At 39.5% G+C, this 72,089-nt stretch overlaps 4 protein-coding genes across 6 annotated transcripts in view; 1 reads left to right on the top strand and 3 right to left on the bottom strand.

The window, feature by feature from the left end:
* The window catches only part of hspg2 (heparan sulfate proteoglycan 2), a 362,847-nt gene extending 361,293 nt beyond the window's left edge, over positions 1–1,554 (bottom strand). The window contains exon 1 of the mRNA XM_061923339.2: positions 1,434–1,554. The gene's annotated coding sequence lies outside the window, so the exon portion shown is untranslated. The remainder of the gene's footprint in view (positions 1–1,433) is intronic.
* Positions 1,555–15,818: 14,264 nt separating this feature from the next.
* On the bottom strand, positions 15,819–30,397 carry agmat (agmatinase (putative)). Its single transcript, XM_061972091.2, has 7 exons — positions 29,915–30,397; positions 25,949–26,151; positions 23,187–23,235; positions 21,631–21,826; positions 21,327–21,506; positions 21,165–21,249; positions 15,819–16,168 (listed from the first exon to the last, which is right to left on the bottom strand). Exons 1-7 carry the CDS (start codon positions 30,190–30,192, stop codon positions 16,095–16,097), a joined length of 1,065 nt encoding a protein of 354 aa, XP_061828075.1. The 5' UTR covers positions 30,193–30,397; the 3' UTR covers positions 15,819–16,094.
* Positions 30,398–30,497: 100 nt separating this feature from the next.
* On the top strand, positions 30,498–50,034 carry LOC133570641 (tubulin alpha chain-like). The gene is made up of 4 exons (XM_061923335.2): positions 30,498–30,630; positions 38,496–38,718; positions 43,470–43,618; positions 48,994–50,034. The coding sequence occupies exons 1-4, from the start codon at positions 30,628–30,630 to the stop codon at positions 49,972–49,974; spliced, it is 1,356 nt and encodes a 451-aa protein (XP_061779319.1). The 5' UTR covers positions 30,498–30,627; the 3' UTR covers positions 49,975–50,034.
* A 5,839-nt stretch (positions 50,035–55,873) lies between these two features.
* ptpn22 (protein tyrosine phosphatase non-receptor type 22) overlaps positions 55,874–72,089 on the bottom strand; it is a 58,660-nt gene continuing 42,444 nt past the window's right edge. The window contains exons 14-23 of one of the 3 annotated variants that reach the window (XM_061923383.2): positions 71,332–71,409; positions 68,777–68,848; positions 66,430–66,501; positions 66,210–66,346; positions 61,754–61,781; positions 59,827–59,886; positions 56,575–56,672; positions 56,474–56,504; positions 56,330–56,401; positions 55,874–56,252 (exon numbers count right to left, since the gene is read on the bottom strand). In XM_061923383.2, coding sequence (XP_061779367.2) covers positions 56,173–56,252; positions 56,330–56,401; positions 56,474–56,504; positions 56,575–56,672; positions 59,827–59,886; positions 61,754–61,781; positions 66,210–66,346; positions 66,430–66,501; positions 68,777–68,848; positions 71,332–71,409 — 728 coding nt within the window. In that variant the 3' untranslated portion in view covers positions 55,874–56,172. The remainder of the gene's footprint in view (positions 56,253–56,329; positions 56,402–56,473; positions 56,505–56,574; positions 56,673–59,826; positions 59,887–61,753; positions 61,782–66,209; positions 66,347–66,429; positions 66,502–68,776; positions 68,849–71,331; positions 71,410–72,089) is intronic. The other 2 variants (XM_061923388.2, XM_061923394.2) reach the window with 2 other exon arrangements.

Below are 72,089 nucleotides of genomic sequence, written 5' to 3'. Positions count from 1 at the left end.
TAAACTATATATATATATATATATATATATATATATATATATATATATATATATATAATATATATATATACATATATATAATATATATATTATAATATATAATAATATATATTATAATACATATATTATTATATATATATTATACATACATATATTACATATATATATTATAATATATATAATACGTATATATGTATTATATATATATAAAATATATATATTATATATTATAATATATATAATACGTATATATGTATTATATATATATAAAATATATATATTATATATATAATATATATATATATTATATAAATACAAATATATATATATTTTATACATAAATATATATAAATATGGATAAAAAATATATATATATATAATATATATGATAATGAATATATAATATATATATATATATATAATAATATATATGATATATATTATGATATATATATATATATATATTATATATATATATATATATATATATATATATATATATTTATAATATATATATATCTATATATACACATACATACATACATACATATATATATATATATATATATATATATACACATACATACACATACATGCATAAAAAAGTACATAATACTACATAGTACTACCACCACCATGCTTGACGGTAGGCCCGGTGTTCCTGGGATTAAAGGCCTCACCTTTTCTCCTCCAAACATATTGCTGGGTATTGCGGCCAAACAGCTCAATTTGTGTTTCATCTGACCACAGAACTTTGCTCCAGAAGGTCTTATCTTTGTCCATGTGATGTCAGATTAAACAAAAAATTATCTGTTTGGCCACAATACCCAGGAATATGTTTGGAGGAGACAGTGGGAGGCCTTTAATCCCAGGACAGCATGCCTACCGTCAAGCATGGTGGTGGTAGTAATATGCTCTGGGCCTGTTTTGCTGCCAATGGAACTGGTGCTTTACAGAGAGTAAATGGGACTATGAAAAAGGAGGATTACCTCCAAATTCTTCAGGACAACCTAAAATCATCAGCTCGGAGGTTGGGTCTTGGACGCAGTTGGGTGTTCCAACAGCATAATGACCCCAAACACACGTCAAAAGTGGTAAAGGAATGGCTAAATCAGGCTAGAATTAAGGTTTTAGAATGGCTTTCCCAAAGTCCTGACTTAAACGTGTGGACAATGCTGAAGAAACAAGTCCATGTCAGAAAACCAACACATTTAGCTGAACTGCACCAATTTGGTCAAGCGTGGTCAAAAATTCAACCAGAAGCTTGCCAGAAAATTGTGGATGGCTACCAAAAGCGCCTTATTGCAGTGAAACTTGCCAAGGGACATGTAATCAAATATTAACATTGCTGTATGTATATTTTTGAACCAGCAGATTTGCTCACATTTTCAGTCGACCCATAATAAATTCATAAAACTGGCGAGAAGCATTACCACATGTAGAAAGGTGAACGATCTGGCGATCACACCGAGTGAAGTCCAAACATTTCTGGGCTGCAGGTGATTAGTTGATGGCAGGCAGGTGAGTGATTAGGGTGCTGGGATCAGCTGCGCCAGGCTGAGAGCTGGAGCCAAGCCTACGCCCAAATTACGCCCACTCTCCCAGAGACACACACACAGACAAACACAGACACAGACAGAGACTGTGACATCTATAAGTAAAACTTCTCTTTTGTCCTGGTTGAAGTGTAGAAAAGTCACTGTCATCCATGACTAGATGTCTAACATAGACTTAAAATGGTATTTATTGGTCCCGTGTCACCAAAAAGACAATAATGTATAATAATAATTAGGGATGTCCGATAATGGCTTTTTGCCGATATCCGATATTCCGATATTGTCCAACTCTTTAATTACCGATACCGATATCAACCGATACCGATATCAACCGATATATACAGTCGTGGAATTAACACATTATTATGCCTAATTTGGACAACCAGGTATGGTGAAGATAAGGTACTTAAAAAAAAAAATAATAATAATAAAAAAAGATAAATAAATTAAAAATATTTTCTTAAATAAAAAAGAAAGTAAAACAATATAAAAACAGTTACATTGAAACTAGTAATTAATGAAAATTAGTCAAATTAACTGTTAAAGGTTGGTACTATTAGTGGACCAGCAGCACGCACAATCATGTGTGCTTACGGACTGTATCCCTTGCAGACTGTATTGATATATATTGATATATAATGTAGGAACCAGAATATTAATAACAGAAAGAAACAACCCTTTTGTGTGAATGAGTGTAAATGGGGGAGGAAGGTTTTTTTGGGTTGGTGCACTAATTGTAAGTGTATATTGTGTTTTTTATGTTGATTTAATTAAACAAAAAACAAAACAAAAAAACAAAACAAAACGATACCAATAATAAAAAAAAACGACACCGATAATTTCCGATATTACATTTTAACGCCTGCAGACGGTATTGATATATATTGATATATAATGTAGGAACCAGAATATTAATAACATAAATAAACAACACTTTTGTGTAAATGAGTGTGAATGAGGAGGGAGGTTTTTTAGGTTGGTGCACTAATTGTAAGTGTATTTTGTGTTTTTTATGTTGATTTAAATTTAAAAAAAAAAAACAAAAAAAAACAACAACAAAAAACGATACCGATAATTTAAAAAAAACGATACCAATAATTTCCGATATTACATTTTAACACTTGCAGACGGTATTGATATATATATTGATATATAATGTAGGAACCAGAATATTAATAACAGAAATAAACAACCCTTTTGTGTGAATGAGTTGATTTAATAAAAAATAAAAAAAATAAAAACCATACCGATAATAAAAAAAAAACGATACCGATAATTTCTGATATTACATTTTAACGCATTTATCGGCCGATATTCGGCGCAGGCCGATATTATCGGACATCTCTAATAATAATATTATAACGTAATAAAATTAATGTAGTAGAGCGCGCCCTCTGGTGGACAGACACCAACTTTGGAACTGGTTTGTGGAAACTTTCCAACATTCTTCAGGAGATGAAAAATAATAACCCCAATTAAGTGTGCCATCATATTAATCCTCTCCAAGCATGTGAGGACATTATGAATGTTTGTAGCAACAGGACCAGCTGCAGATTTGTCACAACAGCTGCTTGCCAATGGAAGGATGAAGTCTGGATGGAAATAGAAAGCAGCTTCACTTGTGTGCTCATTATCAATGACACAGCATCAGGTGTCACATTGTAACACATAAACATACCCGACTTTTCTCTAATGTGAAGGAAAAGTTGTCATGTTGGGAAGAAACCTACGCAAACCTAATTATTATTATCATATTTCAAGACCAAACGTAACTTCTAAAACAGAATGTTAAGTTCTGCTAATGACTCACATGTCATTTCCACTCTCTGGTCACCACTGTAAATACGGTAGAATAGACGTTATTTGTCCAACATTCTGAAGTTGTCGTGCACTTTTGACATGCAGTAACAAAAGTAGAATGTAATAAAAAAAAAACAATGAAAAGCTAAAAACGAAAAATAATACACATTGCACACAAAAGTATTGCATTATGTACAAATAAATGATAAAAACCAAACCACTGTTTAAACACCAATATTGCACACTGAGCCAACAAAAAAACAGATCACAGTAATGAATAAGTACAATATTTACAGTATAAACACTTTGTAGGATCATTCAACTGAATGGCAAAGACTACTTCCCGATGACGGCAGCACACCCGGGACAAACTGAAATTAACACATACTTGCAAATGAAAAAATATATGTAACAAGTGGACAGCACAGTTACTACCATCTGACTGTTAAATGTTGCATCCATCTATCTATATTTATATATATGCACATATATATATATATATATATATATATATATATATATATATATATATATATATATATATATATATATATATATATATATATATACATATGTGTGTGTGTATATATATATATGTATGTATGTATAAATATATATATATGTATAAATATATATATATATATATATATATATATATATATATATATACTGTGTATATATATATATATATATATATATATATATATATATATATATATATATATATATATATATATATATATATATATACACATATATATATTGTCGGAGGCAGATATTTACATATATCCGAATTTAAGTTGTACTTCGTCCGTTTCTTTGTCATATTTGAAAAGAGCTCGTCTTTTCCACTTCTTCTCTTGATGCTCTGTCAGCAAGCAAACTCTGTGTGTTAACCTTGAGTTCTTTGGAATGTATTATGGCTAGGGAGGTGGAAGGGAAGAGAGGTTTTTGGCGTTGGGAAGGGAGACCATTTTGGGTGTGCGGGATAGAAGGTTCTAGGGTTAGACTGGTCTCAATCTAAAATGTATATTGTCAGAGCTTTGAGAATATATACAACAAAATAGTGTGATGAATGTACTGTTGTCAACAATGAAATTGGCAGGTAGAGTTTAAAAAGAAAAAAAGAAAAAAGGAGAACGTTTGAAAAATAAGGGTTAAGAGGGAGTTTACAATACTCGAAAAGTCGTGAACTCAAACGTTTGGTAAATAAAGAAAAGTAACTGGAAGTTTTATGGTAAAGTTAAAAAGTTACTTAAATACACATGAAGTTTTACGAATAATCTTTGACTTAGGAGTATTGATTAACATTTAATGGGACAATTAATGCTGTGATTTTAAACGTGATATGCAAAATTGGACAGAGCAGGATGGTGGTATAGTAACAAGGAAACAACTACTTAAATTACAGATCGCTGAAGATGAAAAGTTAAAAGAACCAAAAGGTCAAAGATCAGCTAGCGTATATTCAGCAGTGGGTGACCTTGCTTTTGAGTACCAGCAGGTGGAGGAAAGAAACCTCAACAGACGTGTGACCAGACGGTTGGACTCGGGTGGTGGACACGGTGCTTTAAGGCCAAGACAGGGTGAAAACTGTTTCATCTGTGACCAGCCGGGTCACTGGCAACGTGAATGTCCTAACTCCTCTGAACGAGACAGGCTCCCAATTGCAGCCAAAACATCATACAGGCATGGCAAAGGACGCCCAAGGCAGAAGCCCCAGCAGGAAATACAGACAGGCCCCCTGCTGGACATAAGTGTCAACGGACAATGTTATCAGTTTGTGATTGACACTGGTGCCACCCACTCATTTCTGAATGCAGAGGTACCAAAGAAACTGTGTGCTTCCTTTTTGAAGGTCGAAGGCTTCGCTGAGGTCACAAGAATGTTACCGGTCACCAAACCTCTTCCGGTTCAGATTGCTGGACTCTCGCTGAAGCACCCCTTCGTGGTTGACCTGCACTAACCTTGCCTAATTGGTAATGACCTCCTTTACAGACTGTACCCTGACATTCGATATCGCACAGAAGGAACCTTCCTGGTGTTACCTGACGGCTCAACCACCAAGCTGCGACACCACTACCAAAGCTCCTCCATAAGCTCCTACCACAGCCTGAAACACCAGAAATGGCTGACATCTCCAACTGCTCTATCAGTGAAAACCCTGGCTGACTGAGATGCTTCCGTGTGTACCGCCACCCGACTCGCCTCATGTTCATGCCAGGAGGCCTTTGACTCCTTTATATTTATATATGTTGGAACTCAAGGTGTGGCTGCTCATGTTGACATATCTTTGCTACAACTAGCATAGTATAAGATGGACACAATTGCTGTCCCACATTGTTCCCTTGCTCTTTGCCCCGCCTACAAAACCAAAGACTTAGGTCCAATGATAAAATGCGGCGTAGTTGCCACTCATTGCACCGACACCCAAAACCACATTTTCCTCTTGTTTAAGTTTTCTGTTAAGCACATAGCTATGGGCTGCACTTTGGACACCCCGGCTGTAGGCTACGAGGAGCTAGCAGCTACACAACAGTTGAGCTAAAACGACACATTACATTTGAGCATATCAAAAAATTATAGTTGCTTATTATATACGCCATGACAGAAGTCTGATAGAATGTAGTCAGTAACAAACGTGTCCACATCATTCGACTTTCTACAACATGAGCTTGACTTAATTTGTTATTGTGGCCACCAGGAGTGGTGAAATGTCAAATTACTATTGCGAAAAGCATCCGCCATAAGGTTAGTGTTTTTCTAGTATTTGTGTCGATATAAATATAGGCATATTTTGAAGCTTTCACCATATTGAATAAGGTACATAAAATTTAGGATTTAGTTGAGTTTGAGTTATTTCTGATTTCGCTAAGGGGTCCCCTACCCTAATACCACCCTCCAGTGGTCCACAGACTGAAATGACTTTCATTGACCTCAAACATGACCTGTCCTCCGCCCCTGCTCTTGCTGTACTTGACTATTAGCTGACCTTTTTCTTAGATGTTTCTGAAAGTGATAGTATTACTGACAGTCTCTTTTTCAGAAACAGAAGGGGGAGGAGGTGAGGGTGGATTCAGACTTTTGGATTCAAACTCCGTACAACAAAATAGCTTTAACAATATTCCTGTGGGGAAGAAGTTATAACTAAATTGTTGTAAGTTTGTAAATTTAACTTGAAAATAACGATTTTGCACATCGATAGTAGTTTAGTAAATCAATTTGGAATATGAAGGAGGTGAGGGTGAACCGTGTATAGTTTTTGACTTCATTGATATGATCAATCCGGTGAAAGGGAAAAGATACTTGCTGACTTGTGTTGACAATCACAGAGGTTGGCCGGAAGCAACCCCAACCTCAAAAGAGGATGCAAAATCAGTAATTAAATGGCTTGTGAATGACCTAATTCCCCGACATGGTTTCCCCAAAAAGATTAGGTCAGACAAAACACCCATTTTAAAATTACTCACATAGCCTTGGTCGAAAATGCTCTTGGACTAGAACACAGGTTCGGTTTGGGGGTACCATCTTCAGTCCCAAGGTAAGGTTGAAAGGATGAACCAGAACATCAAAAACGAATTGGCTAAAATCTGTGCACAGACCAAATTGAATTGGATTGACATGTTGCAATTAGCGTTAATGATCATTCGAATGTCCGTGAATAAAACTGTTTTACCGCCCTTTGAGTTTTTCACCCTATGAACTGCATACAGGTCAGCCCCTTCCCAGGATCAACACCCCCCTGGAAGAAGGAATCAGCGTAAAACCAAAATGGTATTTTACACAAAATGCAGAATTTGTGTGCCAGTTCTTCTGTACAGATTCGAGGATGACAGCCCGCCACTCCAGATTCCCTTCCGTCCACTAAGAGGGTCAAGATCAAGGTCATCAAACGCAAGTTTACGGAGCCCAGGTCGTGGTACGGACGTCCTACGCCCTTCGACTAGCTGGTACAGGGGACACCTGGTACCACCTCTACCTCCGCACTCCCGCGGAGGAGCCTGCCACGGAAGGGGCCCAAAAGACGACGCTGAGAGACACCTCTCTCCGTTGAGCTGCCGTCTACCGTCGTGTAGATCTTCCAGATTTTCTACCTACAATACTCTGATCAACTTCAATATTGTATACCATTGATTGTGAGACCAGTCTATATGCTAGATGTTTCTTAGTTTTTCTTGCTTGCTTTCAGCATACTATTTGTGTCGTTACATTAAGTGAAAAGTTTGATGTTTATCCCTGTCTCGTTACCTGAATTACCCTGATTTTGATTTCTGAAAGGCAGGATGTTATACCGGGGCTTCACGGTGGCAGAGGGGTTAGTGCATCTGCCTCACAATACGAAGGTCCTGAGTAGTCTTGGGTTCAATCCCGGGCTCGGGATCTTTCTGTGTGGAGTTTGCATGTTCTCCCCGTGAATGCGTGGGTTCTCTCCGGGTACTCCGGCTTCCTCCCACTTCCAAAAACATGCACCTGGGGATAGGTTGATTGGCAACACTAAATTGGCCCTAGTGTGTGGATGTGAGTGTGCATGTTGTCTGTCTATCTGTGTTGGCCCTGCGATGAGGTGGCGACTTGTCCAGGGTGTACCCCGCCTTCCGCCCGGTTGTAGCTGAGATAGGCTCCAGCGCCCCCCGCGACCCCAAAAGAGAATAAGCGGTAGAAAATGGATGGATGGATGGAGGATGTTATACCCAGTAGGATTCCCTGACGGACTGGTGTTTGGGCTTGCTCTACTGACCTTGTGTCTCAATTCTTCCTTCCATACGAAAGTGACCGACAAGTGTCTTAGAACGTACGGCGGACTTGAAATAGACTTGGTCAAGGGGGACAGCAAGACTTACTTTTCTGACCTGTGTAGTGTGATTAAGTGCGAGGGGAAAATTAGTTCTTACCGTGCTAGTAACCTCCATCTTTGTTACGACTCAAACCTGAACTATTGGTGTCGGATGCGGACAACATACTCTGGTAAGTGGTGCCCCTTATGGAAGCAGGTAACCCACAACACAGGGCCCTTAGACTACCATGACCCTTAATATGCCAACATACCTCCACAATTCAAAGTTATTCTGAGAGGGATGACCTTTCAGAGGAACTTTGATCGGTCCCAGAACCCCCTTTCCCCTACAATTGCCAGAACAGGTGTTATACCTAGTCCCTTTTATGTTGTTTTGGGGGTTGACCAGACAGGTACAGACCCTAAAGGAATTATTAAAATTAATGTCCTTGAGAGGGCGTTAACTACCTCTGCCCCCTTGAAGACCTGGTAGCTTTGACCTTAGGAGCAGGTGCAGGCAACCTGTGGCTTAGGTGGACGTCCCTTTCCCCACACTTACCCCGCCCCTTTTAAGTTGACTGACACTAATGGCTCAAACTGTCTTATCTCCTTGTTTTCTGAACCCACACCGCCAGGTTGTGATTTGTTGGTTAGTGTGCACCCTCCTGTTGACAATTTCACCCGACTTCTTCCCTTTGTGGCAATTTACAGGACCCCCTTCATCCCCCTACAAATTGGGTGACATTACCCCCTCCTGGTGCACCACCCTGATAGATGGCTCAAGGATAGGCCCTTGGGCACGAGCTGACTTATTCTGGTATTGTGGGGAGCACAGATTTTACATTAGAATCCCGACGTCAGCCGTTGGGCTTTGTGCTATGGTTAGACTGGTGACCCCAGTCACCCTAGAGGGTACCAAATTAACACCCCTTGGAACTCCTGTTTCAGCGGCCTCTCTAACTTCCCGCAGAGGACGCCATGTTTTATCTCGGAGGAGTGTAACGGGCTCCTTTGATTTTATGAGAAACCCTGAGGGTGTTTACTTTGATGCAATTGGACAACCAAGGAGGGTCCCACCACAACATAAATTGTGGTTTGAATCCTGTGCAGGTTTCGAGAACCTTCCTATAAAGTTAAAAAGTTAAAGTACCAATGATTGTCACACACACACTAGGTGTGGCGAAATTATTCTCTGCATTTGACCCATCACCCTTGATCACCCCCTGGGAGGTGAGGGGAGCAGTGGGCAGCAGCGGTGGCTGCGCCCGGGAATCATTTTGGTGATTTAACCCCCAATTCCAACCCTTGATGCTGAGTGCCAAGCAGGGAGGTAATGGGTCCCATTTTTTTTTATAGTCTTTGGTATGACTCGGCCGGGATTTGAACTCCCAACCTACCGATCTCAGGACGGACACTCTAACCACTAGGCCACTGAGTAGGCATAATTGGTGCTATTTTCCCTGTGACTGCTACTAAAAATGTAGAACGCATTAACTATGTTTTTTATAATCTGTTGAGACTGACCAACCTGACTTGTGATGCTGTTGAGGGGCTTTCTGAACAACCTGGGTTTGCTATGTCACTGAAGGGGGTCAGGCAAAGTGGTGACTTTCGAGAAATGCAAGTTTCCTTCCCTGACAGTGACGACATTGACATAGATTCCATCCGTTTATCTCCCATGTAACTATGCTTTTAATTTTTACTAGCTTGCTCAAAGAGGGGCGTATTTTAGAAGTGTTGTACTAGTGATAAAGATCTTTTTAGAAGATCTGAAGGGGGAATTGTCAGAGGCAGATATTTACATATATCCGAATTTAAGTTGTACTTCATCCGTTTCTTTGTCATATTTGAAAACAGCTCGTCTTTTCCACTTCTTCTCTTGATGCTCTGTCAGCAAGCAAACTCTGTGTGTTAACCTTGAGTTCTTTGGAATGTATTATGGCTAGGGAGACGTTGTGCTTTTGTTATGGCTAGGGAGGTGGAAGGGAAGAGAGGTTTTGGCGTTGGGAAGGGAGACCATTTTGGGTGTGCGGGATAGAAGGTTCTAGGGTTAGACTGGTCTCAATCTAAAATGTATATTGTCAGAGCTTTGAGAATATATACAACAAAATACCTATTCTGTCTCTGGTGGTTTTTCAACCCAGCTTTAAGTGTCGGAAAGAACTTGGGAGCGAATTGTGACTTGAATTCCCTGGGAGGAACAACTGGTCCAAAACGCAACAATAAACATATATATATATACATAAATATATGTACACATAAATACATACATACATATATATATATATAAATGTATATATATACACACACACACACACACATATATATATATATATATATATATATATATATATATATATATACATAAACATATGTACACATAAATACATACATACATATATATATATATAAATATATATATGTATATATATACATATATATATATACACACATACATACATATATATATATAAATATATATATATATATATATACACACTATATATATATATATATATATATATATATATATATATATATATATATACATATATATATACAGATAAGTTGATTGGCAACACTAAATTGGCCCTAGTGTGTGGATGTGAGTGTGAATGTTGTCTGTCTATCTGTGTTGGCCCTGCGATGAGGTGGCGACTTGTCCAGGGTGTACCCCGCCTTCCGCCCGATTGTAGCTGAGATAGGCTCCAGCGCCCCTTGCGACCCCAAAGGGAATAAGCGGTAGAAAATGGATGGATGGGCATATATATATATACATATATATATATATATATATATATACATATATACATAAATATATGTACACATAAATACATACATATATATGTATATATAAATATATATATATACATAAATATATGTACACATAAATACATACATATATATATACATATATATATATATATATATATATATATATATATATATATATATATATATATATATATATATATATATATTATATACACACACATATTGTCACGGCCAGGGCGCATTCCAATGCGCCCTCATCTTTGTGTCCTGATGAGCGCACCGCGGGCCACACCCACAGGCTCTCTCTCTCCACTGCGGGAGTGCGTCCTCGCGCCTGCAGACAATCTGCAATCAACGCACCTGCCCTTGATGAGCGAGCTGCCTTCATAAGCCGGCACAACCTGCCATGCCCCGCCGGAATATAATCTTCTGTTGGCGTACAACCTCCGTTCCCGTGTTGACGTTGCTGCGTGTCTCATCATTCCTCGTCGTCGTTCCCCTGCTTCCCGGACTGCCTTTTCGATCTCGACCTCCCACTTGGACACGGATCTCTTGACGCCTCTCTCTCACCCTGGATCATCTGCCTGCCCAACGAACTGTCTTCCTGCCTTGTCCCTCCTCTCGCCCAACACAACACTAGGTAACACACACTACAGCTAATCACACACATAGCCACACACCACATACACTTTTGGATCTAGTTCACACTCCATTTCTTTAGTTTATATTATTATTGTTTGATTATTATATATATGGTGAATATACAAACCCAGTTTCCATATGAGTTGGGAAATTGTGTTAGATGTAAATATAAACGGAATGCAATGATTTGCAAATCATTTTCAACCCATATTCAGTTGAATATGCTACAAAGACAACATATTTGATGTTCAAACTGATAAACATTTTTTTTTTTGCAAATAATCATTAACTTTTGAATTTGATGCCAGCAACATGTGACAAAGCGTTGGGAAAGGTGGCAATAAATACTGATAAAGTTGAGGAATGCTCATCAAACACTTATTTGGAACATCCCACAGGTGAACAGGCAAATTGGGCACAGGTGGGTGCCATGATTGGGTATAAAAGTAGATTCCATGAAATGCTCAGTCATTCACAAACAAGGATGGGGCGAGGGTCACCACTTTGTCAACAAATGTGTGAGCAAATTGTTGAACAGTTTAAGAAAAACCTTTCTCAACTAGCTATTGCAAGGAATTTAGGGATTTCACCATCTACGGTCCGTAATATCATCAAAGGGTTCAGAGAATCTGGAGAAATCACTTAACGTAAGCAGCTAAGCCTGTGACCTTCGATCCCTCAGGCTGTACTGCATCAACAAGCGACATCAGTGTGAAAAGGATATCACCACACGGGCTCAGGAACACTTCAGAAACCGTCTGTCAGTATTTACAGTTGGTCGCTACATCTGTAAGTGCAAGTTAAAACTCTCCTACGCAAGGCGAAAACCGTTTATCAACAACACCCAGAAACGCAGTCGGCTTCGCTGGGCCTGAGCTCATCTAAGATGGACTGATACAAAGTGGAAAAGTGTTCTGTGGGTAACCCCCTCCCTAGAGGTTGGGGTTACCCACATATGCGGTCCTCTCCAAGGTTTCTCATAGTCATTCACATCGACGTCCCACTGGGGTGAGTTTTTCCTTGCCCTTAAGTGGGCTCTGTACCGAGGATGTCGTTGTGGCTTGTGCAGCCCTTTGAGACACTTGTGATTTAGGGCTATATAAATAAACATTGATTGATTGATTGATATTGTATAAAAACAATATACTAGAACATAGTACAAACAAGTACAGTAGTTTTATGAAGTAATGTAATAATAATGTACTTACCTTGGAGAGTGGGCTTCCACTGTATCTCCTTCCAACTGTTTCCCCGTCAAACACACCATCAGCAGCTTCTCCATATTTTCATGGATAAATGTTCAGATACCACATTTACGTCCTTGGCTGGCATTATGGACTCACTCTGCTTCAGTATGGTGCAGACGAGCAGAACTGCTTCACCAAGTCAGCTAGCTGCACGCTCTGTCGTCTTGTTGATGATTTATTTCCTTAATTCCATGAATATCATCCACTTCTTCTTAGTACTGTCCTTCACACTCCCTTTATTCACAAGCATGTAGTTGTGGTCGACGCCCTTTTTATCGACACAAGTAGAACCCAGGAGGCAAACAGAAGTTGTTTTTATTCATTTAAAATCAAATCTATTGGTATTACGAACAATTTACCGATGTACAAATCCCAAAACCAGTGAAGTAGGCACGTTGTGTAAATCATAAATAAAAACAGAATACAATGATTTGCAAATCATTTTCAACCTATATTCAATTGAATATAGGATGAAGATACTTAACGTTCGAACAGAAAAAGGTTGTTATTTTTTTGCAAATATTAGCTCATTTGGAATTTGATGCCTGTGACATGTTTCAAAAAAGCTGGCACAAGTGGCCAAAAAGACTGAGAAAATTGAGGAACGCTCATCAAACACTTATTTGGAACATCCCACAGGCTAATTGGGAACAGGTGGGTGCCATGATTGGGTATAAAAGCAGCTTCCATGAAATGCTCAGTCATTCACAAACAAGGATAGGGCGAGGGTCACCACTTTGTCAACAAATGCGTGAGAAAATTGTCCAACAGTTTAAGAACAACATTTCTTAACAAGCTATCACAAGGAATTTAGGGATTTCACCATCTACGGTCAGTAATATCATCAAAAGGTTCAGAGAATCTGGAGAAATCACTGCACGTAAGCGATGATATTACAGACCATCGATCCTTCAGGCATCAAAAAACACCATTTGTGTGTAAAGGATATCACCACATGGGCTCAAGAACATTCAGGAAAACTACTGTCAGTAATTACAGTTCGTTGCAACATCTGTAAGTGCAAGTTATAACTCTACTATGCAAAGCGAAAGCCATTTATCAACAACACCCAGAAACGCCGCCGGCTTCGCTGAGCCAGAGCTCATGTAAGATGGACTGATGCAAAGTGGAAAAGTGTTCTGTGGCCTGACAAGTCCACATTTCAAATTTTTTTTGGAAACTGTGGACGTTGTGTCCTCTGGAACAAAGAGGAAAATAACCATCCGGATTGTTATAGGCGCAAAGTACAAAAGTCAGCATCTGTGATTGTATGGGGGTGTATTAGAGCCCAAGGCATGGGGAACTTACACATCTTTGATGGCACCATTAATGCTGAAAGGTACATACAGGTTTTGGAGCAACATATGTTGACACCCAAGCAACGTTGTCATGGACACCCCTGCTTATTTCAGCAAGACGATGCCAAGCCATGTGTTACAACAGCATGGCTTCATAGTAAAAGAGTGCGGCTCCTAGACTGGCCTGCCTGTAGTCCAGACCTGTCCCCCATTGAAAATGTGTGGCGCAATATGAAGAAGATAAAATAAAATACCACAACGGAGACCTCGGACTGTTGAACAACTTAAGCTGTACATCAAGCAAGAATGGGAAATAATTTCACCTGATATTTGCAAAAAAAAAATTAAGTTTCTCAGATTTAACATTAAATATTGTGTCTTTGCAGTCTGTTAAATTGAATATAAGTTGAAAAGGATTTGCAAATCATTGTATTCTGTTTTTATTTACCATTTACACAACGTGCCAACTTCACTGGTTTTGGGTTTTGTAAATAACCATCAAACAGTAGTGAGTAGGAGTGGGTAAAAACATATATTTTCAAATGAATCGCGATTCTTATTTGCAACAACTCTTAATCAATTCCAATAAAATATTAAAGCTGCAAGCAGCGATGGACGGGACCGACTTTGACGGCACGTAAAATCCAAACCGGAGCAGTAATTAAAATTCTTTCATCAACTTTTAATCAGAAGGGTTCAATCTCTCTCCTGTGCTAATTTGAAGCCGACACGACAAACGCCCTCAGAGGAGATAATGTTTGAAAAAAGATAACTGTTTTTACTAAACTTTTGTTTTGAAGGGGGAATTGCAAACTTGCTGTTGATTTTTGCTGGGGGTTGTCAATAAATGAAATGTAGGTCTAAGTGAGACCTACATAGAGGTTTTTGTTTCATTGTTTCCTACTGGAAGTTACAGGCAGTTTTGTCTGTGTTTTCTTCCTAGGAGCAGTTTTGTTTGTGTTTTCTTCCTAGGGGGCGCTAGAGCGCAATTTTGAGTTTTGGGGTTAGGTTTTTTTATTAGATTGCAATTTTCGCCAGTCCTGATGTGTGTGTCCAGTTTGGTGATTTTTGAAGCATGTTAAGGGGGTCAAATTACAGCTCAAAGAGGCAAAGGTGACTTATTTTACAAAACTCTTGTACTGAAGGGGGAATTGCAAATTTCCTGTTGATTTTTGCTAAAGGATGTCAGTGTATGAAATCTAGGTCTAAGTGAGACCTTCATAGAGGTTTTTGTTTCATGTCTCTACGACAGGCAGTTTTGTCTGTGTTTTCTTCCTCGGGGGCGCTAGAGCGCAATTTTGAGTTTTGGGGTTTTCGCCAGTCCTGATGTGTGTGTCAAATTTGGTGAGTTTTGAAGCATGTTAAGGGGGTCAAATTACAGCTCAAAGAGGCGGCGGTATAATAAAGAAAGAATAAAACCTTACAATTACAATAGGGTCCTCTGTCCCAAAGGGACATTCGGTCCCTAAAAATAAAACACATTTTCAATTAAATGTTGGGTAAAATTTTATTAAACAAAAGTAGTTTTATTTTAAGTAAAATAAAAATGTTATAAGAGCTGTTTGTTTATTTTATGGAAGAATGTAGTTAATCATAGAACTGGCACCCAATGTTATTAAAAAAGTATCGATTTTGAATCGGGAATCGATTACCCCCACGAATCGAATCGCTGCCCAAAGATTCAGAGCCCTAATCCAGTAGTGAGTATACAATAAGGAACAAAGTGTAATGAATTTTGGACTTTAATTGCCTCAATTTGATGCAAACATCTCTTCACATAAGGCATTGTCATAAAATACACAATAAATGCGTTGGTGAAACTCCTATTCAAGTGTTTTAATGTAAATATGTGAATAAATCCACTCACTTGCACCCCCATGTGGCACATTTGATACACTTCTCTTGTACGTGACACCTTGGTATGTATTGTCAAATATGATTTCAGACCAGAAATAGAAGAATGTTGGTGATACGTGACATATAAAGTTCAGCTTGCTGACAATCAGTAGTATTTGACATTTGGGAGCACACACAACATTTCAAAGAGGAGGTTGGCAGCTGTCAGGGCAGTGTTTCCTGTCGGAGGGGGAAACACAACATTTACTAAAATAACACTTCTAAATAAAACAACTATAATCCATATTTGATCAACCACAATCTCTTTTATGCAACAGGTGCATGTTCTTGAACAGGGGTGTCCTCTTCTATAAGCTACCAGTCTCTAATTTGCACCATATTAAAAAAAAACAGTCAAGCTGCATTTGAAGTATGATCAGTGGTCATCCTGCAGCTTTATCTAGCTCTGCATGCACTATAAAATGTTAGATGTGCCACCAGCTGTTGTTTACAATCAACATGTTGGCTCAGCACTTATCTTCTTAACACTATTATGGCATCCTCATGGAAGGACATTTTGTCCTGCTTGTATCGCACATGATATCACCAGTGTTTCCCACAGGACAGGCATCTATTTGTGGTGGTGTGGTCAGGGGGCGGGGGGTGACGGCGGCAGCGGCGATGACCAAGAAGAACGCGGAGTTGGAATATAAGTACAACACTTTATGTACATATTTAGCTCATTAAAATTACCGACAGGAAGGCGAGAAACACTTTATTTCAACAGACTCTGGCGCCGTACCTGTCGTCAAAACTCCAAAGACCGACTGCACAGTTGCGCTAACAAAATAAGAGTCTCAGAAAGCTGGCGTGCACAAGCTAGCAAGCTACGGAGTTTGCCGACAATGTATTTCTTGTAAAGTGTATACAAAGGAGTACAGAAGCTGGACAAATAAGATGGCAAAAACCAACCACTTTCATGTGGTATTGGACAGAAAGGAGGACTTTTTTTCTCCTCCATTCGAAAATGCGGACGTTATCAGCACCACTGTCTGATTCCTATCAATGCAAGTCATCACAATCAGGTAATACACCAACTTATATTCTTGTCTTCATGAAAGAAAGGAATCTATATGTGTTAAACATGCTTGTATTATTTTTAAATACCTTTAACTTGTTAACAATATTAACTATGTGTGTTAAACATGCTTGTATTATCTTTAAACACCTTTAACTTGTTAACAATATTAACTATATGTGTTAAACATGCTTGTATTGTCATTAAACACCTTTAACTTGTTAACAATATTAACTATATGTATTAAACATACTTGTATTATCATTAAACACCTTTAATTTATTAACAATATGTGTTAAACATGCTTGTATTATCTTTAAACACCTTTAACTTGTTAACAATATTAACTATATGTATTAAACATACTTGTATTATCATTAAACACCTTTAATTTATTAACAATATTAACTATATGTGTTAAACATGCTTGCATTATCATTAAACACCTTTAACTTGTTAACAAAAACATATATTTCATAAATAAGTAAATATAAATTATATATATATGAATGAGGTAGATCCCCACGACTTGATCAAATGAAAAGTAGCTCGCCTGCAGAAAAAGTGTGAGCACCCCTGAGTTACACCCATCTGAACAGGTCAGCCACCTGTTTAAAGCCCGATCACAGTTGAAATCTTGAAATGAAGGGCCTTTAATGACCAAAACATTAACCTGGACAACATTTCAACAGCTGGTTGGCTCAGATTTCATTCTTTTCATTGCATTCACATGCTGCAGTGGACAGTGGACAATTTAGCTTCATTATTAATGCAGTATCTGAAGCACCGTCTCCACGTGTGTTTATTGACAACGGGGTTATAACCTGGACACGTTAGCTCGTCGGTATGGTAACACGTGACGTGACAACAGCGGCGGTGTTAATGAAGCAGCGTCAGGCTGCTCACCGTGAGTGAAACGCTCGGTGAAATCGAGGATTAATGTTAAATATATGACGAGCCGCGAGCGATGCAGCTATAACTTATCTACCTACAACCTATATTACCCTCGTATTTTGATCCGGTCGGTCCGTTCTTTTACTCCGCCGTCTTCTTCTTCTTCTTCTTCTGGCCCACCAGGTGAATTAAGTGCTATTGGCGGAGTTACAATGCATAGTAGGCTACCGCCACCTACTGCACCGGAGTTGTAACTACAAGGTACATTCACAGACAGAGTCCCATTGCTTTTATGAGCGGTCGAGCGAGTCAAAAGCCGAAAAATCCATTTGTGGCGGACGTAATTCTTTCGTGGCAGGCCGCCACAAATAAATGAATGTGTGGGAAACACTGTATCACACACAAGTAGACAAGCTGCAGGACTGCTTGCATTGCACATGATATCACACACAAGTAAACACGCTGCAGGACTGCTTGTATTGCACATGATATCACACACAAGTAAGCACCCTGCAGGACTGCTTGTATCGCACATGATATCACACACAAGTAAACACGCTGCAGGACTGCTTGTATCGCACCTGATATCACACACAAGTAAACACACTGCAGGACTGCTTGTATTGCACATGACATCACACACAAGTAGACAACTGCAGGACTGCTTGTATTGCACATGATATCACACACAAGTAGACAACTGCAGGACTGCTTGTATCGCATATGATATCACACACAAGCAGACAAGCTGCAGGACTGCTTGTATCGCACCTGATATCAGACACAAGTAAACACGCTGCAGGACTGCTTGTATCGCACATGACATCACACACAAGTAGACAAGCTGCAGGACTGCTTGCATCGCACATGATATCACACACAAGTAAACACGCTGCAGGACTGCTTGTATCGCACCTGATATCACACACAAGTAAACACGCTGCAGGACTGCTTGTATTGCACATGACATCACACACAAGTAGACAACTGCAGGACTGCTTGTATTGCACATGATATCACACACAAGTAAACACGCTGCAGGCCTGCTTGTATCGCACATGATATCACACACAAGTAGACAAGCTGCAGGACTGCTTGTATCGCACATGATATCACACACAAGTAAGCACCCTGCATGACTGCTTGTATCTCACCTGATATCACACACAAGTAAACACGCTGCAGGACTGCTTGTATCACACATGATATCACACACAAGTAAACACGCTGCAGGACTGCTAGTATCGCACACGATGTCACACGCAAATAAACACGCAGCAGGACTGCTTGTGTTGCACGTGATATCACAAACAAGTAAACACGCTGCAGGAACTGCTTGTATCGCCAACTGTTTGCATGCTAACAGTTAGCATGCGTCAATCCCCAAGATATATGACTGCGAGGTGTACAATGGCAACATTTGCTCTAAAAGTTAGCATGCTAAAGGCCTACTGAAATGCGATTTTCTAATTTAAACGGGGATAGCAGGTCCATTCTATGTGTCATACTTGATCATTTCGCGATATTGCCATATTTTTTCTGAAAGGATTTAGTAGAGAACATCGACGATAAAGTTCGCAACTTTTGGTCGCTGATAAAAAAGCCTTGCCTGTACCGGAAGTAGCAGACGATATGCGCGTGACGTCACAGGTTGTGGAGCTCCTCACATCTGCACATTGTTTACAATCATGGCCACCAGCAGCGAGAGCGATTCGGACCGAGAAAGCGACGATTTCCCCATTAATTTGAGCGAGGATGAAAGATTTGTGGATGAGGAAAGTGAGAGTGAAGGACTAGAGGACAGTGGGAGCAATTCAGATAGGGAAGATGCTGTGAGAGGCGGGTGGGACCTGATATTCAGCTGGGAATGACTAAAACAGTAAATAAACACAAGACATATATATACCCTATTAGCCACAACACAACCAGGCTTATATTTAATATGCCACAAATTAATCCCGCATAACAAACACCTCCCCCCCTCCCGTCCATATAACCCGCCAATACAACTCAAACACCTGCACAACACACTCAATCCCACAGCCCAAAGTACCGTTCACCTCCCCAAAGTTCATACAGCACATATATTTCCCCAAAGTCCCCAAAGTTACGTACGTGACATGCACATAGCGGCACGCACGTACGGGCAAGCGATCAAATGTTTGGAAGCCGCAGCTGCATGCGTACTCACGGTACCGCGTCTGCGCATCCAACTCAAAATCCTCCTGGTAAGAGTCTCTGTAGTCCCAGTTCTCCACTGGCCAATGGTAAAGCTTGACTGTCATCTTTCGGGAATGTAAACAATGAAACACCGGCTGTGTTTGTGTTGCTGCAGCCGCCCGCAATACACCGCTTCCCACCTACAGCTTTCTTCTTTGCTGTCTCCATTGTTCATTGAACAAATTGCAAAAGATTCACCAACACAGATGTCCAGAATACTGTGGAATTTTGCGATGAAAACAGACGACTTAATAGCTGGCCACCATGCTGTCCCAAAATGTCCTCTACAATCCGTGACGTCACGCGCTGACGTCATCATACCGAGACGTTTTCAGCAGGATATTTTGCGCGAAATTTAAAATTGCATTTTAGTAAGCTAACCCGGCCGTATTGGCATGTGTTGCAATGTTAAGATTTCATCATTGATATATAAACTATCCGACTGCGTGGTCGGTAGTAGTGGGTTTCAGTAGGCCTCTAATGTTAGTATGTTTACAGTTAACATGTGTCACGTACCAAGTTATATGACACTGAGGTGTATGGCTGAATAATAGGCCTAAAAAGTTAGCATGCTACTAGTAGCATATGTACCATACCAGTGTATGACTCTGAGGTGTATGGCTGAAATATAAGTCTAAAAAGTTAGCATGATAACGTTACCATGTTAAAGGTAGTATATGTTCCCATTGTGTGGAGTTTTTTCTTGCCCTGATGTGGGCCGAGGATGTCATTGTGGCTTGTGCAGCCCTTTGAGACACTTGTGATTAAGGGCTATATTGACTGATTGATTGATTGATGATAAGTACCATACCAGTATATGACTCTGCAATGTATGGCTAAAAAAATGGGCTTAAAAAGTTAGCATGCTAATGGTAGCATGCTAGTAGTTAATGCACATCAGGTACCAAGTTATATCACTCTTAGGTGTACGACGGCGTAGTTTGCTAAAAATGTTAGCATGCTAATGTTAACAAGCTAGCATGCTAATGTTAGCATCCATCTTGCATAAACTACAAGTAATAGCACAATATCAAAATCAAGTACCTGTTGTATCGTAGGGCGGAGACACTTCAACCAGGTCACAACCCACCAGGCTGAGTCCACGGCAGCCGCGAATGATCTCCACCCCCTGGATCCACACGACACGTGAAAAGGGTCTGCTCGCTGATACGCGACGACCTCGTGATATCGCGACAACTCGTGTACCTGTATGGGGGTGAGCCCGGCGATCTCAGGTGTTCCTGTTCCGGGTGCAAAGCCCGGGTCGAGAGCGTCGATGTCGAAACTGAGGTAGACGGGGCCGCTGCCGACTTGACCCCTGACCTCAGCCATTAAAGGCGCCAGGGATTTGAACCAGCACTCCTCCGCTTGCACCACACGAAACCCCTAAAAAATCATTCCTGCTTGTTTAAAACCAATTGGCAGCGATTAGCGGAGCGACGGATCATACACTGAGGTATGACTTATGGAAAAAGAAGCACATGAAGATGGACGAGATCCAGAAGGTAACCTGTGCTCGACTCCACTCGTACGCGTCGGCCGAGTAGCCCGAACCTCGCAGGCCGATCTGCACCACTCGCTTGCAGTCCAGCAGGCCCTCGTCCACGCATCGTCTAAAGGGCGTCCCATGGCCGATCTTTTCCCCCAGGACCACATCGCTGGTATCAGAGTGAGCGTCCACGTGGATCAGCCCCACTGGGCCGTACCTGTTTGTAAAGTACACGGTAGAAAAGTACAAACCCCGTTTCCATATGAGTTGGGAAATTGTGTTAGATGTAAATATAAACGGAATACAATGATTTGCAAATCATTTTCAACCCATATTCAGTTGAATATGCTACAAAGACAACATATTTGATGTTCAAACTGATAAACTTTTTTTTTTTTTTTTTTTTTAAATCATTAACTTTAGAATTTGTTGCCAGCAACACGTGACAAAGAAGTTGGGAAAGGTGGCAATAAATACTGATAAAGTTGAGGAATGCTCATCAAACACTTATTTGGAACATCCCACAGGTGAACAGGCAAATTGGGAACAGGTGGGAGCCATGATTGGGTATAAAAGTAGATTCCATGAAATGCTCAGTCATTCACAAACAAGGATGGGGCGAGGGTCACCACTTTGTCAACAAATGCGTGAGCTTATTGTTGAACAGTTTAAGAAAAAAGTCTGTCGTCTCCTGATCTCTACTTTTGCAGACGCTAGTTTGGCTTCGCTAGCTTCTTGCTCCAGTCTGTATATTATTTTATAAAAGTACTCTTTTGTCTCTGCTTAACTGCCTTGTAACATAATAATGTTAATAATAATAATAATGGTATTCATATAGTGCAGGGATGTCCAAACTGAAAAGTCAAATATGCAGCTGCCATTTTGATATTTTTTTATTTTGTAAAAAATGCTAAAAACCTAAATGATATATATACATTTAAAAATATAACTTTGTATTATAGGTTACATAATTATTTTTTATACCATACCGATATTGGAGCCCTGAGTATTAGTCGATACAATATAAGCACAAATGATAATAATTGTTGTGCCGACACTTAGCGGTTACAATAATTTATTAAGCTCATGACGTCGTAAGTGGAGTGATGCGGACACGTTTGTTATTGGATACAATTGTAATACGGTACGCTTCTGTCTGCCTTGGGGACTTTAAATCTGTATTTAATATTTGTTTATATTGACAAGTGTCATGTTTTAACGGCATTATTGTTCAATTGAGGACACTATAGCTTGTGCTAATCCGATACTTGCTATTTGGCTTTTATCAGATCGATATGCGATATCAATATCATATCGAGACAGCATTAGTTATTAGTATCAAAAAATTTAATTTTTTTCTCACTACATGATGTCGTTTTGCTCTTTTTTCTTGCATTGTTACTTGTTTTGTTTGATTTTACTTCAACAATATACTGCGGGACAACAAAACTGAAACTGTGGGCCCCGAAAGGCTCCAGGGCCACACTTTGGACACCTCTGATATGCCGCCTTTTTTGACACTTAAAGCACATTTACAGTAAAAAGCCATTATAATAATATAACAAGATAATACTTACTTTTCAGCAACGGCTTGCAAGATCGGATATGTAATTGTGTGATCCCCACCTATGGAAAACCAAAAACACAAATATTGACACAATATTCGAAAAAGGAGGAGTTTTTGAAAGTGTGGCACAATTAGTTTCACACAGAAAACATGCAAACCCCAAAACCAGTGAGGTTGGCATGTTGTGTAAATTGTAAATAAAAACAAAATACAATCATTTGCAAATCCTTTTCAACCTATATTCAATTGAATGGACTGCAAAGACAAGATACTTAATGTTCGTACTGGAAAACTTTGTTATTATTAGCTCATTTGGAATGTAATGCCTGCAATATGTTTCAAAAAAGGTGAATGGCAAAAAAGACTGAGAAAGTTGAGGAATCAATCAATCAATCAATCAATGTTTATTTATATAGCCCTAAATCACAAGTGTCTCAAAGGGCTGCACAAGCCACAACGACATCCTCGGTACAAAGCCCACATACGGGCAAGGAAAAACTCACCCCAGTGGGACGTCGATGTGAATGACTATGAGAAACCTTGGAGAGGACCGCATATGTGGGTAACCCCCCCCTCTAGGGGAGACCGAAAGCAATGGATGTCGAGTGGGTCTGACATAATATTGTGAGAGTCCAGTCCATAGTGGATCCAACATAATAGTAAGAGTCCAGTCCATAGTGGGGCCAGCAGGACACCATCCCGAGCGGAGACAGGTCAGCAGCGCAGAGATGTTCCCAGCCGATGCACAGGCGAGCGGTCCACCCTGGGTCCCGACTCTGGACAGCCAGCACTTCATCCATGGCCACCGGACCTGTGCCCCCCCCCCTCCACAAGGAAAAGGGGAGCAGAGGAGAAAAGAAAAGAAACGGCAGATCAACTGGTCTAACAGGGGGGCTATTTAAAGGCTAGAGTATACAAATGAGTTTTAAGATGGGACTTAAATGCTTCTACTGAGGTAGCATCTCTAATTGTTACCTCATCAAACACTTATTTGGAACATCCCACAAGTGAACAGGCTAATTGGGAACAGGTGGGTGCCATGATTGGGTATAAAAGCAGCTTCCAGGAAATGCTCAGTCATTCACAAACAAGGATGGGGCGAGGGTCACCACTTTGTCAACAAATGCGTGAACAAATTTTCCAACAATTTAAGAACAACATTTCTCAATGAGCTATCGCAAGGAATTTAGGGATTTCACCATCTACGGTATGTAAGATCATCAAAAGGTTTAGAAAATCTGTAAAAATCCCTGCACGTAAGCGATGATATTACGGACCTTCGATTCCTCAGGCAGTACTGCATCAAAAAGCAACATCAGTGCGTAAAGGATATCACCACATGGGCTCAGGAACACCTCAGAAAACCACTGTCAGTAACTACAGTTGGTCCCTACGGCGTGGCGAAGTTGGGAGAGTGGCCGTGCCAGCAATCTGAGGGTTACTGGTTCAATCCCCACCTTCTACCATCCTAGTCACGTCCGTTGTGTCCTTGAGCAAGACACTTCACCCTTGCTCCTGATGGGCCTGGTTAGCGCCGTGCATGGCAGCTCCCGCCATCAGTGTGTGAATGTGTGTGTGTGAATGGGTGAATGTGGAATTAGTGTCAAAGCGCTTTGAGTTACTTAAAAAAGGTAGAAAAGCGCTATACAAGTACAACCCATTTACCATTTACCTACGTCTGTAAGTGCAAGTTAAAACTCTACTATGCAAAGCTAATGCCATTTATCAACAACACCCAGAAGCGCGGCCGGCTTCGTTGGGCCCAAGCTCATGTAAGATGGACTGATACAAAGTGGAAAAGTGTTCTGTGGTCTGACGAGTCCACATTTCAAATTGTTTTTGGAAACTGTGGATGTTGTTATAGGCGCAAAGTTCAAAAGTCAGCATCTGTGATAGTATGGGGGTGTATTAGTGCCCAAGGCATGAGTAACTTACACATCTGTGAAAGCACCATTAATGCTGAAAGGTACATACAGGTTTTGGCGCAACATATGTTGCCATCCAAGCAACGTTACTATGGACGCCCCTGCTTATTTCAGCAAGACAATGCCAAGCCACGTGTTACAACAGCGTGGCTTCATAGTAAAAGAGTGCGGGTACTAGACTGGCCTGCCTGTAGTCCAGACCTGTCTCCCATTGAAAATGTGTGGCATATTCTGAAGCGTAAAATACGACAATGGAGACTCCGGACTGTTGAACAACTTAAGCTGTAAATCAAGCAAGAATGGGAAATAATTCCTCCTGAAAAGCTTTAAAAATTGGTCTCCTCAGTTCCTGAACTTTTACTGAGTGTTGTTAAAAGGAAAGGCCGTGTAACACAGTGGTAAAAATGCCCCTGTGCCAACTTTTCTGCAATTTGTTGCTGCCATTAAATTCTAAGGTAATGATTATTTGAAAAAAAAATTTAGTTTCTCAGTCGAATATTATATATCTTGTCTTTGGAGTCTATTCAACTGAATATAAGTTGAAAAGGATTTGCAAATCATTGTATTCTGTTTTTAATTACCATTTACACAACGTACCAACTTCACTGGTTTTGGGTTTTGTAATTTGTATGAATAAAAAAATAATATTAAAAAAATGTAATTCTCTTATTTGCCACAAAAAACATTATGTTACAAATATTTGAAAAAACTGATGTTAACTTAGCAGGTTCCAAGAAGACATTTTTCTTATTTTTTCTCAAGCCACTAGGACGTGGCTTGAGAAAAAGTCTTATTAAAAGCTTTGAATTTTTTTGGTGGGTTCCGGATGCCACAAAGACACACTCGCCCATGGTGAGAGGGATGCAGCCCGAGGACACGACGTCTCTGTAGGCGTCCCTGATGCGCCTGCACGTGTCCTTCAGGTCGTACACGTTGACGTTGACGTCTCCGATGTCTGCCACCACCAGGGACTCGAAAGGAGCGGCGCGGGTGCCGGCGTTATAGGCCCTCAGCATGGACGATTCCACTCGGATCTGCCGGGGACCAAACCTGACCAGAGAGTCCGTTATTCAGGTACATGGGAAACATGATCATGTTTCATAAGCTGTGATACACCACAGGGGAAGTGTTCACAAAAATATGATGACAATGTCAATACAAATATTGATAGGTTCAAAAGTGCTAAACCAAAGCTAATTTTTTTGCCGCCCGCGACACAATGGCTGGCATTCTAATATTAACATGCTATCTTATTTGCTAGGTTTACAGATATACACCTCGGCGTCAAATATTTGGTCATGTAACGAATGATACCTGTTAGCAAGCTAACGTTAGTATGCTAGCTTTTTTTTTTAGGCTAATTTGTAGGTTTACACATCAGTCATATTTTGGTACTTGATGCATGCTAACGTTAGCAGGCTAGCATTTTAAACACCTTTTTCAGGTACACACCTCAGAGTAATATATATTGGTACTTTACGCATGTTACAGTTAGCATTTAATCATGATAATATTAGAATGCTAGCTTTTTTAGACACTATAAATTTCAGACTATAAGCCACTACATGTTTTCCTACGCTTTGATTCTGCAGCTTATAAAACGGTGCAGCTAACTGATGGATTTTTCTTCTAATGCAAATAGTTTTCATAAAACACATGCAGACACTTAAACTTCTAGTCGTCCATAGCGTTTCTACTTGTATGGATTCTTCTTTCATCACTCCAAGCAACATTTATAAGTTTTACAATATAACTAAAACAATTATTACTTACTAAAGCGTCCCATGTGTGATGGCTGTAGGAGTGTTTTCATGCATATTTGTACTCGCTATCGTAATGTAACCAAGCTGGCATCGTTAGCATTAGCTAATATGCTAACACGTTCACGAGTGTCTGTGTTAGTATTATTAGCTTATAATGGCATTATTTTTGTATTGTTTCCGTTTCACAAATTCCTCAGTAAATTCACCAAAACGTCACCGTGGAGTTACCGAGTCTGTTTAGCTTATTGGAGAGCTAGCTTGCGTAGCTCGTGGGTCCATGACGATGACTTCTGTTTTGTTTGATCAGCCGTTTTACTGCCCTGTTACAGACTCCGTTTGGAAACAATTAAGGTATGTAAATAAACATTTACAAAATCTTTTTGTGTAAATAACTCATTTGACAATATTTGCAAACATATTTTTTTCTTCTAAAATGTAGTTAGCAATGTAAGGTAATTTAGCAGGTATACACCTCAGTGTCATATATTTTGGTAATTCACTAATGCAAACTGTAAGCATGTTAATGTTAGCATAGTACTGGTCGCATGCTAGATAATTTTTCTCATTTTGCTCCTATTTTGCTTGTTGCAATCTGGCCAGAATGCTAACTGTTAGCATTTCAGCTCAGCTCTTTAAAAATCACAAGAAATGTCTACTGATATTGCATGTTCTAGTTATTAGAACTTGCAATTTTTTTTTTTTTTAATTAATAAATATATTTATTTTTAGGTAAGATAAACATGGATGGCTCCATGAGCTGGGCAAACGCCTGGAGATGCCCTACGTCAACAACACGGTCGGCGGCCCGTCAGTGCGCAGCTCGTACATCGCCGCCCTCAGCAGCCTGACCAGCGTCGGCTTTGGCAACGTGTGCGCCAAACACGGACGCCGAGAAGATCTTCTCCATCTGCACCATGCTCATCGGTGGTATGCCGGACGCCTCGCATGGAACAACGTGATTGGGCAGGCACGCTGTTTATATCGTGGGAAAGCGGACGTGAAAAAAGGCTGTCCTAACTCAGGTCCGCATGGAGCTGGAGGGGGCGTGGCTTCCAGCTCCGGCTGAAAATCGGGAGATTTTCGGGAGAATATTTGTCCCGGGAAGTTTTCGGGAGAGGTGCTGAATTTCGGGAGTCTCCCGGAAAATTTGGGAGGGTTGGCAAGTATGTTTTAATGAATACTTAGGCCTACTACGCTACTGTGTTTTCATGTTGGTCATTATGGTGGTACTTGGAGAGACAAGTGTTTTCTAAAGTGTTTTTAAAGGCGTTATTGATTTAGCTACATTACACCGTGTGGGCCAAAATTTAAAACTGAACAAAGCCGCGGGCCAAGGTTGAACATATTAAGCTTTTAACAGGTACCCAAACAAGTTTTGCATTGAATATTGAACAAGCAAGGCTTATACAACTTTATAGTGACATGCAAAATCGAGTTTCAAATAATAATAATAATAATAATGAAAAAATATCAATGGCATATCAAATACAATTTAAATACAAATTGAATGCCTCTTTTCTATTTGCAGCCTTCTGAGGTAAATATCAACATTAACTTTTTCCACAGGCTAATAAATTTTAAAATAAAATAACAATGAATAAACCAACCATTCAGGACTTTAAACTGCTCAGTTTGCAACACACTGATCTAATCTGATGTGCCCAAGCCAGATACCTGCCATCTTTTCTTGGATGCTAGTTCATTAATGTCGGGGCTCAGGCTTTGAGCTGAGGCAACCTTCATTATCGAACGAAGGTGTTCATCAGTCATTACATCTCGTAGTCCACCTGGACCACAGTCTTGGGGGCGTGCCTTAAAGGCACTGCCTTTAACGTCCTCTACGAGCTGTCGTCACATCCGCTTTTCATCCATTCTAACAACGTGCCGGCCCAGTCACAAGATATGTGCGGCTTCTGTACGCACACACACGTGAATGCAATCCATACTTGATCAACAGCGATACAGGTTACACTGAGGGTGGCTGTATAAAGAACTTTAACACTGTTAGAAATATGCGCCACACTGTGAATCCACACCAAACAAGAATGACAAACACATTTCGGGAGAACACCCGCACTGTAACACAACAGAACAAATACCCAGAACCCTTTTCAGCACTAACTCTTCCGAGACGCTACAAAATACACCCCCGCTACCACCAAACCCCCCGCAACCTCCCCCCCCCACACACACCTTGTAGCGTCCCGGAAGAGTTAGTGATGCAAAGGGTTCTGGGTATTTGTTCTGTTGTGTTTATGTTGTGTTACGGTGCGGATATTCTCCCGAAATGTGTTTGTCATTCTTGTTTGGTGTGGGTTCACAGTGTGACGCATATTTGCAACGGTGGTAAAGATGTTTTATACGGCCACCCTCAGTGTAACCTGTATCGCTGTTGATCAAGTATGGATTGCATTCACGTGTGTGTGCGTACAGAAGCCGCACATATCTTGTGACTGGGCCGGCACGTTGTTAGAATGGATGAAAAGCGGACGTGACGACAGCTCGTAGAGGACGTTAAAGGCAGTGCCTTTAAGGCACGCCCCCAAGACTGTGGTCCAGAAGCCGCACATAGTATGTGACTGGGCCAGCACTCGGACTGGATGAAAAGCGGACGTGACGATTTTCGGGAGGGGCACTGAAATTTGGGAGTCTCCCGGGAGGGTTGGCAAGTATGAGAATTAGCGGTGAATGCGGTGTTACCGCGGCACCGCCACTATGTAATCGGCGGGCCAGCTCTAGTGTTAATTTGATATCGCCTAAAGGGCCAAGTGAAGTTACACGGCGGGCCAATTTTGGCCCGCGGACCAGAGTTTGACACCCATGCTGTAAATGATATACATTATCTCAAAGAACTAGACAAATGAAAAGTGTCAACATTTTGGTTTAAGAATAGATTATGAGCACAAAAATCTGGTATCGGCGGTATGTCAGTATCGATCCGCCATCGTTACCTAATCAATATTAATTGAACAAATGCAGCATTATACGCCCCATGTTGTTTATTAACAATACATGTTGCTGTTGCGTTAATGGTAATATGATATCGGCACCTGGCTCCTGGTCTGTTGGAGGTTCCAGTATCGATAGGGACGCCAATGAAGGCGGCATCCAGGCCCGCCATTTTGTTCGTGTAAGGCAGTTTGGCCATCGTTGGGATCCCGGAAACTCTCGCCACGAACTCGGCGCTCGGTGGAACATTGAAGCTTTTACCGGAGTTTGGTCTGCTGGGGTTCGGACGTAAACGTTCACAAACAGACGGCCGAAGTGGCCGAGAGAAGAAGAAGAGGCGTGAGGTCGACCTCGAAGAAAACACAACTTTGTTCCACATGTCGCTGTTCTAATCTCACCCTCACAAAGTTGACCTTTACACGGACGCCGTGGGCTCAAATATGTGGCACTATTCCAGCGGCTATGAATAAAGTTTTGATTTTATACAATAATGTAAATATACTGTGCATTACATAAATTATGATTTTAGATAATGTGTGCATCGTGTGTAATAATAATTGTAAGCGACAAGAGTTGTCTGTCGACTTGTTGTCAATAATGTTTGGTTCCAGCCACTGTATACGACGAGTGTTATGGCGACCGTTTGTCAATAAAGGTTGTTGAAAAAAAAAAAAGGTTACTGCGGCGAAAGAGGGCGCGGTTTCGCTGACGTCACAAGCCAGTCCTGCGGAGGAGAATATCATCACGTCATAGCGCGGGCACACTTACAGCAGACACTTGCCTTATCGCCTCTCAATATCAACAACAAGCAAAAATGGTAAGCGTTTTTCCCCCTCTCCTAATCCCTTCTCGTCACGGCGGCTTAAACATGTTTGATTCCGTTGAAGAAAGGCGAGTTTCTTCGTTTATTACATGTTAAGGATGGATGACCGTTTCACCTCGGCGGGAAAATACTATCATGGCGTCGAGCCTCCATCTATCTGTTAATGCGTTATTTCACGCGATGACACAAGCGTATATCAGCGTTTTGTCATCAATTTATTTCATTCGCGTTGATGATATTTCTGCTTTTCGACGTCGAGGCGCATCATGAGCGAGGACAAAAGAACATAAAATGGATGGAGGGTGATTTAGACTGAGAATGAGGCCTTTTTCCTCCCTGCAACATGTCCGACCGACTAATCCTTCCAGCAGTAATCCCAAACACGCACTTGAATGTTTGCCATTGCAGCAAATAATCAATACGCAGTTTTTCAAGGGATGTAATGCGGTGTGATACGGACATATATATCATTATAAAGGTGATTGTATATGGCTAAGTCTATATAGGTATGTGTGTAAAAATATAAAAACTAATTGTTTACATTAAGGGTGTCCAAAGTGTGGCCAAGGGGCCATTTTCAGCCCGCGGCTTAATTTTTAACGGCCCATGACTAGGGATGTATATCGAGTAGGGCGGGGCGATATACGAGTTTGTAAGATGTATCAGTATATTTTTAAACAAGATATGATTTAAGAAAATATCCATATAATTTATTTCACGATAAAATTACCAAACGCCGCTTATTTGTGGTGTTCCTTGTTCGGCTACTAAACCCATAGACAATAGTGCTGACATTGCACGTCATAATGGCACTATTAACCAGTCATTTTAAACATTTGACTCATACCTTTACAAAATAAACACATTTGAAAAAACAAGTGCAACTGTACTTATTTGCACAAAAGTGTTAACATTGTATTTCCATGGCATATTGCATTGTAAGTAGTTCCACAGCAGTTTCTATCCTGTTCTTACCTTATCTCATTGATCTCATCTCATACTGTATGTGTGTTGATGTGTGCGTACTAGGGCTGGGCGATATGGCCTTTTTTAAATATCGCGATATTTTAAAGGGGAACATTATCACAATTTCAGAAGGGTTAAAACCATTAAAAATCAGTTCCCAGTGGCTTATTTTATTTTTCGAAGTTTTTTTCAAAATTTTACCCATCACGCAATATCCCTAAAAAAAGCTTCAAAGTGCCTGATTTTAACCATCGTTATATACACACCCGTCCATTTTCCTGTGACGTCACACAGTGATGCCAATACAAACAAACATGGCGGAGAGAACAGCAAATTGTAGCGACATTAGCTCAGATTCAGACTCGGATTTCAGCGGCTTAAGCGATTCAACAGATTACGCATGTATTGAAACGGATGGTTGTAGTGTGGAGGCAGGTAGCGAAAACGAAATTGAAGAAGAAACTGAAGCTATTGAGCCATATTGGTTTGAACCGTATGCAAGCGAAACCGACGAAAACGACACGACAGCCAGCGACACGGGAGAAAGCGAGGACGAATTTGGCGATCGCCTTCTAACCAACGATTGGTATGTGTTTGGCATTAAAGGAAACTAACAACTATGAACTAGGTTTACAGCATATGAAATACATTTGGCAACAACATGCACTTTGAGAGTGCAGACAGCCCATTTCAGGCGCGCTAAGAACATATATTTTTCCATGATATCAGCACTCAGGTTAACCATACCTAAATAGACACAAAATACTGCATTACACAAGACTACCCGAATGTACTCGAATGATTGAAAAAAATTAATGTTTTTAAGCTAAATTATTGGTAAACAAAGTTTACGTATAATAATTTACGTAAAACCGCGAGTAATGAATACAGTTTTCATCAATTAATATATTCTGTAGACATACCCTCATCCGCTCTCTTTTCCTGAAAGCTGATCTGTCCAGTTTTGAAGTTGATGTCAGCAGGCCAGGGAAGCTAGGGTCTTTATCGTTGGAAATGCATCTGCTTTGAGTGTCGCAGGATATCCACACATTCTTGCCATCTCTGTCGTAGCATAGTTTTCATCGGTAAAGTGTGCGGAACAAACGACTGACCATTTCGTCAGCTTTCCCCACAGCCTCGTATTTTGAACAAATTTCGTCCAATTTCTTGCCACTTTCGCATCTTTGGGCCACTGGTGCAACTTGAATCCGTCCCTGTTCGTGTTGTTACACCCTCCGACAACACACCGACGAAAGTGAGAAAATGGCGGATTGCTTCCCGATGTGACGTCACAACGTGACGTCATCGCTCCGAGAGCGAATAATAGAAAGGCGTTTAATTTGCCAAAATTCACCCATTTAGAGTTCGGAAATCGGTTAAAAAAATATATGGTCTTTTTTCTGCAACATCAAGGTATATATTGACGCTTACATAGGTCCGGTGATAATGTTCCCCTTTAAGGCCATATCGCGATACACAATATATATCTCGATATTTTTGCCTTAGCCTTGAATGAACACTTGATCCATATAATCACAGCAGTATGATGATTCTATGTGTCTACATTAAAACATTCTTCTTCGTACTGCATTAATATCTGATACTTTAAAACTTTCATGCAGAAAAGGAAATCACAACAAAAAAAAAATCACTATTTTTTTTCATACGGTGTTGATCTGGAAATGTTTGCCTCTGCATTTTGATGGTGTGGGCGTGTGGCACCGAACGGAGATATTGACGTGTGGAGTACGTAAATATTGTTTTTAATATTGTTATTTTGTTTGTTTAAATGTGCTATATAAATAAAGTGGATTAGATTGAGTGAGCACTCTTCATTCTCTAGCAGGGGACTTTTCAAATGATGCTACATAATAGCAGTAATGCTACTTTTTATAGCAACTCTTTTGCTCCACACTTGACAAATGACGGTTGTCTGTTCGACATATTCCCGCTTGAAGCCAAACCAGCGCCAAACGATGGACTCCCTGCTGTTTTTTGGGGGAATTAATTCTTCCTTCATTTGTTACCAGATTCGCACCTTCTTTCGCTCGTATTACCGCTAGCATCACAGCTAACGTTAGCCATGCTGCTACGTCTCTGCTCCGAGATGGCGTATACGTATGTGACGTATGTCGTAATAGTATGTGACGTGTGTAAGAAGGTGCGCTTGCTGTCTGTGAGAAGGAGAGACAGGAAAGAGTAGGAAGAGCCTGTAGTGTAATGCCCGCAGCTAAAAACAACTGCGTGAGAACGCATACTTGATATCACGATATAGTCATTTTCTATATCGCACAGAGACAAACCCGCGATATATCGTGCATATTGATATATCGCCCAGCCCTAGTGCGTACACATGAAAAACATAACAAATACATGAACATAACAATGAACAGAGTTGTACTTTTTAGATGTCAGGGCCCTATGCAATATGTACACATATTCTTAATATAGTATACATTTTAACTGACCGTTATTTGACTATGTTTGTCTTTTTGTAGGTGGCTAAAATACACGGTGCTGCTGACCGCCGTCTAACGTTACGTTACTGTGTGTGATACATTGACTAACGTAACGTTATGTATAGGTACCTCATGCAACCCTGCTTAAAAAAAATCACTTGACAAAAAGTATGAATAAGGTAGCGAACTGCAGTGGACGCAACAGATTGCCGTGTTTGCAATGACGTTATAACCATAGACATCTTATAAGTACACGCAGCGTTGGCTGCTGTGACGCGAGAAATTCGGCCGCCATCTTGAAGTGGTGATGAGGAGCCGACAAGCAGCCTAAACTGACAGTTGACAGGTAGAAAACAAAGATGATGTTCAGCGTTTTCCTGCTCAAATGAGCGGACTGTTGAAAATAGGAATCGGGGGGATTACTTTTCACAAGTAAGATTTAACATTAACGTGCTATTGTTTGTATTTTGTGAAAAGAATATTACCACAGAGTTGAGAAGGAGCAAAGATCTTCAATAGTACTGAAATCATAGCCGCTATCAAACAAGAGTATGACTGTATAGAATTGCTTGCCAATTAAATTAATTTCATTTAAAAATGTCATACTTGAATAACATAAAGTTGAAATAAATGATGAAGATAAAGATTGTAAAACAGAATTTGGTTTTATTCTGAATCCAGTGAAACAGATTGGTGGTTTTAGCTGATATAAAGACTTTCAGGTGTATATATATGTTTATGTTTAAGTATTTGGCAGGCGCTTTTATCCATAGCGTCATACATGTAAAACAATCACTGTAAACATTATCATTTAAGGAAAGAATGTAATACAAAATATCAATACAAAGTGTCAAGACAGAATAAACTTTCTGCTTCTGCAGTAACAGAGATACAGTCTATAGGTCCCTAAGATATATAGATATCTAATGTATTCATACATTGTTTATGTAGGATATACGCATGTATATATAACCTAATCATATTGTCCAGGGTGTACCCCGCCTTCCGCCCGATTGTAGCTGAGATAGGCTCCAGCGCCCCCCGCAACCCCAAAAGGAATAAGCGGTAGAAAATGGATGGATGGATATTGTTTCTTGACTTGTCCAGGGTGTACCCCGCCTACCACCCGAATGCAGCTGAGATAGGCTCCAGCACCCCCCCTCACCCCGCGACCCCGAAAGGGACAAGCGGTAGAAAATGGATGGATGGATGGAATTTAAAAATAGCTGACCCTTTTTTTCCCCCTATTCTCTGGGATTATATTCCCAGTTTTGATCTCGGACGTCTGGTCACTTATAGCATATAGGAATATTCTATTACTGTTAAGCAAACTATGAATAATAAAACACGGCAAAACATGTGTCCTTTATCATAGCTACAAGTATGACAAAAAACTGCGTGAAAATCAGTGGTATTCAGTGAGGTAAGATGAATTAAATGCGCTGACAGTTCATTGCTCCTGCCAAATTAATTGCACTGAGTGGAGCGGATCACCACTCCAAGATGGCGGCCCCGCGTCTCGTCAGCGCCAGTAGGCAGTAGCGGCCGATGCTGCGCCTACTTAAAAGATGTCTATGACTAAACCCCTCCCCTTACTCCTTCCAAGACGTATAAGAACATCCACGATTGGTTAGTTGTTTACTGTGATGAGTCACGATTGGTCAGGGACAGGCCAATCAGAGGCAAGATAGGGCGCGTCATCGAACCAGGAAGGGAAATCAAAAAGTGCCTGCCTGCAAATTTATTTTTTTATCTGAGTTTGAAACATTTTGTATTATTTGCATAGCCATGTTATTTATTTTACTTAGAAATAATATTTTTCTATTTTATCTATGTTCTGTGCTACTTAAAACCGTTTTTTTTCTGTGCTGTTAATACCCATCTTGACTAACTGGGTTAATAAAAGTGCCACTGACCGTTTACAGTACAGTTGTCATTCACTTCCATTTCACTGAATATCGCTGAAAAATGAATATCTTTTATGTATACTTTCACCGAAAAACATATCGAGTTATATATCGAATATCGAGTTTAAGTAAAAATATATCGAGATATACTTTTTCGTCCATATCGCCCAGCCCTTGAACCGAGTACCAGTATGTTTTAGTACCGGTGCCTAATTGGGTCGGTCCCCCTGTACCCTGAAGATTCTGGACTAATGATACTGCTATCGGTATTGTTTTTATCCAGCTGACCGTCATAAAAATGACACGCTGTTATGTTCGGTTCAAAACATAAGAAGTGGACTAAAACAGGAAAACTGTGTTTTTCTTTAAAACGGTCATTGCTCAAAATAATAATGAATCAAAAGTGTTGTTGTTATGAATTATTGGCAAGGCAACTTTATTTATATAGCACGTTTGCAACAATTTTTTAATTGGACCAAAGTGCTTTACAGGTTAAAAAGTATAGATAAAAACAAAACAAACAAACATAAACAATGAATGTGCTAAACAAGATAGTGCAAAAGCAATACGGTAAAAGGGCTAGAATAAAAAGTAAAGTTAAAGTACCAATGATTGTCACACACACACACACACTAGGTGTGGTGAAATTATTCTCTGCATTTGACCCATCACCCTTGATGACCCCCTGAGAGGTGAGGGGAGCAGTGAGCAGCAGCGGTGGCCACGCCCGGGAATCATTTTTGGTGATTTAACCCCCAATTCCACCCCTTGATGCTGAGTGCCAAACAGGGAGGTAATGGGTCCCATTTTCATAGTCTTTGGTATGACTCGGCCGGGGTTTGAACTCACGATCTCAGGGCGAACACTCTAACCACTAGGCCACTGAGCAGGTTAAAATGGCAAGATAAAAATAATGAAATAATAAAAGTGCGACAAATTGACCTATTTAAGGTTCAAATTACTTAATCAAATGCTAACACGGCTAGCTTGATTACATTACGATAGCACATACAAATATGCATGAAAACACTCCTACAGACATCACACATGGGACGGTTTAGTAAGCAAGAATTATTTTAGTTATATTGTAAAACTTACAAATGCAGAATCCATACAAGTACAAACGCTATGGACGACTAGAAGACACTTTCGGTCAAAAAGCACTAAATGGATGGACACTGCAGCATTTGCAATGAGCAAACTCGTCCAAAAGATGGCACCATGGCACAAACAATAACACACTATTTCAGTGTATCCGGTTGTTTAGTTGTTGTTTTTGTTGACTATTTGCTTTATGGCCGTCAGTAAAGAAAACTTAGGTTGCACCGTTTTATAAGCCGCAGGGTGTAAAGCGTAGGAAAAAAGTAGCAGCTTTTAGTCTGGAATTTAGGGTATGTTTTAACCATAACCATCTTCGAGTCGCTTTCTGACCGTCTCTTCAGATTGCGCCGTTTTGTGGGCGGGTCTTATTTACGTGCATCCCCCTCGACAGCATCTTCTCCCCGTCATCCATCCGCTAACAACATAAAACTGCCTCGCAGCCTTTTTTTTTCTTTTAAACTGTCACTGCTCAAAATAATAATGAATCAAAAGCATTGTTCTTATGAATTATTGACCTATTTAAGGTTTAAAACTATTTAGTCGAATGCTAACACGGCTAACTTGACTACATTACGATAGCACGTATAAATATGCATGGAAACACTGCTACAGACATCACACATGGGACGGTTTAGTAAGCAATAATTGTTTTAGTTATATTGTAAAACTTACAAATGCAGAATCCATACAAGTAGAAACGCTTTGGACGACGAGAAGACGCAATGGCACTTGCACTTCCGGTCGAAAGCTCAAAATAATAATGAATCAAAAGCATTGTTGTTATGAATTATTGAATTATTTAAGGTTAAATTATTCAATCAAATATTAAACTTTTGAAAATATTCCATATTTGTGTTTGCTATATCTAAATCGAGAGTTTCTTTGACAAAGGGAATACAACATGAAAAAATTAACAGATATATCTGAAGTTGATGTAGAGATTCAAGCATTGAAAGTAAAAAATAAAATAATATATAATAATAATAATAATAAGTGTGATTTTCTTTAAACTTGTCATTGCTAAAAAAAAATCTAAATCAATGTTGTTATGAATTATAGACCTACTCAAGGTTCTAATTACTTCACATCCAATATTCCACTTTTAGGGAGAAATATTGCATATTTAGAGTTATTTTTGATTTTTTTTAACAGAAAGGGTTAAAAAAGTATTTTTTTTAACTTAAACTATATCGACGGATACATCTAAAGTTGATGATGAGATTTGAGCGTTGAAAGTTAAAAAAAAAAAACTTTTTAAAACTTTTATGCCTGAGACCCTTTTTGTTTCTTCTTTTTGGCACCAATTCCTCTTCGGGTTTTGTTGGTTTAGCTTCCATTGTGCTTTCCTCCTGTGCAATGTTGTTGACGTGCAGTTCTTACTAACCCTAACCCTAACCCAAATGTTTTCTCCCCCTTCACCCCACAGCGTGAGTGTATCTCCATCCACGTGGGTCAGGCTGGTGTCCAGATTGGCAATGCATGCTGGGAGCTGTACTGCCTGGAACATGGGATCCAGCCTGATGGACAGATGCCCAGCGACAAGACCATTGGGGGTGGAGATGATTCCTTCAACACCTTTTTCAGTGAGACCGGAGCTGGAAAACACGTCCCCAGAGCTGTTTTTGTGGACCTGGAGCCCACAGTCATTGGTAACGCCTTTAATTTTAAACAGTAATACCTCCATTTACGAGATTAATTGGTTCCAAGACCGAGGTCGAACCTCTAATTAACGTCCCCCATTGGTGCTCAGCCCCTCCTAAACATCACACTTTGAACATTTAAGATGCCTCCAACATAATAGAATGTAGTGTAAATAATTACAGTAGTTTTATGAAGTAATGTAATAATGATGTACAGTATTTACTGTACCTCGGAGTGCAATGTTGGCTTCATTATATGCCTCCGTAGTTACAGCAGCAGTTCACCCTGACTCTGCCCGGACTGTTCAGGGTTTCCTCTTCATGCAATACAATAATTCGCCACGGCAAAATAAAAGCCGCCACACCTCAAAAGTTTTTTGTTTTTTTTTTACGTGAAAACAAATTTAAGTACAAAACCCAAAACCTGTGAAGTTGGCACATTGTGTAAATCGAAAATAAAAACAGAATACAATGATTTGCAAATCCTTTTCAACCTATATTCTATTGAATAGACTGCAAAGACAAGATACTTAAAGTTTGAACTGAGAAACTTTGTTATTTTTTGCAAATATTAGCTCATTTGGAATTGGATGCCTGCAACATGTTTCAAAATAGCTGGGACAAGTGGCAAAAAAGACTGAGAAAGTTGAGGAATGCTCATCAAACACTTATTTGGAACATCCCACAGGTGATCAGGCTAATTGGGAACAGGTGGGTGCCATGATTTGGTATAAAAGCAGCTTCCATGAAATGCTCAGTCATTCACAAAAAAGGGTGGGGCGAGGGTCACCATTTTGTAAACAAATGTGTGAGCAAATATTTGAACAGTTTAACAATAACATTTCTCAATGAGCTCCTGCAAGGAATTTAGGGATTTCACCATCTACGATCTGTATAATCATCAAAAGGTTCAGAAAATCTGGAGAAATCACTGCACGTAAGCTGCAAGCCCATGACTTTCGATCCCGCAGGCGGTACTGCGTCAAAAAGTGACATCAGTGTATAAAGGATATCACCACATGGGCTCAGGAACACTTCAGAAAACCACTGCCAGTAACGACAGTTAGTCGCTACATCTGTAAGTGCAAGTTAAAACTCTACTATGCAAAGCGAAAGCCATATATCAACAACACCCGGAAAAGCCGCTGGCTTCCCTGGGCCCGAAATTAATCTAAGATGGACTGATACAACTTCACTGGTTTAGGGTTTTGTAATGTATTGTATAAATGGATCCTGTGCATCCGGAAAGTATTCACAACATTTCACTTTTTCCACATTTTGTTGCATTACAGCCTTGTTTCAAATAGAAGAAATACATTTTTGTCCTCAAAATCCTACACAAACTATCCCATAATGACAATGAGATTTTCTTTTCAATTTTTTGCAAATGTATCAAAAAAACAACAAGTTAAAAAAATGACATGAACTTTGTTGATACACCTTTGGCAGCAAATACAGCCACAAGCTTGGCACACCTATCTTCGGGCAGTTTCACCCCTTCCTCTCCGCAGCACCTCCAGTTGGATTGGAGGCCTTGGTTTTCATCCAGGATTAAGTCTCTAAACAGGAGTGCAGTCTCCAATAACGCCAGAAAACGATGCTAGATTTTTTTGCTAGTCCTTTTTAATAAATTAAAAGTCACTAAAAGGCTTCTTAAAAGTGTCTAGAAACTTCAACTACAACAAAGTACATTGTACAATAAACAGCAACAATTTAAAAAAGGGTAAAACAATATAAGAAATAATATATGTTAATAGTAATTAATAATAACAAAGATTTGTTTTTAAATGTATATATAATAATTGTTTAGCCTTTTTAAAGAAAACACATGCATCACTGCAGATTATGCAAATAATATGATGATGTCATACTGACCACGCCCCTATTGCCACAGGTAACCCTGCTGTTGTGTCATGGTGCGTTTCGCTCGCATGACATACAAACGTTGGTCGTTTATACTTAAAGAATTCTGCAGTATCTCCTTTGAGCTGCCTCTCCGTCAAACACACCATCAGCAGCTTCCTCATATTTTCATGGATACATGTTCAGCCATTTAAATATTATTAGAACATCTATGGCTGACACAAAAGATGACTCCTGCTTCAGTAAAGAGCCGAGTCTGCTAATTAGTCCGTCATATTTGTAATGATTCCTTTCTTTAATTCAGTGAATATCATCCGCTTCCTCTTCTCAGCCAGGGCGGCCCCGCCCTACAGGCAGAACTATTCGTTGCAGGGGGCCTCGTTTTGCGTCACTCAGCGCATGTAAAATGTCAATGAATGAATGACCGGTCATATGAAATTTTACCACACACGTATTCTTAGCCGCTTCCTGCTCCGTCACTGACAGGAATATTATGGCAGGTTTCCCCACATAGGTACACTAGCTCCTGTGGTGCACAGCACTAGTCTTCATTTTTAAGTCAGCGGTACCGTGTTCAAATCCCAGTCAGAGTTCATAATGTTAAATGTGTTATTTTGCACACACAAAAAATATATTGATCAATTTCTGTCAAGAGACGGCAGGCTTGGTGCAGGAAAACATGATTTAATGTCCAAAAAATCAAGAAAAAACACAAACCAGGAACCAGGAACAGAGAACAGGAACCAGCAAACAGGAAACACAAGACAGCAAGTTGCAAACAGTCCACAGCATACAGCTAGTAGCTTACAGCAAACAGCGACAACGACAATACTCCAGCACTGACTGGAGGGCAAAGTAGGTCTAAATAGCAGCTGGCTGATTGACACCAGGTGTGGCCAGGTGCCAATCAGCCGCAGCTCAGGGGAAACAGCGCTCAGGGAGACGAGCAGGAAACTGAACCAAAATAAGAGCGCTGACAGGAAATAAAAACAAACAAAGGAAAAACCAAAACATAACTAAACTGTCAGTGACAAACCTGACAATTTCTTTACCATAAATACGTTTTAGTAAAAACACGCATCAAAATAAATTCAAGTTTGATTCAAAAGTATAAAAACAGTTTCACATATAGACCGCAGATATATACGTTGTGAAATACGTTATTTAAACAGAAAGATTTTGTAAATCTTTATTTACATACCTTACTGCCGTGTCTGTAACACGGCAGTAAAACGGATGATCAAACAAAACAGAAGTCATGGTCATGGACCCACAAGCTAGCTCTCCAATCAGCTAAACAGACGCAAAACTCTACGGTGACGTTTTGCTTAATTTATTTGTGAAAGTGAAACAACACAAAAAGAACGCCAGTTAATAATACCTACGCAGACACTCGTAAACGTGTTTACATACTAGCTATTTCTAACAAGGCCAGCTTGATTGCATTACGATAGTACGTACAAATATGCGTGAAAACACTCCTACAGGCGTCACACATGGGACGCTTTAGTACCGTATTTTTCGGATTATAAATCGCTCCGGAGTATAAGTCACACTGGCCGAAAATGCATAAGAAAGAAAGAAAAAAACATATATAAGTCGTACTAGAGCAGGGGTCGGCAACCTTTACCACTCAAAGAGCCATTTTAGATTTAGACTTGGACTTAGACTTCCTTTTTATTGTCATTCAAATTTGAACTTTACAGCACAGATAAGAACAAAATTTCGTTACATAAGCTCATGGTAGTGCAGGATAAAAAAGCAATAAGGTGCATATAAAAATAAATAAATATATATATGAAATAAATAAATATATATAAATAAATAAATGGATTACTGTACAGATAAATATATTGCACTTTTTCACATGCGTCCACGTTTATGGATGTATGTTATATTGTCTTTTTTATTCCAGCGAGTTAATCCATTTTGACCCGTTTCACGAATTCAAGAAAACAATGGGAGTCTCAAAACTCTTTTGAAATTTAAAATTAAATAACACTGCATACAATTTTTTTTTTGCTTTGTGCTATGTATAAACCAGACACGCGGCCCGTGAGGCGTTATTTCGCGAGTTCTATATGAATGGCGTTTAACAGCGTCATACATGCCAACCCTCCCGATTTTTCCGGGAGACTCCCGACATTCAGAGCAACTATTCTCTCGAATGTCTGCTGATTTTCACCCACACAACAATAATAAGGGCGTGCCATGATGGCACTGTCTTTAGCGCCCTCTACAGGCTGTATAAACAGCGTGCCAGCCCAGTTACAGTACATGTTGTATGAAGCTTCTGCAGACACACATAAGTGACTGCAATGCATACTTAGTCAACAGCCATACAGGTTACACTGAGGGTGGCCGTATAAAACAACTTTAACACTGTTACTAATATATGCCACACTGTGAACCCTCACCAAACAATGACAAACACATTTCTGGAGAACATTCGCACCGTAACACAACATAAACACAACAGAACAAATACCCAGAATCCCATGCAGCACTAACTCTTCCGGGCTACATTATACACCCCCGCTACCACCATACCCCCCCCCCCTCCCCAATACAAATACACGTACCGTTACACCCTTAGGGCTGGGAGGCTCCAAATAAAATTCTTCCTAGAGCCCCGGTTTAGCTTCCTTCACCCACTTTCAATTTATATCCATCTCTTGCTATTAGTTAATGCTAGCTATAAGCTATGTGTTGGTGGCATCTTACGTTGTTCCCTCTGCCATTTATTACGCCCCCTGGTGGTGGGGAGACTTGTAACTCACATGTTTTGCTCGCGACCAAAAGAAAAGAGGCAGCCCGTGTCTCAAAATACTCGTAAGTGGAGGCCGTTGTTTCCTGGAATGTCACAGCCTTACTTATGTCGACAAACTCCTTGAAAGATGAGGTGCGCTCTGGGACTTACCGCCAGCTCTTCCACCCTGAGCAGCTGATCACTGGCAAGGAGGATGCTGCCAACAACTACGCCCGTGGACACTACACCATCGGCAAGGAGATCATCGACTTGGTGCTGGACAGGATCCGCAAACTGGTGAGGAACTTTGACAACTTATTTGATATCATGCTGATACTAAGGCTGGGCGATAAAACAATATCAATATGTATCACGATAGACACTTAAACGATATAAATAAGTGCCCCAATGATCCTAGGGGCTATGTTGTCTGGTAGGGTCGCCTCGGGAGGAGCTAGACCAGTGGTTCTTAACCTGGGTTTGATCGAACCCTAGGGGGGGTTCGGCATAGCTTCTGTCGCGGAGGTCAAGACACGCCCGACTCATCGTGTAAATAAAAACTTCTCCCTATCGGCATATTATGGATACCCCCAAATAGGTAGTACCGCGATACTAATGAATCTTTTTCGGTAAGATACCGTCTCTTAAACGTACCGGTCATATAAATTCATATTATGTTTATAAACTCAGGAAATTTGTCCCTGGACACATGAGGACTTTGAATATAACCAAAGTATGATCCTGTAACTACTTGGTATCGGATTTATTTTAACAGAAGTGTAGATAGAACATGTTAAAAGAGAAAGTAAACAGATATTAACAGTAAATGAACAAGTAGATTAATAATTAAAGGGGAACATTATCACAATTTCAGAAGGGTTAAAACCATTAAAAATCAGTTCCCAGTGGCTTATTTTATTTTTCAAAGTTTTTTTCAAAATTTTACCCATCATGCAATATCCCTAAAAAAAGCTTCAAAGTGCCTGATTTTAACCATCGTTATATACACCCGTCCATTTTCCTGTGACGTCACACAGTGATGCCAATACAAACAAACATGGCGGATAGAACAGCAAGGCATAGCGACATTAGCTCGGATTCAGACTCGGATTTCAGCGGCTTAAGCGATTCAACAGATTACGCATGTATTGAAACGGATGGTTGTAGTGTGGAGGCAGGTAGCGAAATTGAAATTGAAGAAGAAACTGAAGCTATTGAGCCATATCGGTTTGAACCGTATGCAAGCGAATCCGACGAAAACGACACGACAGCCAGCGACACGGGAGAAAGCGAGGATGAATTCGGCGATCGCCTTCTAGCCAACGATTGGTATGTGTTTGTTTGGCATTAAAGGAAACTAACAACTATGAACTAGGTTTACAGCATATGAAATACATTTGGCAACAACATGCACTTTGAGAGTGCAGACAGCCCAATTTTCATCAATTAATTAATTCTGTAGACATACCCTCATCCGCTCTCTTTTCCTGAAAGCTGATCTGTCCAGTACAGTTGGAAATGCATCTGCTTTGAGTGTCGCAGGATATCCACACATTCTTGCCATCTCTGTCGTAGCATAGCTTTCGTCGGTAAAGTGTGCGGAACAAACGTCCAATTTCTTGCCACTTTCGCATCTTTGGGCCACTGGTGCAACTTGAATCCGTCCCTGTTCGTGTTGTTACACCCTCCGACAACACACCGACGAGGCATGATGTCTCCAAGGTACGGAAAACAGTCGAAAAAACGGAAAATAACAGAGCTGATTTGACTCGGTGTTTGTAATGTGTTTGAGAAAATGGCGGATTGCTTCCCGATTATTCGCTCCGAGAGCGAATAATAGAAAGGCGTTTAATTCGCCAAAATTCACCCATTTAGAGTTCGGAAATCGGCTAAAAAAATATATGGTCTTTTTTCTGCAACATCAAGCTATATATTGACGCTTACATAGGTCTGGTGATAATGTTCCCCTTTAATTTTCTAGCACTTGTCCTTAATAATGTTGACAAAATAATAGAGTGATAAATGATACAATATGTTACTGCATATGTCAGTAGACTAATTATGAGCCTTTGCTTGTTTACTTACTACTAAAAGACAAGTTGTCTTGTATGTTCACTATTTTATTTAAGGACTTAAAGGCCTACTGAAATGCGATTTTCTTATTTAAACGGGGATAGCAGGTCCATTCTATGTGTCATACTTGATCATTTCGCGATATTGCCATATTTTTTCTGAAAGGATTTATTAGAGAACATCGACGATAAAGTTCGCAACTTTTGGTCGCTGATAAAAAAGCCTTGCCTGTACCGGAAGTAGCAGACGAGTAGCGTGACGTCACAGGTTGTGGAGCGCCTCACATCCGCGCATTGTTTACAATCATGGCCACCAGCAGCGAGAGCAATTCGGACCGAGAAAGCGACGATTTCCCCATTAATTTGAGCGAGGATGAAAGATTTGTGAATGAGGAAAGTGAGAGTGAAGGACTAGAGGGCAGTGGGAGCGATTCAGATAGGGAAGATGCTATGAGACCTGATATTCAGCTGGAAATGACTAAAACAGTAAATAAACACAAGACATATATATATACTCTATTAGCCACAACACAACCAGGCTTATATTTAATATGCCACAAATTAATCCCGCATAACAAACACCTCCCCCCTCCCGTCCATATAACCCGCCAATACAACTCAAACACCTGCACAACACACTCAATCCCACAGCCCAAAGTACCGTTCACCTCCCCAAAGTTCATACAGCACATATATTTCCCCAAAGTCCCCAAAGTTACATACGTGACATGCACATAGCGGCACGCACGTACGGGCAAGCGATCAAATGTTTGGAAGCCGCAGCTGCATGCGTACTCACGGTACCGTGTCTGCGTATCCAACTCAAAGTCCTCCTGGTAAGAGTCTCTGTTGTCCCAGTTCTCCACAGGCCAATGGTAAAGCTTGACTGTCATCTTCCGGGAATGTAAACAATGACACACTGGCTGTGTTTGTGTTGCTGCAGTCGGCCGCAATACACCGCTTCCCACTTACAGCTTTCTTCTTTGCTGTCTCTATTGTTCATTGAACAAATTGCAAAAGATTCACCAACACAGATGTCCATAATAATGTGGAATTTTGCGATGAAAACAGACGACTTAATAGCTGGCCACCATGCTGTCCCAAAATGTCCTCCACAATCCGTGACGTCACGCGCCGACTTCATCATACCGAGACGTTTTCAGCAGGATATTTTGCGCGAAATTTAAAATTGCACTTTAGTAAGCTAACCCGGCCGTATTGGCATGTGTTGCAATGTTAAGATTTCATCATTGATGTATAAACTATCAGACTGCGTGGTCGGTAGTAGTGGGTTTCAGTAGGCCTTCAACTGCAATAAGAAACATATGTTTAATGTACCCTAAGATTTTTTGTTAAAATAAAGCCAATAATGCAATTTTTTGTGGTCCCCTTTATTTAGAAAAGTACCGAAATAATTTTAGTACCGGTACCAAAATATTGGTATCGTTACAACACTACCCCCAAACAATGTTCCCTCTAATTTTCCATCTGATTTGCAGGTGTGTAATTAGTTGTGAGTTCATGCACTGCGTTGGTTTTGTTCTTTGGACAAGGTGATTTTAATGCACGGTTCATTTTGTGCACCAGTAAAAAAAACATATAACTTTGTCTTGAATTTGAAAAAAATAAAATACAATTATTTTTCACTAAAGAAGGGTTCGAGGAATGCGCATATGAAGGTGGTGGGGTTCGGTACTTCCAACAAGGTTAAGAACCACTGAGCTAGACAAAGTGGCTCGGGAGAGGAAGGTCTGGGCTTCCCTGCTTAGGCTGCTGCATAGAGTGAGAAGAGAACGTCAAAATGAAGACATTGTGGATAAAAGAGGAAGACAGCCAAGACCACACCCCCTTTAGAGCACAGCTGTAACTTCCTGCCACTAAACCTGCGGAAAATAGTTCCCTATGTTTACATGTTTTCATTTATTCATCCGCTGCTTCAAATACCTAACCTCGATTCTGACCTCCTGCTAAACCACCGGTTGACGTGGCACCTCCCCTTTATCTCTAAAATCCTCCAAAAAAATTGTTGCACAGCAGCTAAAAGAATACTTAGCATCGAACAATCTTTGTGAACCCTTTCAGTCGGGTTTCATTTTCACTCTTTGCAGTATTTTCTTACCCTTTATGAAGCATTTCTTACATGTTCTTTCATTTTAAGAGCTTATTTTAATGTGATTTGACTACCGTATATTACCAAATAACCGCCCATGTCCTAATAGCCGCCCGGGTCTGGCCCCATTTTGTGAATTAACCGCCTCTTCCTAATAACCGCCTATGTCTCGCATTCATTTAGAGTTCGGAAATCGGTTAAAAAAATATATGGTTTTTTTTCTGCAACATCAAGGTATATATTGACGCTTACATAGGTCTGGTGATAATGTTCCCCTTTAAACGCCTGTCTCCAAAATCGATTTTGTGAAATAAACGCCCGGGCTTGTGGAAGACCCTTGCTTCCGGGTGAGTTCTCAGGACCATTCCAGGGAAGACATTGTCGTGAGATGGTTTAGACTTCTTTATTTTTCGGGAACAGAGTCTTTGGCGTGATTTTCAGCAGCTGCCTTTTCTTACGTGAGCACACGAATGGTTTCCTTCCGTCCGCCGTCTGCTTTTCAGCCGCACGTCGCCGTCGTTCGCCGTCGTTCGCCGTCTACTTTTCAGCAGCACGTCGCCGTCGTTCGCGTGGTAGCAGAGGATGGTTTCCTCCCGTCCGCCGTCTGCTTTTCAGCAGCCCGTCGCCGTCGTTCGCCGTCTACTTTTCAGCAGCACGTCGCCGTCGTTCGCCGTCTACTTTTCAGCAGCACGTCGCCGTCGTTCGCCGTCTACTTTTCAGCAGCACGTCGCCGTCGTTCGCGTGGTAGCAGAGGATGGTTTCCTCCCGTCCGCCGTTTGCTTTTCAGCAGCCCGTCGCCGTCGTTCGCCGTCGTTCGCCGTCGTTCGCCGTCTAATTTTCAGCGGCACGTCGCCGTCGTTCGCCGTCTACTTTTCAGCAGCACGCCGCCGTCGTTCGCGTGGTAGCAGAGGATGGTTTCCTCCCGTCCGCCGTCTGCTTTTCAGCAGCACGTCGCCTTTGGCGTGCTTTTCAGCAGCTGCCTTTTCTCCGTCTCGCTCTCGCGGTGTACTGTGCTCCGCGTCTTGCCTCTGGCTCTCCACCTCTCCTCCCGTCTCTCTACAGGGCTACTATTTGGTAATATACGGTATTTTGTTGACATTGAGGTTTTTCCATGCTTGTGTTGACATTTCCTTCCTGCCTTGATAGCTGAGGGATTATAATCAGAGGAAGTTACATTGACAATTACCAATATTTTTCTCCTTATTTTATATACCGTATTTTTCGGACTATAAGTCGCAGTTTTTTTCATAGTTTGGCAGGGCTCCAGTGCGATTTATATATGTTTTTTTCCTTCTTTATTATGCATTTTCGGCAGGTGCGACTTATACTCCGAAAAATACGGTAGGTCATTAAAAATCGATATTGATTGGTATCAAACAGTGATATCGTGATACAGTTTTCAGCCACATCGCTCAGCCCTGGTCAAAAAGTCGCATTGTTTCGGTCAAAGTCTTTGTGATGAATGAGTTTTTGTTGTGCGTGCGGTCCAGGCCGACCAGTGCACCGGTCTCCAGGGCTTCCTGGTGTTCCACAGCTTCGGGGGCGGCACCGGCTCCGGGTTCACCTCCCTCCTGATGGAGCGTCTGTCTGTAGACTACGGCAAGAAGTCCAAGCTGGAGTTCTCCATCTACCCGGCTCCCCAGGTGTCCACGGCCGTGGTGGAGCCCTACAACTCCATCCTGACCACACACACCACCCTGGAGCACTCGGACTGCGCCTTCATGGTCGATAACGAGGCCATCTACGATATCTGCCGCAGGAACCTGGATATCGAGCGCCCCACTTACACCAACCTCAACCGTCTGATCAGTCAGATCGTGTCGTCCATCACGGCTTCCCTCCGTTTCGACGGCGCCCTCAACGTGGACCTGACCGAGTTCCAGACCAATTTGGTGCCGTACCCTCGCATCCACTTCCCCCTGGCCACCTACGCTCCCGTCATCTCGGCCGAGAAGGCGTATCACGAGCAGCTCTCGGTGTCTGAAATCACCAACGCCTGCTTCGAGCCGGCCAATCAGATGGTCAAGTGCGACCCCCGCCACGGCAAATACATGGCGTGCTGCCTCCTGTACCGTGGCGACGTGGTGCCCAAGGATGTCAACGCCGCCATCGCCACCATCAAAACCAAGCGTTCCATCCAGTTTGTGGACTGGTGCCCTACTGGTTTTAAGGTGGGCATCAACTACCAGCCACCGACTGTGGTTCCTGGCGGCGACCTGGCCAAGGTCCAAAGGGCGGTGTGCATGCTCAGCAACACCACCGCCGTGGCAGAGGCCTGGGCTCGACTGGACCACAAGTTCGACCTGATGTACGCCAAGCGCGCCTTCGTCCACTGGTACGTCGGCGAGGGCATGGAGGAGGGAGAGTTCTCTGAGGCCAGGGAGGACATGGCCGCTCTGGAGAAGGATTACGAGGAGGTCGGAGTCGACTCCATTGAGGGCGAAGATGAGGAGGAAGGAGAGGAGTATTAAAAAGTTTCTCAGCAGTTCCAAATTTACTTCAAAATAAAATTGGCTCTAATTCACGTCTAACATGAAGTCGTTGGTGGTTTATACAGTGGTTGACTTGTTATATTTTTTCATATACATTTAATATCTGAGTTCAAAAAGTTGTTCTCTAAGTTAATGTGAAGTTTTTTTTTAGATTTATATGTACTTTATTTATAAAGTTCAACATGTACAAACAAACATATGGACAATAACAACCAAACTACAATAAGTAAGTTAATGTGTAGTAACATGGATGCTTGCCAGTGTGTGACGTCACTTCCTGTCAACTCGATTTACGGCCCTTTGTTACCATGGTTTTCCTTTTTTGTGTAATATTTATTTCAATACCAATGTCATATAAAAGATACAAAACAATCGTTGTTTTAGAATGCAGTATTTATTTTTGAAACCTGAACGATGTGCCCAGCAGAAATGAGAAAGAAATCCATCTATATTTTTTTTTACCAAATAATTTTTACATCAATTCCTGATTAGTGACAATTTATAAGCCGCAAATAACGATTTTTTTTTTTAAAAACTCTACATTTAAAGAAGAAATCACGCGATGGGACTCACTGGCGCCCCCGTGCGTCATTCATTGCAATGACAAGAGTGAAAGTGGTTGAAATTGTAGTGATATTATTCCGTGGATTTTTACACCTATCTGTTGTTTATTATTATTATTATTTTATTTTACTACTAGGTAAGCTATTATTTTTTATACAAAACATTCAAACACCACACCACGTAACGTCGCAGAAGCCCAGTCGTAGTCTTTACGCATGCGTAGACCGATCAGGTCTTCCGGTACAGATCGGGTAGTGTCCGTCCGACATCTTATAAGTAGACGCTGCTCTGACGCGAGAAATTCGGCCGCCATCTTGAAGTGGTGATGAGCCGGCGAGCAGCCTAAACTGACAGTTGACAGGTACAAAACAAAGATGCCGGGCTGGTGTTTAGCGTTTTCTGAGCGGACTGTTGAAAATAGGAATCGGGGGATTACTTTTCACAAGTAAGATTTAACATTAACGTACTATTGGTTGTATTTTGTGAAAAGAATATTACCACAAGAGTTGAGAAGGAGCAAAGATCTTCAATAGTACTGAAAGCATAGCCGCTAGCAAACAAGAGTATGACCGTAATAGAATTGCTTGTCAATGAAATTAATTACATTTAAAAATGTCATACTTGAATAACATAGAGTTTAAATAAATGATGAAGATAAATATTGTAAAAGCCAACAGGGGTAAAAGTTAGGACCACAGTCCAGATTGTGTAGGATGGGTAATATATGTTAGCTAACTAGACAATCAGATGGACAGTGGCTATACCATACTTGCCAACCTTGAGACCTCCGATTTCGGGAGGTGGGGGGTGGGGCGGGGGGCGTGGTTAAGATATATATATATATAAGAAATACTTGACTTTCAGTGAATTCTAGCTGTATATATATACATATATTTTATTACATTATATATATATATATATATATATATATATATATATATATATATATATATATATATATATATATATATATATATATATATATATATATATATATATAAAAGAAATACTTGAATTTCAGTGTTCATTTATTTACACATATACACACACATAACACTCATCTACTCATTGTTGAGTTAAGGGTTGAATTGTCCATCCTTGTTCTATTCTGTCACTATTTCAGAACACACACATTATACAAATTTACATTATAAAATCAATAAGAAAACGGGAGCTCTAATTTGGGAGTCTGAATTAGGATCAGAAGTTCCTATATAAACATTGCGCACTCACGTCGCCTTTTTGTATTGATTACTGCAGCTGTGCACTGGATTCATTCACAAATACAAACTACAACTCACAAACACTTTAGAGTTAGGCTCCACCATCAGAATGTGTACTTAAACTTATAAAGATCACATGGATATTATTCAGTGAGTTGATTCACCAAAACTAACCTGTTATACAGGAGGAAAAAGCACACAGGACGTTTCAATTGTTCACAGACTGGTCGCGCTCATCAGAATGACAAGACACTTCCGGTCTGCAGGTGATAGCATTCAATTGGGAAGAAACGCCCCTGCCTCCTACTGACCAATGTGAATACTGATAAATGTGTAATGACAGCTCCAAAAACGAATTCAAACCACAAAATAAAATAAATAAATCAACACAAAAATGTGACACATTATGGGTGGGTCACATGTGCATGTACAGTAGATGGCAGTATTGTCCTGTTTAAAAGTGTCACAACATTGCTGTTTACGGCAGACGAACTGCTTTACGGTAGACGAAAACTTGACTGCTGTTGTGTGTTGTTACCGCGCTGGGAGGACGTTAATGAAACTGCCTAACAATAAACCCACATAAGAAACCAAGAACTCGCCCTCGATCATTAGCTGTTTATATTGTGGGAAAGCGGACGTATGAACAGGCTGTCAACACGTCACTCAGGTCCGCATGGAGCTGGAGGCCACGCCCCCTCCAGCTCCGCCTGAATTTCGGGAGAAAATTTGTCCCGGGAGGTTTTCGGGAGAGGCGCTGAATTTCGGGAGTTTCCCGAAAAATCCGGGAGGGTTGGCAAGTATGGGCTATACAGCATTATACAAGTCTAAATTTAGTCTAGCTTTCTAACCCAATTTTGTGTAGCCCACCTTCGTGAAATGTGTCATTTGTCTTTTTTGTGTCATCATGCCTTCAGTGTGCATATTGTATATAGTTCTCTGCAAACCTATGAAATGTTCTATTTTGTCTTCATTATTTTGTCAGAATGCTTCATTTGTATGAGAAAATCACAAATAAATCTTCTGGGGGAGGATGACGGCCCTACAGGGGTTTGGTTTACAAACGTTCAGCCCCACTTAAAACAAAATTCACCAGCCGCCACTGGTTATGATGCATTCTCATTTTAGGCAAAGTATAAGACAATACTTTCTTAACAGTATAATTGTAACCAGGAATCAGTCTTCAAGTAACAATATTCAAATACTAACATGTTGGGTAAGACAGAATTTGGTTTTATTCTGAATCCAGTGAAACAGATTGGTGGTTTTAGCTGATATAAAGACTTTCAGGTGTTTATATATGTTTATGTTTAAGTATTTGGCAGACGCTTTTATCCAAAGCGACATACATAAAAAAATACATATAAAACAATCACTGTAAACATTATCATTTAAGGGAAGAATGTAATACAAAATATCAATACAAAGTGTCAAGACAGAATAAACTCTGCTGCTGCAGCAACAGAGATACAGTCTATAAGATATATAGATATCTAATGTATTCATACATTGTTTATGTAGGATATACGCATGTATATATAACCTAATCATATTGTTTCTTCAACTTAAAAATAGCTGACGGATTATATTCCCAGTTTTGATCTCGGACGTCTGGTCACTTATAGCCAGTGTTGGGACTAACGCGTTACTGTAACGCCGTTACTTTCGGCGGTACATAGTAATCTAAGCGATATTTTTTATATTCAGTAACTCAGTTACCGTTACTACATGATGCGTTACTGCGTTATTTTACGTTATTTTTTATGTAGTATCGGCTAGAAACTGAGAAGATCTGAGTGTGTTTTATTGGAGAGCTGCAGAAGAGGCGACGGAGAAGAGGCGCGCTCTGTGTGTGTGTGTGTGTGTGTGTGTGTGTGTGGTGCAGGAGGGCGTGTCTGTGTTTACATCATGGCGAAGCCGAAGCCGAGTTTCTTAACATGGAGATATTCTCACTACTTTTCTTTTGTCGAGCACATTTTAGTTAAATGTAAGTTGTGTCTTGGATCAAAGATCCCATCTACTGCCTAAAACAGCAATTCAAATCTGCTGAAACAGCTACAAAAGCAACATGCTTCGACGAAGCTAGTAAAGAGAGACACACTTCACCTCCTAAGCAACAGCGGCTGGATTTTAACGAGGCACTGCTAGCCAGGACAACATTGATAGAGCCATTGCAGCGTTTGTGCTAGAAGACATGCAGGCTATTTCTACAGTGGAGTCACCCGATTTCAGGCAGCTAATTAGCATGATACCGGGCGTCAAATGGCACCTGGACAGTGAGTACATAAACATGGAAAGCGATCTAAAGAAGACACTCCAAACTCTGCCTCTGCTCATCATTCAGCACTGAAGGTACACACTCTGTCAATTCTCTTATATACTCTGTCATTCTAGACTTCTAGAGTGTTTGATTATCACATCACTCTAAATGTTCACAAACATAAAGAGGGATCCTAGTGGACCAGGCCAATCTTTCCTTATCTCTAAACTAAAACTGGGGAAATGTGTAGAGTGTTCTGCACTGCAAAAACTGAAATCTAAGTAAGATTAGATATCTCAAATAAGGGTGATATTTGCTTATTTTATGTCTGATAAGATAATTATTCTCACTAAGCAGATTTTATGTTAGAGTGTTTTACTTGTTTTAAGTGGTTTGGTCCTAAATTATCTCAGTAAGATATTACAGCTTTTTGCTGAGATTTGATGACCTATATTCAAATCAAATCAAATCAACTTTATTTATAAAGCACATATTGAGTAAAACATGCTTGAAACTAGAATATCAACTGTTGCAAAGCTGTCATTAACACTCACAAGTATAAAACTACTTTTTTAAAGTAATAATTTCTTACTTCAAGCGTGGAAAAAAAAAATCATGATTTTGACACGAATGTGTCTCATAATTAAAACAGATGACAGCCAAATGGACTTTGAAAACACGTACTCATATATAGTAGTACAGTCGGCACAGTACCGTAAACTGACAGTTAATATTTAAACATTTAACATGTGACATTTCAAACAACAGAAAGAAGTCATGCACATTCAGGTAAATTCCTCAAAATTACAATTCAAAAATTTTGGCCGGGGGCCTGGCTGTTTATATGTGCACTAATTGACTGAAAGAGCACGCACTTGGCGCGATGATGTCATGTTATCGATGGAAAAATGCATTTTTAGACCATATGATTTGCCTGAGCGGCTAGTAGACCCCGAGAGTAACAAGCGGTTGCCTTGTTGCCTTTCCATTAAGAAAAATTAACTAGTTTTTAGTATAAGATTGCTGGTTTCAAGAAATATAATGACAAGCGCATATCATTATGTCAAGATAATGGCACTAGCATTTACTTAATTTAAGAATATTTTTCAACATATTGAGCAAAAAGGTCTCTTTTTTTCTACCAAGAAAAGTGCACTTGTTATTAGTGAGAATATACTTATTTTAAGGTATTTTTGGGTTCATTGTGTTATGATCCGCTGCCCGGATCATATTCTTGTTTACGTTTTCGAGGCACTTGTGTTTTTTGTTGGTTTTGGACTCCTTGAGTGCCTGTTTGTACACCTGAGTTTGTTGCCATGGCTGCTTATTGTTTTCACCTGCCGCGTGTGTTCCCGACACGCACCTGTTGGTCATCACTGACATTATTATTTAAGCCTGCCTTCCCTGATATTCTGTCTTGCTTCCTAGTTTGTTCTCGTACAACAGATGACGACTTTTGTTTCCTACTCTCGTCACTTGCTAGCTCCCACGCTAGTTTTTTGCCTTAAGTGCTATGAGCACGTTTTTGTTTGTTCCCTTTTGATTTAATTCTTAATAAATCATTTTTCCTACCTGCACGCTGTGTCTGACGCCCGTCTGCATTCCTGGTTGGGAAGACTATGTCTCCTGGCTGACCTGGGAACGCCTCGAGATCCCGCGGGAGGAGCTGGACGAAGTGGCTGGGGAGAGGGAAGTCTGGGCTTCTTTGCTTAGGCTGCTTCCCCCGCGACACGACCTCGGATAAGCGGAAGAAGATGGATGGATGGGTTTATTCGATGGCGGAACCAATGTTTGCTCTGTACGTGTTGTGGTGTGGGACATTAATGACTGATCATGAGAAGTCATTTTTATTGAAGTGATTCCAGGTGAAATGTGAGCTTCAAATGTGTGCAGATGTTGCTGATTTTGCAGGGTTTGGAGGTCAATTGTCCTACTTCAGCATGGTTGGCAACACAAGTGGGGAAAAAAGTTCATCCAGCCACATGAGGTGAGCTTAAAGGTGAAAAAAATCTATATGTTGTCTTTTGGAAATGAATAATAGCAAAATGGCCCCCGCATGCGTTGATTTTTCAGTGGAAAAAGTTTGGACAGCCGTGTTCTTGGTGACCATTAGTGACGTCATCCTGGTGCTTACGAGGGGGAAGAGGTTGAGGACCAGTTTTGTGGGTAACTCCTGGGTCCTTTTGGCTTTCCTATCCGGCGCCCAAATCCTGTGAGGGGAAAAAAGCAGCATAAAAATTTCAAAATTAAGGTGGGAATTGAGCCAAAGATGAATAAATGGAGTTACCGAATGTGAACATTGACGTCAATACTCCCTTGGAGGACGAAGGCAACTGAGGGAGAGCAGCAGTCGGCTTTACTGAGGACATTTTTAGACAATATTTAGTATTTGCAGGTCATTACGTGTTTGTCATGAGTTAGGACGACTCACATTTCTGCTGGTCTTTGAACCATCTCAGGCTCTGAAGGAGACAACGTTATTGAATCACCACCCCACTTTTGGACCGACACATGTGACGAACGTTGTGATACCTTTTTTCTGGACGGTTCCTTGTCCTCGTTTTTGTCCGCCGCCACCTCAGCGTCAGAGAGAGACCATTTGTGGTTGCTGGCGCTAACTTGCGCTGACGCTGCAAGGAACAGCAAGTTTTATTCGTTGCTATTGTTGGTATGATGTCATCAATTCTGGGTCTGTTATTGGTTCAATGCGGAGAGGTGTAGTGTTACGTTTATCTAAGTAACTTTTCGGATAAATAAGTCAATCAATACCACAAACTTTATTAGGGGCCGCAATGTCCCTTTGGGACAGAAGACCCTATTGTATTTTGTGCGTTTTATTCTTTATTATTATACCGCCGCCTCTTTGAGCTGTAATTTGACCTCCTTAACATGCTTCAAAACTCACCATATTTGACACACACATCAGGACGGGCGAAAATTGTCATCTAATAAAAAAACCAAACCCCAAAACTGCTTGTAACTTCTGGTAGGTCTGTAGGTCTGACTTAGACCTAGATTTCATACATTGACATCCTTCAGCAAAAATCAACAGGAAGTTGGCAATTCCCCCTTCAAAACAAAAGTTTAGTAAAAACAGTAACTTTTGCCTCTTTGAGCTGTAATTTGACCCCCTTAACATGCTTCAAAACTCACCAAAATGGACACACACATCAGGACTGGCAAAAATTGCGATCTAATAAAAAAAAACAACCCCAAAACTCAAAATTGCACTCTAGCGCCCCCTAAGAAGAAAACACAGACACAACTGCTCCTAGTAAGAAAACTCAGACAAAACTGCCTGTAACTTCCAGTAGGAATGTCTTAGAGACATGAAACAAAAACCTCTATGTAGGTCTGACGTAGACCTAGATTTCATACATTGACATCCTTCAGCAAAAATCAACAGGAAGTTGGCAATTCCCCCTTCAAAACAAATGTTTAGTAAAAACAGTCACTTTTGCCTCTTTGAGCTGTAATTTGACCCCCTTAACATGCTTCAAAACTCACCAAACTGGATCCACACATCAGGACTGGCAAAAATTGCGATCTAATAAAAAAACCTAACCCCAAAACTCAAAATTGCGCTCTAGCGCCCCCTAGGAAGAAAACACAGACACAACTGCTCCTAGGAAGAAAACTCAGACAAATCTGCCTGTAACTTCAAGTAGGAATGTCTTAGAGACATGAAACAAAAACTTCAATGTAGGTCTCACTTAAACCTACATTTCATATTTTGACAACCCCCAGCAAAAATCAACAAAGTTTGCAATTGCCCCTTCAAAACAAAAGTTTTGTAAAAACCGGTCACCTTTTTTCAAACATTAATGTTGTCTGTCTATCTGTGTTGGCCCTGCGAAGAGGTGGCGACTTGTCCAGGGTGTACCCCGCCTTTCCGCCCGATTGTCGCTGAGATAAGCTCCAGCGCCCCCCGTGACCCCAAAGGGAATAAGTGGTAGAAAATGGATGGATGGATGGATATCTCCTCTGAGCGCGTTTGTCGTGTCAGCTTCAAACAAGCACAGGAGAGAGATTGAACCCTTCTGATTAAAAGTTGACCAAAGAGTTTTAATTACTGCTCCGGTTTGGATTTTATGTGCCGTCAAAGTCGGTCCCGTGCATCGCTGCTGGCAGCTTTAATTTAAAAGTGATTTTCATACATAAAAAAAAAAAAGCAACACAAAGTGCTTTATAGACTAAAAACAATGCCCGATGACCCACATCTCCCATCATCAATCACACACACACATACAGATGAATGCATGGCCGAGTACAGAGGAGCCAGGTGAAGAAACACTATCAGTCATTTAAATGCAACATTGCAATTGGGTGCATTTCTACACTCTTTTGCCAATTACATGTGACATTTAATGTACCACAGAAATTTTAAGATTTTTTTTAGTAATTTACTAACATTATTATCATTGAATATGTCAAACTCTATAACATACATGCAAATAACTCAGGAAACGTTGGCAACTGTAGCCACGCCCCCTCGGGTAATATACTTCCTGTGTAGTGACCTCTGTTTACATCAGTCATGTCGAAAATATACAAACCCCAAAGCCAGTGAAATTGGCACGTTGTGTAAATGGTAAATAAAAACAGAATACAATGATTTGCTAATCCTTTTCAACCTATATTCAATTGAATGGACTGCAAAGACAAGATATTTAACGCTCGAACTGGAAATTTTTATTTTTTGCAAATATTAGCTCATTTGGAATTTGATGCCTGCAACAAGTTTCAAAAAAGCTGGCACAAGTGGCAAAAAAGACTGAGAAAGTTGAGGAATGCTCATCAAACACTTATTTGGAACATCCCACAGGTGAACAGGTTAATTGGGAACGGGTGGGTGCCATGATTGGGTATAAAAGCAGCTTCCATGAAATGCTCAGTCATTCACAAACAAGGGTGGGGTGAGGGTCACCACTTTGTGAACAAATGCGTGAGCAAATTGTCCCAACAGTTTAAGAACAACATTTCTCAACAAGCTATTGCAAGGAATTTAGGGATTTCACCATCTACGGTCCGTAATATCATCAAAAGGTTCGGAGAATCTGGAGAAATCACTGCACGTAAGCGACGATATTACGGACCTTCGATTCCTCAGGCGGTACTGCATCAACAAGCGACATCAGTGTGTAAAGGATATCACCACATGGGCTCAGGAACACTTCAGAAAACCACTGTCAGTAACTACAGTTGGTCGCTACATCTGTAAGTGCAAGTTTAAAACTCTACTATGCAAAGCGAAAGCCATTTATCAACAACACCCAGAAACGCCGCCGGCTTCGCTGGGCCCGAGCTCATCTAAGATGGACTGATGCTAAGTGGAAAAGTGTTCTGTGGTCTGACGAGTCCACATTTCAAATTGTTTTTGGAAACTGTGGACGTTGTGTCTTTTGGAACAAAGAGGAAAAGAACCCTCCGGAATGCTTTAGACGCAGAGTTCAAAAGCCAGCATCTGTGATGGTATGGGGGTGTATTATTGCGCCGAATCGTTATTTTGACACGGAAATAAATGTTAAAAAACGCGGGTTTCCGCGGAACTTTCCCATGCCTGAATATTTATTTATAATCTATTATTTACTGTTTGCAAAGACGCATTCATTTGGATCGTTGGAGAGACTTGTGTCACCTGACTCCGTTTCACCAATCAAACGTCATAAGTGGCGTGAATATTTCGTGCTACATGCCGTAGTAGTGGCTGCAGTAATGTTGTCAATAAAAGTTGGTGTATGGTAGTTCCAACATGTCAGCTTTAAAGATGGAAGTTCAACTCACCACTTGCTGTTCCGACAAAGGCAGGTGACGATGGAAGCCACAATGGAGTCTGCGGTGCTTCTGTCGATCAAACGCAACAATATTGAGGTTCATTTGGTGTCTGTATTACAATAGATTTTTTTGGCCACAAAATTTATGGAACTGAATTATTAGCGTTAAAATTTTATGAACTGATTTTTTTTTTTACATGAAATTACGCTGTTAGTTTTATTAAATACAAATGTGTCAGCCAAATCCGTGTTTAAAAATTCAGTCTGTTAAAATGCAATCATTTAAAAATCGATGGAAAAAAATTTCCATATAAAAATTCAGTGTCAAGGTATTCAGTGTAAAAAAAAAAATCTGCGTATAAAAATTCAGTGTAAAAAAATTCAGTGCAGAAATATTTGTTTCTGTCCCAGAACCAGCCAATAAGGTGTCAAAAGTTTGCAGTCACAATTGCTTTTGTCTTAATTTACTGGAAGTGTATGAAGGTTAATTTGTTTATTACAAAAGCTTTATTTTATTTTTTTTTATTTTTTTTACACTGAATTTATTTAACACATTTTTTGGCGTTTTTGAATTTTGTGATCAAATTTTATTGTGTAAAAATTTGTGAGCCAAATGTTTTGTCTTTAAAAATGAAGTTTATTCATCGAGTGTTTTAAAATTCAGTGTAAAAAAATAATAATCGTATAACAATTTTAGTGTAAAAGAAATTCAGTGTACAAAAATGTATCGTATACAAATTCAGCGTATAAAAAAATAATCATCGTATAAAAATTCAGTGTAGAAAAAAATAATCATCGTATGAAAATTCAGTGTAGAAAAAAATAATTGTATAAAAATTCAGTGTAAAAAAAAAAATCTTATAAAAATTCTGTGTAAAAAAATATCACTGTATAAAAATTTAGTGTAAAACAAAAAGGTATAAAATTAATTGTAAAAAAATAATCATATAAAAATTCAGTGTAAAAATAAAATAATCACATAAAAATTCAGTGTAGAAAAAAATAATTGTATAAAAATTCAGTGTAGAATTTTTTTTTTTTAATTTCAGTGTAAAAAAAAAATTGGAAAAAAATTAATTGTAAAAAAAAAATCGTATAAAAATTCAGTGTAAAATTTTTTTTAAATAAAAATTCAGTGTAGAAAAAAAGCATTGTATAAAAATTCAATGTAAAAAAAATAATTGTATAAAAATTCAGTGTAAAAAAATCTTAGTGCAGAAAAATGTGTTGATTCAAAACTCTAGACCCATATAAAGGTTCATTTGTGTCTTTATTACAAAAATGTATTTTTGACACAAATTTTACATAACTAAATTCTTTGAGTTTGAATTTCGTAAACTGAATTTTTTACATCAAATTTCATTGAATAAAAAATTGCCAGCAAAATTTGTGTTTAAAAAGTTTGTTTTAAAATTGAGTGTTTAAAAATTCACTGTAGAAAAATCAGTGTATAAAAATTCAGTGTAAAGAAAATTCTGTGCAGAAATATTTGTGGCTTTAAAACTGAAAATTCACTTAAGATACATTTATTTTTTTTGCACTGAATTTTTAAATAAACATTTTACTCACACATTTTATTAAATGAAATTATCAGCATCATTTGATAAAAAATAAATTCAGTTCACAAAACTTAAACTCAAAAAATGCAGTGACACAAATTCAGTGTAAAAAAAAAAGCGTTAGTAGTAAAAAAAAAAAAAAAAAGTCCAGTCATAGTCCATTCAATCATTAAAAGTTGTACATTTTGAAAATAAATGTGGTCATTAATTGAATAATAACAAACGTAGATATGTCACACTTGATGTCGTGTTGCTCTTGTTTTAGTGATCATTTTAGTTGCAACAGTTTAACTTAATGATTTTCTTCCCTGCTAATTATTAATTACTTCACCGGTATTTTGCTCATTTTACTCCACATCAAGTTTACTATAATCTTACCTGTTAGGGTCATTTTTGCTCTCAGGCTCTGCAAAACAAAGACAATGAGGTGTTTACCGTGTCCGATACTCTTCAAGTAGGTGTGACGATACAACCTTGAGTACCGATACCGATACTGTTGCATCCACAGTGCAGGAAGGAGTGATACCGCAACCTTGAGTACCGATACCGATACTGTTGCATCCACAGTGCAGGAAGGTGTGATACCGCAGGTTGTTTGCACCCACAGCCATGACACACTTAAGTGATTACTGGGATCTGTTTTTTTTCTTGGTGTGTAAAACTTTCTGTCAGTCAGTGTGCAATATTGTTGTTAATAAGGTGTTTTTCTTTTATAGGCTAGAATAGAATGCGTTGTTGTCATCAACCTGAAAGAAATATGGATGGCTACTCTGTTAGCGTGCAGTTGGAGTGCAAACCTTTTAGTGTGTTATTTATACAGGTAGTATTATTAACTTGTAGTTTTTCATTAAGTTTTACTTTTGTTACTGTATGTAAAAAGATTACACCACAACCACACAATTCCCCCATTGTGGAATAAAAAAAAGTCTACCTTATCAGCAGGAATCATACATACTTGTATTATTTAGTAGTGTGGAATGTTAGAAAAGGTTTGATCGAGTGAAATGAGTCAAACAGAGAACAAGACCAACATATTTATTATTAACTGTCTGGAATGGACTTACGCTGTCTTTAAGTTGAAGTGGAGCGGTAATCTCCTATTGTTCACAATAATTAATGAAGCTAAGCTCATGACGCGGTAAGTTGAATGATGCGGACAAAATTTGTTACGGGCTACTTTCCAATACTGCCTTGGAGACTTTGTATGTGTAAGTAATATGCAACTATAATTATTTGATACTTGTTTATGTTGACAAATTTGCTGACTTTTTTCCCCCAATGATTATTACCTATGTCTAGCTTGTGTGCTATTGTGTGCTTAGCTGTTGCGTAGCTGCTAGCATCTAGTAGCCTATAGCCGAGCATGTTTACCTTTTGTAAATGACTTTAGTAAAAAAGAAGAAAAGACCAACCATGATCATTTCTTATTATATATATATATATATATATATATATATATATATATATATATATATATATATATATATATATATATATACTTTTGATCCCTCAGCGACATCAGTGTGTAAAGGATATCACCACATGGGCTCAGGAACCCTTCAGAAAGCCACTGTCAGTAACTACAGTTGGTCGCTACATCTGTAAGTGCAAGTTAAAACTGTACTATGCAAAGCGAAAGCCATTTATCAACAACACCCAGAAACGCCGCTGGCTTCGCTGGGCCCGAGCTCATCTAAGAAGGACTGATGCAAAGTGGAAAAGTGTTATGTGGTCTGACGAGTCCACATTTCAAATTGTTTTTGGAAATTGTGGACGTTGTGTCCTTTGGAACAAAGAGGAAAAGAACCCTCCGGAATGCTTTGGACGCAGAGTTCAAAAGCCAGCATCTGTGATGGTATGGGGGTGTATTAGTGCGCAGAATTATTATTTTGACCCGGAAATTAATGTTAAAAAACGCTGGTTTCCGCGGAACTTTGCCATGCCTGAATATTACCGTATATATATATATATATATATATATATATATATATATATATATATATATATATATACATACATACATACATACATACATATATGTATATATATATATATATATATATATATATATATATATATATATATATATATATATATATATATATATATATATATATATATATATATATATATATATATATATATATATATATATATATCCATCCATTTTCTACCTCTTATTCCCTTTGGGGTCGCGGGGGGTGCTGGAGCCTATCTCAGCTACAATCGGGATGTATGTACATTGTATAATTATATTATGTATGTTTTTATATAAATATATATTATTTATATTATATATGCATATTTGTGTATGTATAAATGTTTGTATGTATATATGTATATAATATAAATGAATAAAAATATACATATATTTAAAAAAATATATATATTACTTATAAATATGTATTTAAATAAATATATATTATGTATTGTTTTATTCAATTACCGGTATGCTATATATATATACATATATATGTGTACACACACACACACATATATATATATATATATATATATATATATATATATATATATATATATATATATATATATATATATATATATATATATACACACACACAATGTATCTATATGTATATATATACACACAATGTATCTATATGTATATATATATATATGTATATATATATATATATATATATATATATATATAATATATACATTATATATCCATCCATTTTTTACCGCTTGTCCCTCTCATATACATATATATATATACATATATATATACATATATATATATATATATACATATATATATATATACACACATATATATATATATACATATATATACATATATATATATATATGTATATATACAGTTAGGTCCATAAATATTTGGACATTGACACAATTTTCAGTATTCCAGCTCTGTACAACACCACAATGGATTTGAAATGAAACAATCCAGACGTGCTTTAAGTGCAGACTTTGAGCTTGAATTTGAGGGTATTTACATCCAGATCAGGTGAACGGTGTAGGAACTACAACACATTTTATATGTGCCTTCCACTTTTTAAGGGACCAAAAGTAATTGGACAATTGGCTACTCAGCTGTTACATGGCCAGGTGTGTGTTATTCCCTTGTTTTTTTTCATTTATTCCATTTACAAAGAGCAGATAAAAGGCCTAGATGTAATTTCAAGTGTGGTATATTCATTTTGAATCTGGGGAGGTCATCTCTCAATATGAAGTCCAAAGAGCTGTCACTATCAGTGAAGCAAGCCATCATTAGGCTGAAAAATCAAATCAAAGCCATCAGAGAGATAGCAAAAACATGAGGTGTGGCCAAATCAACTGTTTGGTACATTCCTAAAAAGAGAGAACGCACTGCTGAGCTCAGCAACACCAAAAGACCTGGAAGACCACGGAAAACAAGTGTGGTGGATAACAGGCAAATCCTTTCCCTTGTCAAGAAAAAACCCTTCACAACAGTTGGTCAGATGAAGAAAAGTATACAGGACGTAGGTGCATCTGTGTCCAAGTCAACAATTAAGAGAAGACTTCTCCAGAGGAAATACAGAGGTTTCATCACAAGGTGTAAACCATGGGTGAGCCTCAAAAACAGGAAGGCCAGATTAGAGTTTGCCAAGAAACATGTAAAAGAGCCTGTGCAGTTCTGAACAACATCTTATGGACAGATGAGACAAAGATCAACTTGTAGCAGAATGATGGAAAGAGAAGAGTATGGAGAAGGGAAGGAACTGCTCAAGATCCAAAGCATAGCACCTCCTCAGTGAAGCATGGTGGTGGTAGTGGCATGCATGGCTGCCAGTAGAACTGGATCTCTTATATTTATTGATGATGTGACAGCTGACAAAAGCAGCAGAATGAATTGTGAAGTGTTTGGGGCAATATTATCTGCTCATATTCAGCCAAATGCTTCAAAACTCATTGCACGGCGCTTCACAGTGCAGATGGACACTGGCCCGAAGCATACTGCGAAAGCAACCAAATAGTTTTTTAAGGCAAAGAAGTGGAATGTTGTGCAATGGCCAAGTCAATCACCTGACCTGACTCCGATTGAGCATGAATTTCACTTGCTGAAGACAAAACTGAAGGGAAAATGCCCAAAGAACAAGCAGGAAGTGAAGACAGCTGCAACAGAGACCCGGCAGAGCATCACCAGGGACCAAACCCAGCGTCTGGTGATGTCTATGGCTTCCACACTTCAGGCTGTCATTGACTGCAAAGGATTTGCAACAAAGTATTAAAAAGTGACAATTTGATTTATGATTATGTTAGTTTGTCCAATTACTTTTGGTCCCTTAAAAAGTGGAAGGCACATATAAAATGTGTTGTAATTCCTACACCGTTCACCTGATTTGGATGTAAATACCCTCAAATTAAAGCTCAAAGTCTGCACTTAAAGCACATCTTGATTGTTTCATTTCAAATCCATTGTGGTGTTGTACAGAGTTGGAATACTGAAAATTGTGTCAATGTCCAAATATTTATGGACCAAACTGTATATATATATATATATATATATATATATATATATATATATATATATGTATGTATATATATATATACATCAAAATATATATGTGTATATATATATATATATATATATATGTATCAAAATATATATGTACCGTATATACACACACACAGCTTTGTCCAGCTTTGCACAAGTAAACACGCTGCAGGACTGCTTGTATTGGACATGAAATCTCACATGATATCATATCTAATACCTGTTTTGTTTTTGCTGATATCGGACCGATATCCATATAGTTTGGGCACAACCCTAGAATAAAAGCACTGTGAGGTGACACACCAAAAGACAAGACGACATGATTCTCACCTTAGTTCTCAGCCATGGTTTTGTTTCTGCCTCCTGAGTGGCGCTGACCAGCCTGGAGGTTCCTGACCACTCTGAGGACGTCCCGATTCTGCTGAGGTTCACTGCTGGCGTGACCGCTCGCTGATTGCCGACAGGAGCTGCATGGCCCGTGCAGATAAAAATCCACCCTTTTAAATACTAATCCATTAGATGTATTTATTCAACAGACCATGTTTCGCACCTTGATGACAAGCCAGATCATACGATTCTGGGGTTCTGTCTGGAAGCGATGGTGCAGGTGAAGCAGGAATGTCTAAGATAGACAAGAATTTGAGCGATCTCTCATTACAGCATAACTAATATTTTAGTAAACTCTTGTCCAAACTACACTTTTAGCCTAAATGTTTATGTAGTGGTTCTGTGCCTGGGTTTATGAGAGAGAAGACACTTTTATGGCCCTCCTAAATTCCTGAGCCTATAGGTGATGTCGCGACTTGGTTCTTCTTACACCCAAACCCCAATTCCATAATACCATTTCTCAATTCAACATGTTACTACGACAACATTTCTTGACCGATTTGAAAAATTCCAACACCAACCATTTCAACTCATTCAGACCATTCAAGTTTTTATGACCATTTATGATAAATAAGACACTTTTATGGCCCTCCTAAATTCCTGAGCCTATAGGTGATGTCGCTACTTGGTTCTTCTTACACCCAAACCCCAACATTCTCCGTGAATAGGACAAATATTGCTGTGGTGTTGGAAGATCAGTAATTGGGTGAAGGCTCCAAAGCAGTCACAAAAATTCATCTATTTATTATTCAACTTCATCTTCTCCAGATTTTGGCGCGCTTTACCTTCCACATTTTTCACCCGATTCAAACCGTTCCAACCTCAAACTGTTCAGCCTATTTGGGAATCGCGGGCTTTCTTCTTGACAAATTCCAAAAACTCCCAGATTTCCCAGAATTCCAGGTTTTTCGGGACATTTCTTCCATTGAAAATGAATTGGCCATTTTTCTAACTTACACCATTTCCACGTTTTTCCAACGATTCAAACCATTCCACCTTCAACATATTCTACCGTTCTGGAAATTCAAACTACCCTTTTTCCCAATTTCAAAGAAATTCCAGGATTTTCCAGAATTCCTGGTGTTCCTAAGCCCTATTTCCACACTTTTTTTCTGGTGACTCCTCCTCCCACATTTTTCGACACACTTCAACACTTCAAAACATTCCTCTTAATTAGGACAAAAAAAACAAAGTTGTTTTTTGAACTGGAAAAATTCCAGGAACTCCGTAATACCATTTCTCAATTCAACATGTTACTACTTCAATATTTCACGACCGATATGAAAAATTCCAACACCAACCATTTCAACTCATTCAGACCATTCAAGTTTTTATTACCAATTTCAAAAAAATTCCCGCTTTTCCCGATATTCCCAAATTTTGGGGAAATTATTCTTCCAAGTTCTACAACTTGCACATTTTTCATCTGATTCTAACTGTTCCAACTTCAAAATATTCAGCCTCTTTGGGAATTGTGTGCTCTACTTCAGCAATTCTAAAAAAAATCCAAGATTTCAGTTCAACTTCAGCATTGGAGCATTGACACACAACTCCTTCTGGAATTGCATATTTAGTTTATATTCTATTTGTCTTTTGGTCAAAAAGGTTACTTTTTTTACTTTATACAAACCCGGTTTCCATATGAGTTGGGAAATTGTGTTAGATGTAAATATACATGGAATACAATGATTTGCAAATAATTGTCAACCCATATTCAGTTGAATATGCTACAAAGACAACCTATTTGATGTTCAAACTGATAAACTTTTTTTTTTTTGCAAATAATCATTAACTATTAACTATATATATATATATATACAAACACATATGTATATATACATAATATATATATATATATATTTTATATATATATATACACATATACATATTGATTTAACATGACTTTTCCATGTTAAATCAAGACATTCCCATTTTAGCTAATGTCACATTCAGAGCAGTGCTAATTTTGACAGCAGTTTTTAATTTAGTATTAGTCATATAGTCTTTTGATGAAAATGCATTTAGTTTTAGTCATCTAAATTGTTTTATTCTAGTATTAGTCAACAGAAATTACAGTACATTTTGTCGACTAAAATATAAAGTATAACGGAAAACGTTTGTTATTTTTAAATTCATAACAAGACCTGCACTCCATGAATAATTCATCCATCCATCAATCCATTTTTCTACCGCTTGTCCCTCTCGGGGTCGCGGGGTGTTGCTGGAGCCTATCCCAGCTGCACTTGGGCAATAAGTACATTTCACACTAACCTTATTGTGTGTTACTTTTTTAGCTGAAATTAATCTTTTTTTTTTTTCAAATGTTGAATAATATATGACTAAAATGGTGACATGAAGAAACAAACTAGTTTTAGCTTGCCTATGGGTACTACAAAAGTAGTGGTAGAGTAAGCAGTCTTGCTCCTCCTCTACCGTCCTTAAGAGTAACAGTAATTCAGTACAGTGTGAATCATTTGGATTAATATCATGACATTCTGGCGTTTTCTCACCCTGCATCTTGTCACCCACACGCTCAGAATCTCCATGAGGCGAGATGATGACTGCCAACTTTTTCGATCGCTCTGAAGACCAAAACATATATCAGAACATCACGTATGATTTTTTTTTATAGGACATCAAATTAATCCGCCACACTTCTCCGAGCACTACTTTTAAAAAGTCCAAATTTTGCCTTTGAGAGTTGGATATTAGTCAAAGACCCTGATTTACAAAGATCCTAATAGCGCGTGCAAACTATAAAATAGCTTGTGCTATTAGTGGGCGTGTTGCGTGTGATCTACCAAGACTGTGTGTGCAATTGAAAACTGGTGCAGACCGCCTTATTTAAATGAGGTTTTGGCGTGAACTTACGCGGCTTTCATTCCTGCACATTCATGTCATCGTTATCAAACATGCAGCAGACAAAATATAGTAAGTACCACTTTTTATGGGCATTTTAGACGAAGTCCTGCAGTGCATCTACAATGGAACCCACTTTTTTAAGCGCGCCGAAGGTGCCTTTGGACAGAGGTGGGTAGAGTAGCCAGAAATTGTACTCAAGTAAGAGTACTGTTACTTTAGAGATTTATTACTCAAGTAAAAGTAAGGAGTAGTCACCATACTTGCCAAACATCCCGGATTTTCCGGGAGACTCCCGAAATTCAGCGCCTCTCCCGAAAACCTCCCGGGACAAATGTTCTCCCGAAAATCTCCCGAAATTCATGCGGACCTGAGTGACGTGTCGACAGCCTGTTTTCACGTCCGCTTTCCCACAATATAAACAGCGTGCCTGCCCAATCACGTTATAACTGTAGAATGATCGAGGGCGAGTTCTTGGTTTCTTATGTGGGTTTATTGTTAGGCAGTTTCATAAACGTCCTCCCAGCGCGGCAACAACACACAACAACAGCAGTCACGTTTTCGTCTACCGTAAAGCAGTTTGTCTGCAGTAAACAGCAATGTTGTGACACTCTTAAACAGGACAATACTGCCATCTAGTGTACATGCATATGTGACAATAACATCTAGGGCTTTTAGAGAGTGCAGTGCACAACTGCGCACACAACAAGGAGACGAAGCAGAATGCATCATCAGAGAGGGTGTTCAGCATCGTTAGAAAAATAGTGACAGAGAATAGAACAAGGATGGACAATTCAACCCTTGTGCGTTAATAAATGTCCCCACACGATGTACATTTGACAGTGATTCATAGCAGGGAAGCTAACATCAGCCTAAGGTGACAGCCCAAATATCTACTAACGTTACTTACCGCCATGTGCTTCCTCAAATTTGACGTTGAGTTCATGTAAGCTTAAGCGTGTTAATCATGTGACCGCCTGGCTCTGTTTGATTGGTGAAACGGAGTCAAACCTTACCAGTGACTGTATTTTGTTGGTGAAACGCGGGCATGCGACAGATCCTACTTTGAAGGTCTGTCTGACAAACCAAAACAAACAAAGCGTGCATTAACAGATCGATAAAAATCAGTAGCGAGTAGCGAGCTGAATGTAGATGAATGGAGCGGAGTAAAAGTAGCGTTTCTTCTCTATAAATATACTCAAGTAAAAGTAAAAGTATGTTGCATTAAAACTACTCTTAGAAGTACAATTCCTCCCAAAAGTTACTCAAGTAGATGTAACGGAGTAAATGTAGCACGTTACTAACCACCTTTACCTTTGGAATATTCCAGACGCAATAAAATGCCTTTTACAAGGTTTTTTTTTAATTTCATGTTAATATATCTTCAATATGAGCAAACAAACATTTAAAAAACGCCAGCAGACACCAAAATGCATCAATGAGGAGGTTGAGGTGTGTGTGTGTGTGGGGGGGGGGGGGGGGTAGCGGGGGGTGTATATTGTAGCGTCCCGGAAGAGTTAGTGCTGCAAAGGGTTCTGGGTATTTGTTCTGTTGTGTTTATGTTGTGTTACGGTGCGGATGTTCTCCCGAAATGTGTTTGTCATTCTTGTTTGGTGTGGGTTCACCGTGTGGCGCATATTTGTAACAGTGTTAAAGTTGTTTATACGGCCACCCTCAGTGTGACCTGTATGGCTGTTGACCAAGTATGCATGGCATTCACTTGTGTGTGTGAAAAGCCGTAGATATTATGTGACTGGGCCGGCACGCAAAGGCAGTGCCTTTAAGGTCTATTGGCGCTCTGTACTTCTCCCTACGTCCGTGTGCACAGCGGCGTTTTAAAAAGTCATAAATTTTACTTTTTTGAAACCGATACCGATAATTTTGAAACCGATACCGATAATTTCCAATATTCCATTTTAAAGCATTTATCGGCCGATAATATCGGCAGTCCGATATTATCGGGCATCTCTAATCTGGGCTGCTGTTAGTTTAGTAAACACGCTGCAGGACTTCTTCAAGCTGCGCTTATGTACCGGTAAGACATTTTACATGCAAGCATATATCAACCTGTACTTAAAGTTATGTTTTTTTGCTGATATGGGACTAGGACACCCCTATGTCCCACAGTCCATAAACGTGTGTTTTGATTCGTTCAAAAACGCTGAATTGTCCACAGGATGACAATGTTTGGAGAGCTGATACCGACCTGCATGGACGGCCAGATGATAGGATTCCGGGGTTCGTTCAGGCAGAGGAGGCGGTACGTCCTCATCAGTATGAGCTCCTATTGAACAACAGCGCACAAGGTAAACAACTAAATATGTGGACAGGAGATCACATGAACACATGTTTAAATCCATCTGTACCAAGACCCCTAGCTACCTTTCACATTTGAACCGATACGGTACTAATTCCTAGTACCTGGGCATTGATACTGGTACTAAATGGTAACAATTGTTGGTGCTTTTGTGTGTGCATGTGTTCATAAATGTTAAATTGTTTATGTATATATATAATGTAGTAACGTAACACATGTAATATGTACAATATAGACACTGCAAGTGTATATATATAATGTAGTAACAGACACCTTCATAACAATATGTATTATGTGCAATATACACACTGCAAGTACAAACCCCGTTTCCATATGAGTTGGGAAATTGTGTTAGATGTAAATATAAACGGAATACAATGATTTGCAAATCATTTTCAACCCATATTCAGTTGAATATGCTACAAAGACAACATATTTGATGTTCAACTGATAAACTTTTTTCTTTTTGCAAATAATCATTAACTTTAGAATTTGATGCCAGCAACATGTGACAAAGAAGTTGGGAAAGGTGGCAATAAATACTGATAAAGTTGAGGAATGCTCATCAAACACTTCTTTGGAACATCCCACAGGTGAACAGGCAAATTGGGAACAGGTGGGTGCCATGATTGGGTATAAAAGTAGAT

The sequence above is a fragment of the Nerophis lumbriciformis genome, linkage group LG01 (assembly GCF_033978685.3).
Source record: "Nerophis lumbriciformis linkage group LG01, RoL_Nlum_v2.1, whole genome shotgun sequence".
Taxonomy (NCBI): Eukaryota; Metazoa; Chordata; class Actinopteri; order Syngnathiformes; family Syngnathidae; genus Nerophis; species Nerophis lumbriciformis.
Note: the sequence above shows the minus strand (reverse complement) of the source record. Positions and strands in the feature narration are given on the sequence as shown.

What these genes read in the sequence shown, in the direction of transcription:
- LOC133570641 (XM_061923335.2), top strand. An exon ending in CCTGGAGCCCACAGTCATTG is followed by an intron (nt 38,719 to 43,469) that starts GTAACGCCTTTA and finishes ACTCCTTGAAAG; the next exon opens with ATGAGGTGCGCTCTGGGACT. An exon ending in TGGACAGGATCCGCAAACTG is followed by an intron (nt 43,619 to 48,993) that starts GTGAGGAACTTT and finishes CGTGCGGTCCAG; the next exon opens with GCCGACCAGTGCACCGGTCT.
- agmat (XM_061972091.2), bottom strand. Translation starts at nt 30,192, where the DNA reads ATGTGGAACAAAGTTGTGTTTTCTTCGAGGTCGACCTCACGCCTCTTC. An exon ending in ACGAGTGGAGTCGAGCACAG is followed by an intron (nt 21,507 to 21,630) that starts GTTACCTTCTGG and finishes ATGATTTTTTAG; the next exon opens with GGGTTTCGTGTGGTGCAAGC. An exon ending in TCCGCCCTACGATACAACAG is followed by an intron (nt 16,169 to 21,164) that starts GTACTTGATTTT and finishes CCCCTCCGACAG; the next exon opens with GAAACACTGCCCTGACAGCT.